Source organism: Carassius auratus, unplaced genomic scaffold (assembly GCF_003368295.1).
Source record: "Carassius auratus strain Wakin unplaced genomic scaffold, ASM336829v1 scaf_tig00020785, whole genome shotgun sequence".
In the NCBI taxonomy this organism is placed as follows: domain Eukaryota; kingdom Metazoa; phylum Chordata; class Actinopteri; order Cypriniformes; family Cyprinidae; genus Carassius; species Carassius auratus.
Window position 1 is genome coordinate 29,998 of NW_020525056.1, and position 72,089 is coordinate 102,086.

The 72,089-nt window shown below is 38.8% G+C and overlaps 5 long non-coding RNA genes across 5 annotated transcripts; all 5 read left to right on the plus strand.

The window, feature by feature from the left end:
* The first annotated feature begins 3,671 nt into the window (after positions 1–3,671).
* On the plus strand, positions 3,672–7,965 carry LOC113076578 (uncharacterized). Its single transcript, XR_003281200.1, has 2 exons — positions 3,672–3,724; positions 7,753–7,965. It is a non-coding gene; the product is annotated as an uncharacterized LOC113076578 (long non-coding RNA).
* Positions 7,966–22,080: 14,115 nt separating this feature from the next.
* LOC113076580 (uncharacterized) lies at positions 22,081–22,976 on the plus strand. The gene is made up of 3 exons (XR_003281202.1): positions 22,081–22,262; positions 22,552–22,614; positions 22,877–22,976. It is a non-coding gene; the product is annotated as an uncharacterized LOC113076580 (long non-coding RNA).
* Positions 22,977–29,522: 6,546 nt separating this feature from the next.
* LOC113076579 (uncharacterized) lies at positions 29,523–30,705 on the plus strand. Its single transcript, XR_003281201.1, has 3 exons — positions 29,523–30,038; positions 30,328–30,390; positions 30,653–30,705. It is a non-coding gene; the product is annotated as an uncharacterized LOC113076579 (long non-coding RNA).
* An 11,443-nt stretch (positions 30,706–42,148) lies between these two features.
* Positions 42,149–43,112, plus strand: LOC113076581 (uncharacterized). The gene is made up of 3 exons (XR_003281203.1): positions 42,149–42,275; positions 42,360–42,491; positions 43,051–43,112. It is a non-coding gene; the product is annotated as an uncharacterized LOC113076581 (long non-coding RNA).
* A 647-nt stretch (positions 43,113–43,759) lies between these two features.
* Positions 43,760–44,392, plus strand: LOC113076582 (uncharacterized). Its single transcript, XR_003281204.1, has 3 exons — positions 43,760–43,851; positions 44,006–44,090; positions 44,348–44,392. It is a non-coding gene; the product is annotated as an uncharacterized LOC113076582 (long non-coding RNA).
* Positions 44,393–72,089: the final 27,697 nt, after the last annotated feature.

Here is a 72,089-nt window from a genome sequence, read left to right on the forward strand (position 1 = left end):
GTGTCCTCCTGAAGAGACTTATTCTGTGATAACATCCGGCTGCATCTGCATTATCACACTTATTATATGCTTTCTTGACACACAAGTGAAGAATTAGACACAATTTAGATTCAGCTAAACACTTCTGCTCAGTTAGCAACAACTTGAACAACAAGACACACTTTGAACAATGTCTCCTCAAGTCTACTATTAACAGGAATCTCCTGCGGTTTGGTTTGAGGGTAAATCCAGTCAGTAACTGAGGCACAAGCTAATAGCAGTTGTGTTTGAATGAAACGAGTGAGAGCGCGGTGCTGTGATACGAGAGAAGTCAAAGAAACGCCCGACTCAAATACCGTATGACTGTGTGTTATTCTGCTGCTAATGACACACACCTAATGAATAACACACCTCCGAATGTCACCACTGACCAATCAGAATCCAGTATTCCAGCGAGCTGTGCAATCATTTCACTTATTTACTGAGACCAATACAAACATGTTTAAACTAGAGACAAACAGCTTTAACTAGAGACACATTTAACTGAAAGATTTGTGTTTTAAGACAAAATCACATTTGTGTTTGTTCCTTGTCATTTATTATGTTTGGTGTAAACTCGTTAGTGTGTGTTTCTTTTTATATTGACTCAATAGGAGTCACACAAACAGACTAATGTTCAAAAGTATTTAAAACACAAATATAGTTTTAGAAATATCTATGTAAATCTAACATTTTAAACTCTGAAGAAACTGTAATTAAAAATTGTAAATGATATTTCTCTCTGTCTTCTCTTCCACCTTACAGTGTTGATTAAGGTTTATTGTCAAGAGTCTCTGAAAGAGTTAAATCACCAGAAGCTGATAAATGCTGTATCTCATAAAGTGAAGTGGTCTTGAGAGGAGCAGTAAACATCAGCTGAAGATCCACAGAAGAGCTTCACTACTGTGTCTATGAGGAGAAATAAATGTGTGATAAATGTGTAAATGTGATCCATACAGGTGAAGAGACTCAGACTTTACAATCAAATAATGCAGCATGTGTGTTAGAATCATGATATTGAATGATTAATGTTGCTTTAGTATTCAAGCAGATGATCATTGTGTTTAATGTAAAGCTGGAACAGAGGAGGAAGAAGCTCAGATGAGTCTGTCTGGCTCTTCAGTTTAATAATATTTCTATTAAACTCATTCATAATGATTCAAATGTTTAAATGTGATTGTCAAGTGCAGCACTTAAATGTGTCAAAAATATATAAAGCAAATCTACAATGTGTCAAATTTACATTTTACTTTTCTTATCTCATGTTGTCTACACATTGTTGTTCTATTTTACTTTATATTTAGTTTTGTGTCTGTTGTTAATGTACATATATCCAGTATATAGTCTTTGTTCTGTGGATGGAGTCTCTCCTTCATCAAATCAACTAAACATTTTCACAAGTTAACAGCATTTGTGTCTTTCACTCTCCTCTAAATACTCAAACACATTAAGTCTTTTTAACACTTTTATATTTTCATGTAAATAAAATGCCACATACAGTTAAAAACAAGTGAAAAGTTTACTTGTCTGTTTTAAGTATTATTAAACAGTTTTAAATATAGGCTAACTTGTAGACATGAAACATAAAGCATAAATAGCTAATGCATAATAACAGAAATGTTCCCATTGTATGTACAGCAGGTATTTTTTTATTTATTATATTTCTATTTTTTCTCAGTTAATATATTTCTAAAGGTGCTGTACTTTCTTAATTGCGCCGCATGAGTAGTTGTTGGTCAGAGATGTTTTGGAGCAGAAGATCTACAGGATTCTGGAGGTTCATCTTGTGGAAAGTTGATAGTTAGGTAAAGTGCTTCTGTCGTTCTCTAACATTCAGATCTGTAAAGTAAGGTGGAAAGGACACAGCTCTGATACAGAGTCATTCTAGTGTTGGACCTCCACATATTGTTCAGTGTTATAAAGCTGTTTCTGCTCTTGCTAATGCGTCTCTTGATGTCATTGTCTGTCCTCCATCACGTTTAATGATGAAGCCCAGGTCTACAAACTCCTCATTTCTACAGAGGTCTGCTCCTGTACTTTAATTGCTGAGGGGTTTGAGGTGTTCAGTGTTATCATCTCTGTTTTCTGCTTGTTGATCTTCGAGTCTAGTTGTCTGAGTCCAGATGTTTCTCTGGTGAGGGTGTAACAACAACAGCTAATCATCAGTGAAGTCAAGATCTTCTCTGGATAATGCTCGACTTAAACAGACAAACACTTCATGAGTCAACTGTCAGCTTTCCTCACAACGGAGAGCTCAGACTCGGATGTTGATAAAATAATCTTATAATATTCATACACCAGACAGTTGAGTATCTCTAGAGTACAGTATGCACAGTGTGTAGTGTGTCATTTAGGATTTCATTTTAAATCCAAGCAATGGCTATTTAGTTTTATTAATGAATCTAAATGAAACCGTCAAATGGTCAGCAAATGAACTTAATGAACTTTGATGCTTGAGCAGCAAATCAGCATATTAGTATTTTTTTTTTTTTTCAGATAGCGAGCAGGACAAACAACTATGAATGGGACTGTCCCGACAAACCCGACAAGCTCACTTCAAATTAACTTAATATTTTTTAGTTCAATAAAATATATATTTTTAAGTGTCTGTTACCATACATTGTAAACCCTAATAAGTTCACAGAACTCTCAAGTTTAAAAATTACATTACATTAAAAATTACATTTCCAGTTGCCTTAAATTATCTCAGTTATCTTATAAATATTGATATTTCTCAACTTATAATTAGAGAGTACTTGACTCAAAATTTTCTCTATTTTTCAACTCATATAATGTGTGAAATACCCTCAAATATAGTCTATTGTTGTCCATCCTAAACCTAACCACAGGCTCTACTCTTCACCACAACGGTAACACTACAAAAACAACATAATAGAAACCTTTGTAAGTTCTGACATAACACAACATTTAAGTACTAACTTAAGTCCCTCTGTGTTAATCTTGTGTAAAAACACACAAAATAACACTTAATTTCTACATTTATTTTCCTTGTTTGCTGATGCAAAGCATGCTGGGAACTTGAAAACGCAATAATTTTAATTTCACCTTACTACAACAATTTTGAGTTTACAGAACTTATTTAAATAAAGTCCAATGAACTTTCATTATTATTTGAGTGCAATTAACTAATTTCATTTGATTAATTTCACTGTTCGGTTTTACAGTACATAACATTATAATGAGGACACTACTATAATAAAACGCTGTGAATGTTTAGAGTTTAGTTGTCGTGTGAAGATCTCTTCCACAAACAGAGTTCATTCAGAGACACACAGACACGTTCCCTTCTGCGTTCAGGGGATTCTGTGCATTCTGCGTTCAGGGGATTCTGTGCAGATAGATATCAGTCCAGTGTTCGAATTGAGGGGGGGCTGGGGGGCTGGATCCCCCATAAGCATCAAGGGACCCCCCATAAGGCCCAAAAAATTACTTTGTGGGGGTCCCCTGGTTTTTCATTAAAACTAAAATAGAAACAGTATTTGACATAGCCCTATCTATTTTTTTTTATCAAAGTATTGTGCTGCCGCTCCCATAAAAAGCTCCTTCAAATTAGATGTGCGTCTGAAAATACGCTAAAGTGCGCCACACGCTGTTTTCTGAAGGAATTTACAGACTGCGGGAGCGACGTCGGTGTGTGATTGGCTGACAGAGTGATCCTTCCTCATTATTTTACCTCACGATGACGGTAAGATAATTATTCTTTGTTTTATGATTGTTTAGTAAACCTAATTTACTGCTACTGAATAAGTGTTTATCCTAGAATCGGACAGTCACTTTTATTATAATCTTGGTCTGTCAATAGTTGTTGTTTTTTTATCTTATGATGCTAGCTCACTATCGGATTGTTAGTTGTAATTAGCCATCTAACGTAATTCTGAGAAAAAAGCTAGAGTTGCATCCATTCTAAATTAAACAAACAATTTTAAATCTATAGCCATAACTGCTCATAAACAGTGTTAATTTAATTAAGGACATTATTACTGATGAAAATGTTAATCAGGTGAAGGCTTTTTTTGTATCAAAGACGACAAAGCAGGGTTGCTAATTCTCACAAATTGTGCGTGAGACACACATGCATTGATTATTACACCGAAGACAAACATGCAGATCAACCGTTTTTGTTATGAATTGTATCATATTTTCCGTTATTATGTATAGCCTAATAAAATTAGTGTAGTATTTAAGGTTAAATGGAGAAAATGGTTTTAAATTCAATGCAAAGAGGCAAATTAAAGTCATTTTGTGGCATTTGTTTACCCACTCTAATAAATATTCATCTATGTACCGTATTTTTCGGACTATGAGTCCAAAAATACGTCATGATGAGGAAAAAAACATATACGGTAAATCGCACTGGACTATAAATCGCATTTATTTAGAACCAAGAACCAAGAGAAAACATTAACGTCTACAGCCACGAGAGGGTGCTCTATGTCTTCAGTGTAGACAACAGGAGCACTGAGCAGCGTAGAGCGCCCTCTGGCGGCTGGAGATGGTAATGTTTTCTTTTGGTTCATTTCTCTTGGTTCATGTCAAATTAATTTTGATAAATAAGTCGCACCTGACTATAAGTGGCAGGACCAGCGAAACTATGAAAAAACTTATAGTCCGGAAAATACGGTAGTCTAGTTGCTCAAAAGAGTATTGCAGGTCATAACTGCTTACTTATTTTTAGGTTTTGCATTTGAATAAATATTTAGTCTCAAATTATAAATTTTAAAAAGATACTAGTATAAGCACACAAGTGAATATTAATGCAATAAAAATACTGAATTTAACCCAAGAAAAGTACAGTAGGCCTATTCATGTGAATTGATAGTGAATCGAGATCGAAATTGATTAATGGTCATCAGCATCGTAATCGTATCAAATTCTTTCTATTTTTTCCCTCTTGTAGAAACACTATTGTGACAAAACATATATTTAATGTAGTCTCTCATTCACCACTATAGAAGTTCACCCAACTATGACAACTTCCGCTTGAAATATGAAAGGGTTGTGTAACTACATTCAAGATAAATTAGTTAAATGAAATAAAATGCCTACATGTGCACTGTTCAAAGTTTATCACCATTAATAATAACCTTAATAAGTAGCATGATTATCATATAGTGCTTTCTTAAATATATTTGCAGTAATGACAACAAATATAATATTACAACTTACATCTTACATTATTTTCAGATATGGACAAGGGAAAGAAGAGAAGAGCCATCACTGACTTTTTTGAAGGGTAAGCCTGTTTATTATTATTATTATTATTATTATTATTATTATTATTATAATTTCAAGATTCTTCTGGATTTTTATTTTAATTTCTGCTCTTTAAAAGTGACTTGGTGTGTCCCAGGCTTAAGACACTTAATCAGAAAAAAAATATGTAAGGAAAACACTTTGAAACATCAGATTGGTATGTAATATTTATTTCTTGTAGCATACAGCCTAAGAGGAGCCTCATCGCTCAGGCTACAAGAAAAACTAACAGACCTGCCCCAATCCAGGACAAACCCCAATACAGACAGACCAGCCCCAATCAGAGCAGACCAGACAGACCAGCTCCAATCCAGGACAACATTAGTCAGCACATCCACAACAAACTGTTCACATCCAGCCCAGTCCACGAGCACAGCTTTGTCCCTGCTTACTAGTACAGACTGGGTAATACACTTCAGCAAGCAACAGCTTGAGGCATGGACACAGCTGTACTCTCCTTGGCTATACTTAAATGGAAATAACGTAGGAGGCACATTCTGCAAATATGCCAAGTGCCTTTTTGGAGTCCAAAAGGGAGTACAGGTGGCAGAGGAGTGGGCTTCTGGAGAGGTCACAGCAAAAGATGTCAGGGCCATGAGAAAGAAAATCTACAAACACAGAGACAGCTTAACTCACAAGGCATCAACAGATATTCAACAGCAGAAAGAGAAAGAGGTGTTGCCCACCTTGACAGAAACTTTGAATGCTAAAGTTCTGTTGGAGACAGTGCACTCATTCAGAACAGCATATTTTGTTGCAAAGGAGAAGTTAGTTTCTCAAAAATGTATGGATTGGTTGAGTTACAAGAAATGAATGGAGTAAAAACTGTCTCTTGTCACAAATCCGATCACTCTTGCATTAATATAATAACACACATTGCCAATAAAATGAGGAAAAAAATTGTCTCAACAATTAAAAGTGCTGGTTCTTGGATCTGTCTTACAGTAGATGAAAGCACTGCATTTGGGAGAAGCTACCTCATCCTATACCTCAGAGGAGATGTGACAGGAGAAGGTGAGACAGAAAACATTTTTTTTTGGATTTGATTGAGCTGGAGGAAGGAACAACTGCTGATGCCATATACAAAGCTCTCAGAAAGAGTCTCCTGGAAGCTGACCTGGATGATGCATACCTCAAGTCTCATCTGATTTGCATAACAACAGATGGGGCATCTGTGATGACTGGAAGACAGAGTGGTCTTATCACAAGGCTGAAAAAAGACTATCCTTTGCTGGAGAGTATCCACTGTCTTGCTCACAGGCTTGAGTTATCAGTAAGTGATGCACTAAAGTCAGTCACAGGTTGCAATCACTTTGAGATATTTATTTCAAAGCTGTATACACTGTACCATCAATCCCCAAAGAATGCCAGACAACTTTCAGAGGCAGCTTCTCAAGTTAACATCTGCTTACTTAAGATTGGTCAAATTTTTACCATCCGCTGGGTAGCAAGTAGTTTTGTGACTCTGGTTGCACAAATGAAAAACGGAGCTGAAGATGGATCTCGCTCTGATATAGAAAGAAAAAAAATCAGTGGTCTTCTGAATCGCCTCACATGCACTGGCTTTGTTAATGACCTGGCAACCATTAACAATGTGCTACGTGAACTTCACTATCTATCTATCTATCAAAATACTTCAAACTTTTTCAAGCCAACTTCAAAGTTGATCTAGTTTAGATTTGTCTTTTTTTTTATTTTTCAGAACAGAAGCACTTCTCTTATGGAGGCCACACGAGAAATAAAGATGACAATTGAGGTGTTGAAGGCTTTCAAGATCACCCCAGGGAAGTCAATGGAGAAAGCAGCGGAAGCTGTTAAAGTAGGAGAATTCAAACAAGTGCCCTTACGTTCAAGCAAGGAAAATGTAAATAGATTCCTATTCCTCCAAGCCATCATCGACAGTCTCTCTTCACGAATGCCTGACACAAATCTTACAAAGATTATAACACCACTGGATCCCCTAAACTGGCCAAAATCCAGGGAGTCTCTTATTCTCTTTGGGGAGAAAGAGATCCACGACCTGGCAAATATGCTTGAAGTACCAAATAGGGAGGCAGTTGAGGACTTCAGAAATTGAGGTCCTCAAGAGCTTTGACACAATTGGAACACTGTATAAGTCCTAATATTAACGTTATGCTGTATTAATAAAAAAGGCATAAATGATGAGTTAAATCCCGTTTAATATAAACCTGCTATCAGATGCTTCATTAGTGACCAGGTTTCTCGACAACGATTAATCTGAGAGTTTAAGAGCGTTTTCTGAGAGTTATTTTACGATCGTTCGTTATTGATTCACGTGTGTTTCCCAAAACTGCACTGAACACAATCGCAGTATCTGTGCTTTAAGAGCTGCTTAGAGTCGCTGTCCGTTTGTCAAGTGCTGAAATCTCATCTTATAGAGTGACTCGTGATTGTAGCACACGCTCGTTTACTGAAATGTTCATCTAATGCTGTGTTCAGACTCTGTCAGCAGATTGTCATTTGACTGACAGCTTCTGATCAATGTGGAAGCAGCCAAATATCTCCAAATGAAAGAAAACTCGGGTTTATCTTTTAAAAACAATACTCCTTCACAAGGCGTTCAGATGAAGAAAAAAAGAGGATAAAACTCCAGAAGAAGGACACAGATTCAGTTCACATTAAGAGGAGCATCCAGCAGGACATACAGAAGATAACAGTTATACAGATACAGTTATATACTTCTAAAGGCCATGTCTCTTTTCTAATAAGAATGTTTAGGTGTCTAGTTTTAGAAATATTATTCCATTTAATACATTAAAATCATTCACATTTTATATTTACTTTCCTTCAACTGGCTATATATCCAGTCATAGTTGGCGACATATGTTTTCAGTATCATTAGGATATAAAAATATTAATTTCAATCAGGACCACTTCTGTCAAGTATATTTAATGACAATTATAATTGCATACAGTTAGTGTTGGCGGTATGGTTATGTTCTGGGCAACACTCCACATGCCTGTCCATGCAGCCATGCTTGGACAGAGCGGGGAAAGCAGCAAGACAATACCCCCCTGGGGTACAGAACAGAACCATTATAAGCATACATAATTATAATTCACAATTACATGAGTTGTAAACAATATGTCATGGAGACTGCTTCCAATGAAGACACTGTAAAGAAAGAACAAATTAGATCAGATTACAGGTTCAGTTGGTGGAGTTGGGGTTGGAGGAGGGAGTTAATTGCAAGCAGCAATGCGATGGAGAGACACTGAATAATGGGAATTTAAATAGACCGCAGGAGATAGGTGTCAAGACTGGATTGGTACACGTCAGGAGCAGCTGACTCTCAGCTGATGCAAGCGTGACTCACGTGACCTGACTGAACTAACGCGATGCTCGATGATAGTATGTATTTTTGAAATAGTGATATTATATTTTGGAGATAAATATTTATATGCATTTTCTTTACTACAAGTGAACTATTTATCATTTTCACAGTCTTTAAATTGTGATCTAAAAGAGTTTGTTGTGTGATTTCCTCTAGTGGACAACATTAGTATTACAGCCTTCATCTCTGTTAGCTCCCTGAGCAGCAGAAATTCATCAAACTTGACTTATTTACTCACATGTGTTGTCCATGTGTATGAATTTCTGAGAAATGATGGATCCAAACACTGAAACTGATCTCAATTTATAACTTAAAACTGGTCATGTTTAATTGTTAAAGCTGGAATTTACATTACTACATCATGTTTGTTTTTCTCCTTCAGTCTCTAGGTCTGTGATACCATACTCTCACACACCATGGACCAGTTCTCCTTCACAAACACCTTGTTAGTGTCACTGTGCTTCAAGCAGACAGGTTTGAACAGGACACAATGGTGTTTCCTGAAGATGCACTGAGCAGGACTTTGAAGGTCTATCCAGAGCTCAGTGAGAGTAAGCTGAAGACAGAGCTTAGTCTCATCTACTGCAAGGAAGAGTTCAGAAGCTCTCGTGCTGCTGTGGACCTTCTCCAGCTGTTTATGGAGAACAATCTTGAACAAGATCCTCATCAGCACACCCATGACCACAGCAGAAGTGGTCTGAGAGCTGCTTCTTAAGCTTGAAAAGAATGAAGACTTCTCTGAGAAACAGCAGGACCCAGGAGAGGCTGAATACATTGTTGTCAATGGAGAAGAGACTGGGACTGAAATGATGATTTCAACCAGAAAGAAAACCAGGGAGGAATCTGACAGCCAGAAAGAAAGAAGTGATTGGGCAAATTCACAGTGTGTGTGTGTGTGTGTGTGTGTGTCAAATCCACTGATTCATGGTACATTTATTGCATTCTTTAACAGTTGACTTTAACATTTAATATTTTCAATATTTTATCTAGCAGTAATGATACATAATCACTTGATAAATGGCTATTTACAGTCCTGCAATACTAACGGTTAAATTTTTCAGTTTGTTTGTGCACCCCCAAAAGTATTTTTTAGCACCAGCCTTCACTGATTCACACATTATAGAAACGAAAATGATTGTGTATAAAATTTATTTTTATAATCATTTATAATATTCAGGAGAAAGACGGTGTAATGAGGGGCAGAAACTGAAAAGAAGAGGTTTTGTTCACTCTTAGAATAGGAAACACTGGACTGAATCAGACACTGTTCAAAACAGACGAACATCAACAGGTTTGTGTGAAAACTGTGAGAAAACAGAGTCAGTGTTATGTGTGTTATTGAAGAGGAGGAAATATGAGGAGGAAAGAAGGGAAATTATTCAAATGATAAAGACAGACATTGTAAATGATAATGTTCAGAAGCTTTTAGAAGGAAGTACTTGTAATGTGTTCAAACATGTCATGATTTACCTAAAAAATGCAGGATTGATGGAACGAATATAATTAATTTCTAAATATCCTAGTTTGTCATATACTGCTCCACACTCCAGTCTCGTATGTGGCATTAATGAACCTTTAAAATCAGCCACCAATCAAATCAAAAGAAGAAGAAGAAGCTTTCCTACAAGCAAAATCCTGATCCATACTTTATTCCAGTTGGTGGCGGTAATTCAACAGTTAGGCTTCAGTCTGCCAATAAACACAGAAGAAGAGAAAGCAGAGCTGATGACGTCAGCACCTGCGCGCGCTTCAGTTTTGGCGGTTTTCTGAGGTGAGTAGTTCTCTATTTTCACGCAGTTGTAAAATCCTCTTTACACCTTTTGTTTTGAGCAAACTCTTTACATAGAAAAAATGGTAAGATGTGGGAATACTCTGATGTTATGAATGCGGTAAATAACATTATAAATGTGTTCAGATTCATAAGGACAAATCACAATGTTTGATAAAGATGTTTCTATCAGCAAACAGTCAGAATAAAGTGAGCTGATCTGCTGCTGATCCTGAATGTCTTGTTTAATGAGTGTTTATAGTCTGAGACTCATCAATATTATCAACTGATGAAAATCCTCTTTATTTCATGATCTTTATTTCATGATAATATAATAGATCCTGTTTTCACCTCATTCATTACACTGATGACTTCAGATCTGTTCATTGACACATTCAGATCATTTTATTGCTGTCAAGATCAGAAAACAACACGGTTATCAGTTATTGTGACATTACAAGATGAAACTATCACAACAGCATTTATTCATTAGTCTGTGATAAACCATGTTTCATATAAAACACAAAACTAAAAACACATTCAGTTCAACTCAATTCATTGGTGCTTTATTTGTACCTTGCAAATTTGTAAAATTATAGAGTAAAGTTTTCCCTGGAAACCACAATTGAAAATTTGACATTTTAAAGCGTTAAAACTGTCACGGGTGCGTACTGTACAGAGGACTCAGATGCAGAGTAAAGAAAAAGGAGAATCTTTATTCTCGCCACAAAACACAAAATAACATAAGCAATAATGAAATGCTCTGGCGCACACAAAGATCTCCGAGCTGGCCAGCACACTGCGGACCACTCGCGCTGCCGGATCTCCGAATTACGGATCCTTTGACAAAAGAACAGAAGGTGAGACTGATACTGAGAATCATGCAAAACATGGGCAATGACAAAACAATCTACTCACGACCACAGACAGAAAAGCAGAGACATATAACGGAGTGGGGGAACGAGCGACAGGTGGGGAAGAATCAGCTTGTGATCTGCACAACCCCGCCATGATCAGCGCTGATTGCCCAGACCACGAGCTACTGAACAGACAGGACAACACAGACCACAGGGGAAGATGAGACGGCACCCTGCACCGTGACAGTACCCCCTACCTCAGGGACACCTCCTGGCGTCCCTGGAGGACTCACCATGATGCTGATGAAATTGATCAATGAGAGCGCGATCCAGAATATCGCGAGCCGGAACCCAGCATCTCTCCTCCGGACCATAACCCTCCCAGTCTACCAGATATTGATGACCTCTACCCCTACGCCGAACATCAATGAGCCGCCGTACAGTATATGCAGGCGACCCCTCGATGAGCCTAGGAGGCGGAGGGGCAGAGGTCAGGGGCTGAAGGGGGGAGCGAAAGGCGGGTTTAATCTTAGAAACTTGGAAAACCGGGTGGATCCTTCTAAACTGAGGGGGTAATTTGAGCCGAACTGACACCAGACTAACACTTTGGCTATGATAAACGGTCCAACAAATTTGGGTCCCAGTTTACGTGAGGGCAGTCTGAAGTTAATGTCCTTAGTAGACAACCAGACTCTCTGACCACACACGTAAAGTGGGGGCTTAGTACGGTGACGGTCCGCTGATGCCTTGTTCCTCTCGCCAGTCCGAGTGAGGGCTTCTCTGGCGATCCTCCAAGTACGGAGGCATCTCTGAATGAACGCATGTGCGGAGGGAACAACGGCATCGGATTCTTGAGAGGGGAATAGAGGTGGCTGGTAACCTAAATAGCACCGGAAGGGAGACAAACCCGTAGATGAGACCGGGAGGGAGTTATCAATCAATCAATCAATCACCTTTATTTATATAGTGCTTTAAACAAAATACATTGCGCCAAAGCACTGAACAACATTCATTTGGAAAACAGTGTCTCAATGATGCAAAATGATAGTTAAAGGCAGTTCATCATTGAATTCAGTTATGTCATCTCTGTTCAGTTGAAATAGTGTCTGTTTTAATTTGCAATCAAGTCAATGATATCGCTGTAGATGAAGTGACCCCAACTAAGCAAGCCAGAGGCGACAGCGGCAAGGAACCGAAACTCCATCGGTGACAGAATGGAGAAAAAAACCTTGGGAGAAACCAGGCTCAGTTGGGGGGCCAGTTCTCCTCTGACCAGACGGAACCAGTAGTTCAATTCCAGGCTGCAGCAAAGTCAGATTGTGCAGAAGAATCATCTGTTTCCTGTGGTCTTGTCCTGGTGCTCCTCTGAGACAAGGTCTTTACAGGGGATCTGTATCTGGGGCTCTAGTTGTCCTGGTCTCCGCTGTCTTTCGGGGCAGTAGATGTCCTTTCTAGGTGCTGATCCACCATCTGGTCTGGATACGTACTGGATCCGGGTGACTGCAGTGACCCTCTGATCTGGACACAGACTGGATCTGGTGGCCACGGTGACCTCGGAAACAAGAGAGAAACAGACAAATATTAGCGTAGATGCCATTCTTCTAATGATGTAGAAAGTACGGTGTTATGTGAAGTGTTTCCGGTTCCAGTTTACCTAATTAATGCAGCCTAAAAATCCTTTAACGGATTTGGATATTAAAAGCATATTAGTATGTTATGTGTATGCCAGGTTAAAGAGATGGGTCTTTAATCTAGATTTAAACTGCAAGAGTGTGTCTGCCTCCCGAACAATGTTAGGTAGGTTATTCCAGAGTTTAGGCGCCAAATAGGAAAAGGATCTGCCGCCCGCAGTTGATTTTGATATTCTAGGTATTATCAAATTGCCTGAGTTTTGAGAACGTAGCGGACGTAGAGGAGTATAATGTAAAAGGAGCTCATTCAAATACTGAGGTGCTAAACCATTCAGGGCTTTATAAGTAATAAGCAATATTTTAAAATCTATACGATGTTTGATAGGGAGCCAGTGCAGTGTGGACAGGACCGGGCTAATATGGTCATATTTCCTGGTTCTAGTAAGAACTCTTGCTGCTGCATTTTGGACTAGCTGTAGTTTGTTTACCAAGCGTGCAGAACAACCACCCAATAAAGCATTACAATAGTCTAACCTTGAAGTCATAAATGCATGGATTAACATTTCTGCATTTGACATTGAGAGCATAGGCCGTAATTTAGATATATTTTTGAGATGGAAAAATGCAGTTATGCACATACTTTACCATGGTCAACCTGGAACTCCAAGATGACGGTTCAGCAGACGCCACACAGCGCAGGACTCTCTCCAAATCTTGTTTGCACGCTCGGCCTGACCATTAGTCTGCGGGTGATAACCGGAAGATAGGCTGGCAGTCGCCCCCAGTTGTCGACAGAACTCTGTCCAAAACCTAGACACAAACTGGGGACCTCTGTCAGAAACCACGTTCACCGGGAGGCCATGAATACGGAAAACGTGATCTAAGACCGTAGTCGCTGTCTCTCTCGCTGACGGCAATTTGGGGAGGGGAATAAAATGGACCGTCTTTGAGAACCTGTCCACCACAGTGAGAACCACCGTTTTGCTCCTAGATGGAGGCAAGCCAGTAACAAAGTCCATCGCTATGTGTGACCAGGGCCGCGAAGGGACCGACAACGGCTGAAGTAGCCCTGCAGGGGGTCGATTGGATCCCTTACCCGAAGCGCAAATCGGACAGGCCGACACAAACCGTCGAGCATCCTGCGCCACGGACGGCCACCAAAACTGCTGCTTGATTAACCTACAATTACGAGTCGCTCCAGGGTGGCAAGCTAGACTAAAAGAGTGGCCCCACTGAAGTACGCTAGTTCGGACTGACTCAGGTACAAAGAGCAGACCCTCTGGGCATCCAGTGGGAACAGACGCATGGCATTGTGCCGCGCGGACCTTGGACTCCACCCCCCAGGTGACCGCAGCCACAACCCGTTCGGGATGCAAAATGGCCACCGGGAGGGTGGGACTAGCCTCAGCATCAAAAACCCGCGACAGCGCATCAGGTTTACCATTCTTAGAGCCCGGGCGATAAGAAATGGTAAACCTGAAACGTCTGAAAAATAATGCCCAGCAAACTTGCCTGCCTAGAATTTATTCTCCTGGCGGTGCGAATGTACTCAAGATTCTTATGATCAGTCCAAACGATAAACGGAAATCGCGCTCCCTCTAACCAGTGACGCCACTCCTCCAGGGCCAGCTTGACAGCTAGTAACTCCCTATTCCCAATGTCATAGTTCCGTTTCGCTGGGGTTAAACGGTGAGAAAAGAAGGCGCAGGGATGTATTTTCTCGTCCGAAGTTGATCTTTGAGACAAAACTGCCCCCACCCCCACCTCCGATGCATCCACCTCCACAATGAACTGACGAGATGGGTCAGGGGTCGTTAGAATGGGGGCCGAAACAAATCGACACTTAAGGTTCTCAAACGCAGCTTTGGCCTGTGGCAACCAACAGAATCGTTTCTTTGTGGAGGTGAGATCAGTCAGAGGAAGGGCGAATTGGCTAAAATTCCGAATGAACCGCCTGTAAAAATTGGCAAACCCCAGAAAGCGCTGGACCACTCTATGACTATCTGGGGTGGGCCAATGAGCAACTGCCTTTACCTTGGCGAGATCCATTCGGATACCTTCAGGCGAGAGAATAAAACCCAGGAACTTCTCCAACTTAACGAATAAACGATTCTCCAGCAGCCGCTGGAGCACTCGCCTGATGTACTGGACATGATCGCGCTCAATCTGGGAAAAAATAAGGATGTCATCGATATAAACAAAAACAAACCGATCGACCATGTCTCAGAGCACGTCGTTGACGAGTGCCTGAAAGACCGCCGGGGAGTTGGAAAGCCCAAACGGCATAACTAAATACTCAAAGTACCCTGTATGGGTGTTAAAGGCGGTCTTCCATTCGTCCCCCTCCGTAATCCGAACCAAGTGATAAGCACTGCGTAGGTCCAACTTCGTAAAGATGGTTGCCCCCTGAAGGAGCTCGAAGGCCGATAACATCAACGGCAAAGGATAATGATTATTTACCGTGATGTCATTCAACACCCGATAGTCAATACAGGGGCGCAGCGAACCATCTTTCATCTCCACGAAGAAGAACCCCGCCCCGGCTTTCCATGGCCTCCCGCTCCGGACCCGACAGAGAGTAAAGGCGCCCCTTAGGTGGAGAAGTGCCAGGAAGCAGGTCAATCGCACAGTCGTACGGGCGGTGTGGAGGCAGAGATGAAGCTCAAAATAGAACTACGGGCGCAATCAATATGAGGGTTATGTTTAACCAACCAGGTGTGACCCAACACCACTGGAGCGGTGGGCGAGTGAATGAGGTGAAATATAATCTCCTCAGCATGATTACCAGACAAGGTTAATGTGACAAACTGAGTGGTGTGAGTGATATTAGTGAGATGGGTGACACAAAGTGTCCTGGCAGAAATCGGTTCGGCCAGTGCAACAGCCGAAATCCCCAGACGAGTTGCCAGTCTGGAATCCATGAAGTCGCCCTCCGCTCCAGAGTCAATCAATGCCGAAACCTGGAAAACACTCCCCCAAACTGTACTGAAGCTTGGAACTCTGAACGGCCACCAGGTGGCAGTCGAGTTGTAGTGACGCTCAACATGTGCTCTCCCTCGCGTGAAAAGCGTCGCCCGACCCAAAGCACGCCGCTACCACGTGACCCGCCTCACCGCAGTACAGACAGAGCTGATTATCCAAGCGAAGGCGTCGCTCTCCTATTGTCAGCCGTGCTCTCCCAATCTGCATGGGCTCCTCCTCCAGGGGGATTCGGCGTTGAGACATCGTGTCACATGCTGCTGCATACGGAACCCCAGTGACATGTTCATGGGGAATCCCCTCTCTACGGTGCCGAGAACGGAGAGTAATCCGGTCATCGACCCGAATGGTGAGATCGATAAGCCCATCCAAGCCAGGGGGCAGCTCTAGTGAATAGATCTCTTCCTTCACCTGCTCAGCCAGGCCGTGGAGGAAGTGATCCCAGAGAGCCTTCTCATTCCAGCCGCAGGACGCGGCGAGCATGCGGAACTGAATAGAGTAACCGGACACCGACTGCTCTCTCTGCTGAAGCAGCGACAATGCTCGTGCTGCCTCAGTACCGCGTGCCGAGCGGTCAAACACCTTGCGCAGCTCCCTCGAGAATGCCTCAAATGACGCACAACAGTCATGTTTGCTGTCCCACATAGCCGTTCCCCACTCTCTCGCTTGACCAACCAGGAAGAGTGATGACGAACGCCACCCGGGATTACTCCGTGGGGAAACAGGAAGGCTGGAGAGCGAAAGTCAGCGAACACTGGGACAGAAATGATCGACATGAGTTGGGCTCACCCGAGTATGGAGCGGGTGGTTTGAGTCGCGGTTCCGCGTGGCGAGGAGCAGGTGGGACAGATGGGGCATCCGGAACAGACGGGGCAGCTGAGGGGCTGGCCTGCAGCTGGTCAAGTCGTTCGGCTAGCCAGTTGAGTTGGAGAGCGATCTCCGAGTAGGCGCGACGAGAAGTAGCAATTTCCTCCTGCTGTCGACCCAGAAGAGAGCACTGCTGCTGAAGAGCTCGGCGCAGCTCCGTTTCCTCTGCTGAATCCATCCTTGGTTGAGTAGATTCTGTCACGGGTGCGTACTGGACAGAGGACTCAGATGCAGAGTAAAGAAAAAGGAGAATCTTTATTCTCGCCACAAAACACAAAATAACATAAACAATAATGAAATGCTCTGGCGCACACAGAGATCTCCGAGCTGGCCGGCACACTGTGGACCACTCGCGCTGCCGGATCTCCGAATTACGGATCCTTTGACAAAAGAACAGAAGGTGAGACTGATACTGAGAATCATGCAAAACATGGGCGAAGACAAAACAATCTACTCACGACCACAGACAGAAAAGCAGAGACATATAAGGGAGTGGGGGAACGAGCGACAGGTGGAGAAGAATCAGTTCGTGATCTGCACAACCCCGCCATGATCAGCGCTGATTTCCCAGACCACGTGCTACTGAACAGACAGGACAACACAGACCACAGGGGAAGCTGAGACGGCACCCTGCAACGTGACAAAAATGAGTAGTTCATATACATTTTAGTTCAATATTTGATATATTGTCAAAGTTGACTGTTTTGCAGTGTTTCGTTACTGAAGGATCCGTGTTTGTGAATTTTTAATCATTTGAGTCAATGATTCAGTGCTCCATTTATAAAGACATGCCCTGTGTCTCAATGACTACGTTTACAAGCTGTTAAAATTCAGGTTATGGTCGGGTTAAGGTCACTATTCGGGTTTCTGAAACATTCGGGATAACCCGTTTACATGCGTGAGCAGAGAGAGTTACTCCTGTATACATGGAATGTGTAATCAGTCGCCAATATCCCGATGTAAATGGCGGTTAGCGTCTGGACGTACGGACAACATTAAGACGCAATATGCGTCATTTCTGATTCTTCTTCCTGTATCCAAAGACAACAACAACAGCAGCAGCAGCAGGCGGATAATGAATAGTTTGGGGCAGATAGCGATAGTCTTTTTTGTTTGCGCTTTGGCGCTGGTACTGATTTCACCACACTAATAAAGAAATTGGTCTCCTCCTCACTCCAAAAGTGTGGTGCTGTGCTGCGTCTCGCCATGTTAACCTCGACTTGTTTACTTCCGCTATACTGCACGCAGGTTTTTTTTATGCGCCGTCTCTACTCAAAAGACCAAGATTCTGAAGATTTTGAACGGGTTATTGGCTGCATGTAAATGTAGTCAATGTTCATACTATCCATCCTAAATAGTATGTGAGATTAGAAGAAGTGTATAGAAATATAATGTAGGAACCAGTTAAATGTCCTTGTTAGTTTTTATCATATTTAGTCAACCTTTTCCTGTTTAATTTTAGTCGACTGAAAGTCTCCACATTTTAGTCTAGTTTTAGTCAATGAAAACTTGACATTTTAGCAATAAGATTATTATTAATTAACCACACAGCAGTATTAAGTTTGGCAGCCATTTTTTAATTCAGTCTTAGTTTTACTCAAATGTACATTTTAGTAATCATATTTAGTCAACCCTGTCCTGTTTTTGTTTAGTCAAGTTTAAGACAACGAAATGTATGAGCATTTTAGTCAGGTTGTATAATGGCTAACCCGATCAGAATTATTTTTGCTCTAAATTATAATGGTAATGTTTGTTGCTATTTGAAAAATGTACTTTTGTGTTTCAGGTATTGCTCTTTCACTAGTAAACACAAAGCAACAGAATGTGGACTCATACACATGGCTTATTTAATCTCATGTAATGTGCTGATTTATTAGACTTTTTATTATATAAAATAACACCAAAGACTTATGCACTCAGTCTGTCTATAATATGAAAACTGGTGAAACAAAGAAAAATATGATAACAGTGAAATTCCTAATGGTTATTCCACTATTTCCAAATTGCAGCATTGCATTGTCAGTGACAGCATTTGAAGATTGATTTATAAAAATCATTTCAGTTTTAAGAATTGTTTCAACATTGCATCAACTACTGATGAACACATTGATTTTATTTGAATCATCACTCTGTAGTTTATTTAACCATGTATTATTGTGTATTTGGAAGACATTTGTCTTTCAGATACATTAAAACACACAAATTCACAAACTTTTGTCATCTGATCCTCTTTCACCAAATATATTTACTTGAAGTACCCCTGGTATTTAAAAAAAAAAATATTTTAATAGTTATCATATTTGCATGTTCATGATTCTCTGATGTTGGTTATGTCCACATGACATGCAGGTAAACAAATGAAATGTTAAACTTTTTTAGAAAGATTTATTTTATTTTGATTGGTTTTAAAATTATTTATTTTAATGTATCATTTTTTATGATTTAATTAATTAGCTTTTTATTAAAGTCACAAACCCTAGTTTGGGAAACCTTGATGTAATGTAATGTTTAATGCACTTCATGTTAATAACAACAAATGGAATATATATATTTATTAGGCATGGGCCGGTATGAGATTTTGATGGTATGATAACCTTAAGCAAACATATCACGATTTCACAGTATTGTTGTTACAGCTCTGAAATGATTGCGAATCATTTGAGTCAGTTCGGGAGTTCGGATCGGGTTCGCGGATCATTTGAGTCAGTTCGGTACTTCGGAGCGGGTTCGCGGATCATTTGAGTCAGTTTGGGAGTTCGAAGCGGGATCGCGAATCATTTGAGTCAGTTCGGGAGTTCAAAGCGGGTTCGCAATTCATTTGAGTCAGTTTGGGGATCGCGAATCATTTGAATCAATTCGAGAGTTCGGAGCGGGTTCGCGAATCATTTGAGTAAGTTCGGGAGTTTAAAAGCGGGTGCGCGAATCATTTGAGTCAGTTTTGGGGATCTCGAATCATTTGGATCAGTTTGGGAGTTCGTAGCGGGTTCGCGAATCATTCGAGTCAGTTCGGGAGTTCAAAGCGGGTTCGGGAATCATTTGAGTCAGTTTGGGGATCGCGAATCATTTGAATCAATTCGAGAGTTCGGAGCGGGTTCGCGAATCATTTGAGTAAGTTCGGGAGTTTAAAAGCGGGTGCGCGAATCATTTGAGTCAGTTTGGGGATCTCGAATCATTTGGATCAGTTTGGGAGTTCGTAGCGGGTTCGCGAATCATTTGAGTCAGTTCGGGAGTTCAAAGCGGGTTCGCAATTAATTTGAGTCAGTTTGGGGATCGCGAATCATTTGAATCAATTCGAGAGTTCGTAGCGGGTTCGCGAATCATTTGAGTCAGTTCGGGAGTTTAAAAGCGGGTGCGCGAATCATTTGAGTCAGTTTGGGGATTTCGAATCATTTGGATCAGTTTGGGAGTTCGTAGCGGGTTCGCGAATCATTTGAGTCCGTTCGGGAGTTCAAAGCGGGTTCGCGAATCATTTGAGTCAGTTTGGGGATCGCGAATCATTTGAATCAGTTCGGGAGTTCGTAGCGGGATCGCGAATCATTTGAGTCAGTTTGGGGATCGCGAATCATTTGAATCGGTTCGGGAGTTCGTAGCGGGATCGCGAATCATTTGAGTCAGTTTTGGGATCGCGAATCATAGCTGTATATGGATAGGCATTTTTAACTAATTTAGTAGCTAGTTCTAATTACTTTTTCCACACGTGTTTAGGTGCGATATGTGAACTCGTATTTTTTGTTTTAAAAAATGTGTTATTTTTAAATGAAAAAAAAAAATATATATATAAAAAAACACAATATATATTTTGTTTTTGAGCAACATACAGAATATTAGAAACAGAATTAGTTAATTTGTTTCCTTTGATTTGTTTCCTAAAATAAAAAAATAAAGACTGACATCTTTATTTAACCTAAATCTGTTATTGCAGTTATTTAATTTTTGTTATATAATTCATATACATATAATTTATATAATTTCATATAATTTAGTTATATAATAATAATCATACACATAATTTGATTTAATAATAACCCAATGTGAAGCAAAAACAGAATGTTCTGACAAGCTTTGTGAAATTATATATATATATGTATATATTACTCTTTGTATTTTTATGTCAATATGGTAGAATATTATCCTATTTAAATCAAGTTAGGTCAAAAGTAATCTAAAGTAGTCTGATTAGATTACCTAAAATGTGTAATGTAATGGATTATGTTACTAACTATAATTTTTGTCATGTAATTTGGAATCAGTACCGGATTACAATTTACATAGCTAGACTATTTTAGTTCCCCTCACTCCACAACAGGTAATTTCAATTAACAGTATTTAGAAAAGAACAAGAATTAAAAATATAAGAGGCTATAGCAATACAGACGACAAGCCAAAACAAATTAATTTAAGCCAAAACGAAACTGAAACCAACATTGGGTCTCTCATTCATCACAAAATCAAATGTTTCCGTATTTGCGAAGTATTTGTATTTATTATGTACTTCACTCACGTTCAAATATCTACGTAAAACAAAATGTTTTGCATAACATCACGGTGGTACAGTGATAACACTTAATGGCACAGATTTTACTACATATTTATGTTTTTTCTTGTTTGACTGACTGTATTTTATTATGATAATGAAAAGACTGTATTGACAAAAGACAGAAGGTGAGACTGATACTGAGAATCTTGCAAAACATGGGCAAAGACAAAACAATCTACTCACGACCACAGACAGAAAAGCAGAGACATATAAGGGAGTGGGGGTACGAGCGACAGGTGGGGAAGAATCCGCTCGTGATCTGCACAACCCCGCCATGATCAGCGCTGATTGCCCAGACCACGAGCTACTGAACAGACAGGACAACACAGACCACAGGGGAAGCTGAGACGGCACCCTGCACCGTGACAAAAACGAGTAGTTCATATACATTTTAGTTCAATATTTGATATATTGTCAAAGTTGACTGTTTTTGCTCCATTTGGTTAATGAAAACGCTTCCAAACGCTTCTCTGAGCAACACACAGCAGTGTTTTGTTACTGAAGGATTCGTGTTTGTGAATTTTGAATCATTTGAGTCAATGATTCAGTGCTCCATTTATAAAGACATGCCCTGTGTCTCAATGACTACGTTTACAAGCTGTTAAAATTCGGGTAATGGTCGGGTTAAGGTCACTATTTGGGTTTCTGAAACATTCGGGATAACCCGTTTACATGCGTGAGCAGAGAGAGTTACTCCTGTATACATAGAATGTGTAATCAGTCGCCAATATCCCGATGTAAACGGCGACGCACGGTTAGCGTCTGGACGTACGGACAACATTAAGACGTGTAACAGGGTTAAAAAGAGTACTTAATTTAAGAGTTTTGATGTGTGAATTTCATAAAATAAGCATTTGGTTAAATTCATTGGTGTTCAAAGGCTCCCCTCCTGTGGCTATTAATGGTACTGCAGACAGTGTATTTTGTCGCTCTTCTCTTGCCGTACTCCAGCAGATTTGAGTGTCGCTGCTGTGGGTATGTATGATTTTTCACGCTCTAACTCATTAACAGATTAATTGTAATAATGATATGTTTTAAGTGGATCTTTTCGATTGCAATATCTTTCATACATGTATTTGAACGTATATTTAATCCATTTAATGCTTTAACAGGATTGTTGAAGTTGTTATAATATGTACTGAATTTCCACATGCGTCACACCAGTGTGAACGAGTTCAATTAGAGTGGTTATTGTCTATGTCTCAACATTATGACAATTATTTGTATTATGAGTTGAGTGAATGTGTAATTTCTATTTTTCTAGTCTTGAATGTCTGCAGTAGTTTATCTTCAGCCAAAGTGATTTGTGCCATTTTATTTCCAAAAGGTATGTTGCTTCCGTAATTTAGTTATAAATGTTAACAATTGGTGTTTTCCTGTTATCGAATTATTGTCCTGTATGAGTACACTGTATTATTAATTACAGGGATATTGTTTCAGTTTCATGTATACTGTTATAGTATATGTTTAATATGAATCATACAAGTCTTGCCGTACTCCAGCAGATTTGAGTGTCGCTGCTGTGGTCTTGAATGTCTGCAGTAGTTTATCTTCAGCCAAAGTGATTTGTGCCATTTTATTTCCAAAAGATAAAGGCAAGCACAAGGAAACCCACGTGTGAGTGTGTTTGTTCACGTCTGTTACACTGGTGCCGTGACTCCTTGGATCCTTTGATCAGCTCGACGCAGATCGACCGTGATTGCTGTGTGCCGGTCAAGCTCAGCGGTGGACCAGATCTTCATCGCTCTGTGCAGGTCAAGTTCGTCAGTGGGTCAAGTCTTCAATGTTTTGGATGAGGACAGTACATACACACACTCAGTTATTGGGACTGTGCATTCGTTTTTCAAATACACAACGCATAGACACATTTGACATAGTACTGCTTTGACTGTCGTCGAGTTCAGAACAATTTAAAATAGTGAGCTTTCTCATTACCGAGACAGTTACATATATTTTTTTTTTTGCTTTATTTTTTACCCTTTTTCATGTAATTTATTTTTATATATCATTATGGCTGAAAAACTCGAGTATGATGGAGACCTGGATGCATCATGTTATGGTAACATGGGTTTCTCCAGAGGAAGGGGTACATGGTTAGTTGGCAGCTCTGATGGTGGGATTTTTAGTGAAGGCATGAGCCAGGGGGTTGGACGACCACAATTACATGGTGACAACGGTAGGGGTATTGGGTTAAGTCAGACCCTGGGTGGTACCCCTGTTGGGCGGGTTCCTGGTGAGGGTCCGTACACTTCAACACCTGGCGTTGATAGAGTTGCTTTCGACCACCTCACAGACATGGTAGGCCAGCTAGGTATGCATATTGGCGAGTCAATAGTTGCAAAATTAGTGTCTTCTGGTTTAGTTAATACAAATGCTGATTGCCAAACCAATTCATTCAGTTGCGCTCAGACACCAGTGCGCACAGAACAGTGCACACATACACAATTGATGTCACCACAAGTATCAGTGCACATGAAGTCAGAGCATGACATATTCCGAGGTGATGGCACTGATAAGTATGGTGTTGAGGAGTGGATAGACAGGACAAAAGCTTGCTTAAAAAAGCAAATGTGCCCTGTTCAGGACCAAGCCGAAGAAATAATGAGTAGACTGACTGGAAAGGCAAAGGATGTTGTCAAGGTCAGCCTGCGTAGTGATAGTATGCTCAACATCAGGCGGAACCCTGAGATAATTTATGATATTCTTATGCAGTACTTTAGTGAAGCTCCCTCTTGCCTGCCACTCGCAGATTTTTATGCCACTCTCCCCAGAGCCAAAGAGAATCCTGTGGACTACTGGATTCGAATTAATAAAGCAGCTGATCTAGCCGATGAGGGACTGCGGAGACAAGGCAAACGTTTTGACAACATAAGAGAGGAGGTAACACGGATGTTTGTTAAATTCTGTCCTGACCCCAGTTTAATGAGCATATTCAGATGCAAGCCGATTCAAGAATGGAGTGCGAAAGAAATCCAGAGCAGGATTGATGATTACCAGAGGGAATTCAGGAGCCGAGGAAATACTAGCATGAGTTTACGGAGTCACACAACTACAGTGTTCGGCAGTGATTATGGTATGTACGATGGCCATAAAACAGAGTCGGCTGCTGTCCCTATCCAATCATTCTGTTCTGTGACTAATGAGCAGGTACGCCGCCAGCCAGAGCCTGTGTCAGTGCCAAGTCAGGCACAGCATCAGCCCTCCTCCTGCTCAACTTCTACCCTAGAGTTATCTCAACACACACAACAGGCTGAGAGTCAGTTGCTCACTCGTATGATGGAGATGATGGAGCAGCTTATGGGCAGGGTGCAATTTCGTGATATTTCTAGTCCTAGACGTGGCTCTAGACAGCAGCGCAGTTTTGCCAGAAGTGCCTGTAGAGTCTGTAATGACAACAAACATACCACAGTGGCACACTGCATGACAGAAAAACTGTGTTTTGCATGCTTCTCCCCTGGGCACACAAAGAAGGAATGCCCTAAACATTCCCTTGACCAGGCACAGCATGAGGGAAACTAGCAGACCCGTATTCGGAGGGAGGCAATGCGGGTCATCATAGTAACTCCCAAGCCATTGATAATTGTCAAATTGAGAATGCATACCTGTTAGTCAAAGGAAGTTGTAATCATTCAGAGGTCATTTATCAGAACACGCATGTTGTGGGTGGACGTGACAGCCTCTTTTATACGCCAGTGAAGATTGGAGGGACGGTGAAATTGAGTGCAATGTTGGACAGTGGTTCGATGGCCTGCACTATAAACGAGTCTGCTGAGATGAGACTGAGATCAGCTGGTGCAGTGGATGAATGTGGTGAGTTTAAAACTGATGTCACCCTTGTAGGATGTGGAGGGCTGCGCGTAATACCTAAATCATCTTTCAATCTTACCATGGAAGTTTATGGAATAAAGATGTTAGTGCCCACTTTAGTAGTTCCTGGACAACATGATGAGCTGATACTTGGAACTAATGTTATTAAACACATTCTCAGATACTTCAAATTGTGTGATGGATTTTGGCAGGCTGTGTCTAGACCGACTTCAGCAGACCCTGAATGTGAAAGCTTCCTGTCAATGCTTGCTGGATTGAACCGGTGGAGAGGGGAGGAGATACCTGGGAAGATAGGAACAGTAAGATGTAACTCCGCTGTCTATCTTGAGCCGGGCCGTGAGTACCTAGTATGGGGGAAGCTGCCCAAATCTGCTGTTGTGTCCCCAGGAAGTGCAGTCATGACTGAGCCTTCGTCTTCTCACTCTGCTCCCAGAGGTGTTATGGTGGCTAGACTAATCATATCTCTGTGGGGAGATGGATGGGTCCCCTTGAAGCTTATCAACACTTCAGGCAGTCCAGTGTTCTTGAGACGGAATGCTAAAATTGCAGATCTTTATCCGTGCATTGCCCTTGAAGATCTTGATGACGCCAATACGGTTGACCCTTTCTTGGTAAACTGCCCCACAAGGTTGTCTGATGATGTGTCCGAACTGTCGCCTGTGGGTGAGCGACTGAAGTCAGTTGGGCTGGACAGTCTTAACATTGACTCCTGTGATATCTCAGATGCATGCAAGCAACGGTTGCTGAACCTGATTCTACGTTATGAAGACATCTTTTCACGTGGCCATCTTGATTGTGGGGAAGCAAAGGGTTTTGTCCACAGAATACACCTCTCGGACACCAGACCATTCAGGCTTCCTTTCAGACGGGTAGCTCCCGGTCAATATCAAAAACTACGTCAGGTGCTGACTGAAATGGAGGAGAAGGAGATTATTAGGCGGTCTACAAGTGAGTACGCGTCTCCTCTCGTTTTGGTCTGGAAGAAGAATGGGGACCTGCGTGTATGTACAGACTTCCGCTGGTTGAACAGGAGGACACTGAAGGATGCGCACCCTCTTCCACATCAGGCGGATTGTTTGGCAGCACTTGGCGGTAACGCCCTGTTTAGTACAATGGATTTGACGTCCGGATTCTATAATATGCAGCTGCATGAGGAGGACCGCAAGTTTACCGCCTTTACAACGCCTATGGGCCTTTTTGAGTACAATCGGTTGCCTCAAGGCCTCTGCAACAGTCCTGGCAGCTTCATGCGTATGATGATGAACATATTCGGGGATGAAAACTATCTTAGTCTCCTTTGTTATCTGGATGATTTGATTGTCTTCGGCCCAGATGAGAAAACTGCTCTCGATCGCTTGGAAATGGTGTTTGGCAGGCTCCGCACAAACAATCTTAAGCTGGCTCCAAAAAAATGTCATCTGATGAGGAAATCAGTGAAGTTCCTTGGGCATATGATTGATCAGAAAGGTGTTTCCACGGACCCAAGCAAAGTTGAAAGCATCTCTAAGATAAGCAGTTTGGATTTGATGGAGCTTGATGGTAGATGTCCTTCTCAGAAGAAAATAAGATCATTCTTGGGAATGGTGAATTACTACCAACACTTTATTCCAAACTATTCTGCTGTAGCCAAGCCACTCTTTAATCTTCTAAAGGGTCAAAAGGTGAGAGCGAAGAATCCGAGACAGCTGGATCATGCTCGTCAAAATAGAAAGCTGAGACCTGGTGACTGGACACAAGCTCAGGACCAGGCTGTTGAGAGGCTTAAAAAATCATTGGTTGAGAGTGTTGTCCTTGCCCATCCAGATTTTAATCGCACTTTCATACTGGCAACGGATGCTTCCTTGGACGGTATTGGAGCTGTTCTCTCACAGGTCCCAGAGGGGGAGACTAAAGCCAGGCCGGTAGCCTTCACCAGTAAGTCTCTTTCTCGGTCACAGCAAAATTATCCAGCACATAGGTTGGAGTTTCTGGCCTTAAAATGGTCAGTATGCGATAAATTCAGTCATTGGCTCAAAGGACATGAATTCACCGTCTTGACTGACAATAATCCTTTGGCCCATATACTGACTAAACCCAAACTTGATTGCTGTGAACAACGTTGGGTGGCTAAATTGGCTAGCTACAACTTTGACATAAAGTACATACCTGGTCCCCAAAACACAGTCGCTGATGCCCTGAGCCGGGTTCCATTTATCAAAACTGATGTCACGCAGAGACTGCTCAAAGAGCCATATGGAGCACTTCTGGCTGATTCCAGATGGATGTCTACGGTTTCAGTGCAGGATGCTTTCAGACATTCTTGTGATTCAGATAAGGGGCGGAGCATTCTTAATCAAGGTCAGTCATGCCAGTCTGACATCCAACAAAACGAAGACCTTCTGACAGTCCCTAAGGCAGATGTCTCTGCTATATTGAATTCCTATGTTGAGTGGAACATTGGTGCCAGAGCACGAGCAATGTCCGTCATTGATAACTTGCCCCAGATGATGTCTGTGGGGCAGGAAACTTTGCCAGCCTATTCAGAACAGGAGCTGCGTGAAAAACAGCTCAACGACAAGATTTTGTCTAGAGTTTTGTATTATGTTGGGCGTCAACGTAGACCTTCGAGAAGAGAAAGGGCAAAGGAAACGATGGTTGTTGTTCGATATCTCAAGCACTGGGAGAAACTAGTTGTCAGAAATGGCATCCTGTACAGAGTGTCTCGAGATCAACTATCAAGAATTAAACGCCATCAGTTTGTTGTCCCAGAGTCTCTGGTGAGTGTTGTGTTAGGAGGAATCCATGATGATTGTGGTCACCAGGGTCAGTCGCGGAGTCTTAGCCTGGCAAGGCAGCGTTTCTTTTGGCTAAATATGGATCAAAATGTGAAGGACTATGTGCGGCTATGCCACCGCTGCACTGTGAGTAAAACAACTGATCCCTCTGGTAGAGCTCCCCTGGAGAATATTTCAACAAGTAGACCATTAGAGCTTGTCTGTATAGACTTCTGGTCAGCAGAAGACTCCACTAACAGAATCCATAGTGACCAGGGCCCGAGCTTTGAAAGTAAATTGATCCAAGAGCTTCTAAGGGTCTCTGGGGTGAACAAGTCACGCACAACGCCGTATCACCCAATGGGTAATGGAAGCGTGGAACGCTTCAATAGAACCCTAGGAAATATGATACGAGCTCTAACACCAGATGTGAAGAGGGATTGGCCAAGACGGTTACAGACACTGACATTTCTGTATAATTGCACAACCCATGAAACAACGGGTTTTGCCCCTTTTTATTTGATGTTTGGCCGTGTGCCCCGTTTGCCAATCGATATTCTTTTTCGTTCAGTCTTGAATGATTCAGCTGTGACCTGTTGTGATAAGTTCGTAACCACTCTGGTCAAAGATCTGAGGGAGGCATTTCTGATCGCACGAGAACATGCAACGAAAGAGCAGAAAAGGCATGCTGAGTTGTACAACCGAAGGGTAAAAGGACTGGACATTGAAATTGGTGATCAGGTGCTCCTGGCAAACAAAACTGAAAGGGGTAAGAGGAAAGTTGCAGACAAGTGGGAGTCGACAGTTTACACCGTTGTAGACCATAAATCAGACACTCATACTTACAGGATCCGTAATCCGACCACTGATCAGGAAAAAGTGGTTCATCGAAACCTGTTGATGTTGGTGAATTTCCTACCAGTGAATGTAGAGAACCCCCTGTCTGATCGCCTTTCTGATGTATCTAACTCTTGTCAGAGTCTGTCTCCAGTTCTGTCATTGGGTATGGTGGAAAATGAGTCTTTAAGAAGAGATGCAGACGCGTCAGAGCACAAGGAGGATAGCTATAGCAGAGTTGTGATGGATGGATCAGAGGTGATGAGAGATGAGGCATTATCCACATGTGATGATGCTGTCTTTGACTGTGAGAATGATTCTATGTCAGTTCAGGAATCTGATGATAAGAGCAGAACTATACGTTGGGTTTCGGAGCTGCCTGAAAGAGACATTCCAGATGAGTCTGATCAATCTCTAAGTGGATTTCTGACAGATCCATTGACTATGATCATTCCTGCTGCATCAGAAGGTCACATACCTGCATTGTCTCAGATTCTGAGATAATCCTGTCTGATCAGCCGCAATCACAGGCCCCTGCCAACACACATGTAGCTGACTCTGTGAATGTACCACAAAGTTCTAGCTCAGTCACTCAGGTCAGGTCACGTTTTGGTCGCATCATTAGACCCGTTGACAGATTAATACATGTAATGTCAGCACAGGCCATGGTTCAGGACACAAAGTGCAATGTTCAGGCTGTTTATAAGTCGGTGCTGAGGACTTTCTCTGCTTAGAAGTCGTTTGGTTTCATGTCTCTTGACATATTTAAGATGCGTTTTGTTAGTCTGTTCCATATATAGAAAACAATAGTTCAAAAAGCACATACCTGATGACTTGGGGTACCTTCGAATCCTGATATGGTTCTATATCTTATTCTTTCTGTTTGAGTGTTATAGAAGAAAGTTGAGTATGGAAGGATATTGTGGAATGTATGTAGATGTTCTACTGTCAGTCGCTGGTGGGAGAGTTTAGCGCTACTCTCTCATCACTTCATCCTTAAGGGATAATTGTATTTTTGACTATCCTTTGATAGGAGATCCTTTCTAATTGTGAAGTTTATTATAGTGGACTTGAAAATGGAAAGAAATTCCTTTGGTGTTACTCCTCTGGTCATGCAATTATTTTATGTAATTCAGTGGGGGTGGATGTAACAGGGTTAAAAAGAGTACTTAATTTAAGAGTTTTGATGTGTGAATTTCATAAAATAAGCATTTGGTTAAATTCATTGGTGTTCAAAGGCTCCCCTCCTGTGGCTATTAATGGTACTGCAGACAGTGTATTTTGTCGCTCTTCTCTTGCCGTACTCCAGCAGATTTGAGTGTCGCTGCTGTGGGTATGTATGATTTTTCACGCTCTAACTCATTAACAGATTAATTGTAATAATGATATGTTTTAAGTGGATCTTTTCGATTGCAATATCTTTCATACATGTATTTGAACGTATATTTAATCCATTTAATGCTTTAACAGGATTGTTGAAGTTGTTATAATATGTACTGAATTTCCACATGCGTCACACCAGTGTGAACGAGTTCAATTAGAGTGGTTATTGTCTATGTCTCAACATTATGACAATTATTTGTATTATGAGTTGAGTGAATGTGTAATTTCTATTTTTCTAGTCTTGAATGTCTGCAGTAGTTTATCTTCAGCCAAAGTGATTTGTGCCATTTTATTTCCAAAAGGTATGTTGCTTCCGTAATTTAGTTATAAATGTTAACAATTGGTGTTTTCCTGTTATCGAATTATTGTCCTGTATGAGTACACTGTATTATTAATTACAGGGATATTGTTTCAGTTTCATGTATACTGTTATAGTATATGTTTAATATGAATCATACAAGTCTTGCCGTACTCCAGCAGATTTGAGTGTCGCTGCTGTGGTCTTGAATGTCTGCAGTAGTTTATCTTCAGCCAAAGTGATTTGTGCCATTTTATTTCCAAAAGATAAAGGCAAGCACAAGGAAACCCACGTGTGAGTGTGTTTGTTCACGTCTGTTACAGACGCAATATGCGTCATTTCCGATTCTTCTTCCTGTATCCAAAGACAACAACAACAGCAGCAGCAGCAGGCGGATAATGAATAGTTTGGGGCAGATAGCAATAGTCTTTTTTGTTTGCGCTTTGGTGCTGGTACTGATTTCACCACACTAATAAAGAAATTGGTCTCCTCCTTGCTCCAAAAGTGTGGTGCTGTGCTGCGTCTCGCCATGTTAACCTCGACTTGTTTACTTCCGCTATACTGCACGAGGGTTTTTTTTATGCGCCGTCTCTTCTCAAAAGACCAAGATTCCTTGCGAATAGAACATGCGCAGAACACACATTTTGATGGGGATATGCCGAAACGCGTTTACAAGACCAAATATTCGGGTTAGAAAAGGGCTACCCCAGGTATAATATCCCGGTTTTTAAAAACCTGGATATGAGCATATCCGGGTTTTTGCCAGTGTTTACATGGCCGTGCGTGACCGGGTTATTGCTAATATTCCGGTTTTGAACGGGTTATTGCCTGCATGTAAATGTAGTCAATGTTCATACTATCCATCCTAAATAGTATGTGAGATTAGAAGAAGTGTAGAGAAATATAATGTAGGAACCAGTTAAATGTCCTTGTTAGTTTTTATCATATTTAGTCAACCTTTTCCTGTTTAATTTTAGTCGACTGAAAGTCTCAACATTTTAGTCTAGTTTTAGTCAATGAAAATTTGACATTTTAGCAATAAGATTATTATTAATTAACCACACAGCAGTATTAAGTTTGGCAGCCATTTTTTAATTCAGTCTTAGTTTTACTCAAATGTACATTTTAGTAATCATATTTAGTCAACCCTGTCCTGTTTTTGTTTAGTCAAGTTTAAGACAACGAAATTTATGAGCATTTTAGTCAGGTTGTATAATGGCTAAACCGTTTAGAATTATTTTTTTGCTCTAAATTATAATCGTAACGTTTGTTGCTATTTGAAAAATGTACTTTTGTGTTTCAGGTATTGCTCTTTCACCAGTAAACACAAAGCAACAGAATGTGGACTCATACACATGGTTTATTTAATCTCATGTAATGTGCTGATTTATTAGGCTTTTTATTATATAAAATAACACCAAAGACTTATGCACTCAGTCTGTCTATAATATGAAAACTGGTGAAACAAAGAAAAATATTATAACAGTGAAATCCCTAATAGTTATTCCACTATTTACAAATTGCAGCATTGCATTGTCAGTGACAGCATTTGAAGATTGATTTATAAAAATCATTTCAGCTTTAAGAAGTGTTTCAATATTGCATCAACTACTGATGAACACATTGATTTTATTTGAATCATCACTCTGTAGTTTATTTAACCATGTATTATTGTGTATTTGGAAGACATTTGTCTTTCAGATACATTAAAACACACAAATTCACAAACTTTTGTCATCTGATCCTCTTTCACCAAATATATTTACTTGAAGTACCCCTGATATTTAAAAAATATATATTTTAATAGTTATCACATTTGCATGTTCATGATTCTCTGATGTTGGTTATGTCCACATGACATGCAGGTAAACAAATGAAATGGTAAACTTTTTTAGTAAGATTTTATTTTATTTTGATTGGTTTTAAAATTATTTATTTTAATGTATCATTTTTTATGATTTAATTAATTAGCTTTTTATTAAAGTCACAAACCATAGTTTGGGAAACCTTGATGTAATGTAATGTTTAATGCACTTCATGTTAATAACAACAAATGGAATATATATATTTATTAAGCATGGGCCGGTATGAGATTTTGATGGTATGATAACCTTAAGCAAAAATATCAGGGTTTCACAGTATTGTTGTTACAGCTCTGAAATGATTGCGAATCATTTGAGTCAGTTCGGGAGTTCGGAGCGGGTTCGCGGATCATTTGAGTCAGTTCGGTAGTTCGGAGCGGGTTCGCGATTCATTTGAGTCAGTTCGGGAGTTCAAAGCGGGTTCGCGATTCATTTGAGTCAGTTTGGGGATCGCGAATCATTTGAATCAATTCGAGAGTTCGGAGCGGGTTCGCGAATCATTTGAGTCAGTTCGGGAGTTCGGAGCGGGATCGCGAATCATTTGAATCAGCTCGGGAGTTCGTAGCGGGTTCGCGAATCATTTGAGTCAGTTCGGGAGTTTAAAAGCGGGTGCGTGAATCATTTGAGTCAGTTTGGGGATCACGAATCATTTGGATCAGTTTGGGAGTTCGTAGTGGGTTCGCGAATCATTTGAGTCAGTTCGGGAGTTCAAAGCGGGATCGCGAATCATTTGAGTCAGTTTAGGGATCGCGAATCATAGCTGTATATGGAAAGGCATTTGTAACTAGTTTAGTAGCTAGTTCTAATTACTTTTTCCACTCGTGTTTATGTGCGATATGTGAACTCGTATTTATTGATTAAAAAAAATTGTTTTTTAAATGACTGGGTAAAAAAAAAAAAAAAAAAAAAAACTTGACACAATATATATTTTGTTTTTGAGCAACATACAGAATATTAGAAACAGAATTAGTTTATTTTTTTTTCATTTTATTTGTTTCCTAAAATTTAAAAAATAAAGACTGATCTTTAAAGATCTTTATTTAACCTAAATCTATTATTGCAGTTATTTTTTATATATATAATTCATATACATATAATTTATATAATTTAATATAATTTAGTTATATAATAATAATCATACACATAATTTGATTGAATAATAACCCAATGTGAAGCAAAAACAGAATGTTCTGACAAGCTTACTCTTTGTATTTTTATGTCAATATGGTAGAATATTATCCTATTTAAATCAAGTTAGGTCAAAAGTAATCTAAAAGTAGTCTGATTAGATTACCTAAAATGTGTAACGTAATGGATTATGTTACTAACTATAATTTTTGTCATGTAATTTGAATCAGTACCGGATTACAGTTTACATAGCTAGACTATTTTAGTTCCCCTCACTCCACAACAATCCTTTCAATTAACAGTATTTAGAAAAGAACAAGAATTAAAAATATAAGAAGCTATAGCAATACAGACGACAAGCCAAAACAAATTCATTTAAAACAAAACGAAACTGAAAGCAACATTTGCTCTCTCATTCGACACAAAATCAAATGTTTCCATATTTGCGATGTATTTGTATTTATTATGTACTTCACTCACATTCAAATATTTACGTAAAACAAAATGTTTTGCATAACATCACGGTGGTACAGTGAAAACACTTAATGGCACAGATTTTACTACATATTTAAACTGCGCAGTGTTTTTGTATTTTATTATGATAATGAAGAGACTGTATTGTCAAAGTAACTGTGTGTGCATGCTGCCCCAGCACAATCACTTGATTTATTTATTTATTAAAAAAAAAAAAAAAAAAAAATCAGTGGAACTGTGGAAACAACTTCTCATTTTAGTCAAAAAGATAATCGTAATTGTAAACAGTTTGCCTTTATTTGTGCACATTCACAATAAAAACAAATCTTTATGCTTAAAATAAGCCTAAAGAAAAATAGGGTGCCGCTTTCTGTCGTCTGGTTTCCTTTTGCGCAGCACATACTAGGCTACTTGTTGCACAGTTTGTTGTTCGTTTTCTTAATTTATTAAGTAAAAATGTATTTCTCGTATAGGCCTATTTATTCATATATATATATATATATATATATAATATCAAATATGTCAATCTTTTGTTCGTTATCTGGCTCGGCTCGGTGTTCATCTTCAGTTCTCTCTTCACAGTACATTTCTGTATATGTATATAAATGCACATACATACACGTGTATATCACCCTCTTCACATGAACCCTGAGGTGATCTATCTGCCGTGTTTCCTCCACATCTTCTGCATCCAGCTGCGTCCTCTGGTGAATGCAGGTATTTTCACTTCTGCACACACGAGTCCAACACTGTCTCTGTCACATCCACCATCTGCCAACACCAAGTCTCCAGGTAATAGTTTATTAAGAAGGCCATTATTCTCAGCCACATGTTTGTCACTGACATGACCTCCCCACATGAAAGAGAGAGATCCTTGTGATTTAATGCCAATGAGATACTTTAGGATGTGCTGGTGTTTGTAGAGGGGAAATGTCAGTGCTCTTGCTTTGAGATTTGATGCTCTTTCAATGCGAATTTCAAAGCTGTCCACAATAACTGCTACTCGATTGCCCAAAGCCTCTACAAACTGATGTAAGCGAGGAAGCCCAGTGTAGTTTCAACACACAGACGAGAGCACACACACGTTCACACAATAACAATATACACCAGTTTCAGGAATACTGACATAACCAGGAATAAACCAGACCAAAATGACAGTCCTGACATTAATAAAGTGTGCGGTGTAACAATGACTCCATTGCTAGTGGTAAAAACAACAACAAAAGTTAAACGTGTTTTGTTCATAACTTACCACGTATAACTTAATATTTCACTGGGAATCTGATTTGAGGGGTTTGTCAGTCTCTCAACAGTAGCAAAAAGAGTAAGAGTGTTATTTAAGTTACTGTTTATAAGGTTTGAGAAGAAATTCTGTCTATCTGTGGCTAGTTTCACATTAAAAGCATGAAGGCTGTCTTTATAGATGCTATCGTGAATTTCAAGTTTCGTCTTTTCTGCATTGTCTTTTCATCGTCTGAACTGCTGTTGATCTTCTCCAAACTGATTTCTGTCTGTTTGTTTTCTTACTGACTATTATTGGAGCAATATCATCAATAACATTCTTAACCTTTGAGTTGAAGGAATCAAGGAGAATATCAACAGAGTCTGCAGAAATGCTTGGTGTTAAAGATATAGCCTCCATAAATAGTTCACTTGTGTTCTCGTTTATCTCCTTCTGACAGAGACAGATCTAGATTCAGTGGTAGCAGAGATCAATATATCAAAGAAAATACAGAAGTGATCAGATAGTGCTATGTCTTTAATAACAATGGATGAAATGTTTAGACCCGTACTCAGTGGCGGCTCCAGACAATTTTGATTGGGGGGGCAATGGGGGGTCCTGGTCTTTTCAAGGGGGGTCTCATGAAAACCAACAAAAAATACAGTGGACATGGCTAATAACTGCATATTTCTGCTACTAAACAACAAAAACACCTTTGCAATGTAAACAAATGACAGGCTACATTTGTTATTCATATCCTTCACACTGCACTTCCATGTCAGGTATATCATGCATTTTTATTGACATTGATATTTTTACATTTATTTCCAGATAGATATTATTGAGTTTACAGGCTGAAGTGGTCTTGCTGTTGTAAACACTGTTGCTATTGTAGAAAAAATATTTGCATCACATTTAAAATCTGAATTGTTTTAATTTTTATAATGATAATTCAGAGAATGAGAAAATCTGAATAAGCCTTACCAGTGTTGTGATAATTATTTTTACGTGTTAAAAATAAATAAGTACTGTAATATAATAATAGTTTAGTCAAATAACATAAAGACCAGACCCTTCGATGCCTGTGAAACATTTCTTCCTCAAACAGCACGCTAGTGTTACTTCTACACTACAGGCTACACACAGCAATATAAACAACGTATCTGCATGTTCTCACATCACATCGTTCTTGTAAAATAATAATAAGTAAATAAACACCAAAATCACTTCGCTGAGAATGAAACACCACTTACCAGCTGCCACGATGTTGAAAATATCCTCTAGAAATTAAAAAATGCGCGTGCAGCATGAGGAATCTTCCCGGTTGGATGAGGTCGTAGTCAGGTGAACTGTCATCATGTTGGTCATTTTATTTACGGCTAAATTATTATTAATAAATTGTACTAATATTATGTTTGGGCGTGGGCAGGCATTCACAAAAGTTTATGTTATTACAAAAAAAAAATTGAGGAAATTTTGCTTTGACAAAAGGGCACTTAAGGGGCAAAGGAGCAGGTGCTCAAGTGAACCGGTTCTTTCGGACAATTCGATCAAATAAACCAGCTGAAAAAAAAAACGGTTCACCGGTTCTTTTGCGCTCGATGTTATGCCGTCATTGGCGATGATTGCCCTTCATTCAAGCCTTTGGTTTACCCGCGCTTATAACATTAGCACAGAATCAGTTCAGAATCAATCACCAAAAGAATCAGTTCGGTTCAGATGCGCTCTGTGTCAGTCTGCTTCGCGCTGAATCACGCATGCGCAGTTATCATCAGCTCATCGGTTCTCGAATCCCGACAGAAACGGTTCTCGGTTCAGTGTATGAATAAATGTCGAAATAATTATTATTTATTATTGTTCTGCGTAGTTTGAAGAGAAACATTTTTGGATCTTTATCCCGAATATATATATTTTTTAATCAGGAAGAGGCTGGGGGGTCAAATGGGGGGTCAAGGCATTTTTTGGCAGGGTCTTGAGACCCCCCAAGACCCCCCCTGGCGCCGCCGGTGCCCGTACTGATGATTAAGTCTAGAGTGTGTCCTCCTTTGTGTGTGGGTCCATCACACGCTGAATCAGGTCGTATAACACTGATAAATGCATGTAATTCACTAAATCTATCATGATCAAAGAACCTTTTGTGTTCTGATATATTTATATCTAATGTGGTTTGATCTGTTGTCTTGACAAACAGCTTCGACATCAGCATGTATATTATTAGATGAATGTGGTCCGTGTATCTTTTAGTAGTTTAAAGTCTTACTTTTTTTCTTCTGCTTATATGAACTAAACATTTTTACTTCCACTCCACACAAAATGCCATATGAAAATATGAGAGAGCACACAGTTACAACAAGTGATCTGTTCTGGATCCATAAAGCAGTTGGAGAATCTGTGAAATCAGTCTGAGAGGAGAAACTATTTGATCAGACACGAAGAACAAACCGACTGAAGACAGTTACAGGAGAAACCAGAGTCAAAGACTCTCAGGATCTCAGGATCAAACACTGCTTTAAGACATTTTTAACATCTATATTTGGCTCAGCTTATTTCTGTTGAAAATGACAGCATTGATCTCCAGGAAGCTCAGAAGAGCTGATGATCTTGTGCATCAATGCTGAATAAATCGAGGGTTATTTAGCTGACAGGAGAGTTTGACTTCACTTTACTACAGAGCAGCCTCACATCAGCTCATCTGTCTCATCTCTCATTACTGATCCAGTTTGTCTCTTCATATCTGTGGACTCAAACCGCTCAAGATGTTTGACACAGTTTGCTTCTGGTTGTGTTTCTGATTCAGATGAAGTGAAGTCAGTGTCTGTGATGGAGGGAGATTCAGTCTCTCTACAGACTAACACTGAACTACAGACAAATGATGAGGTATTCTGGACATGTGGACACTCAGAGACTCGTATAGCTGAAATTGATAAAGACACTGGAAGATTCTCCACATGTGATGTTCTTGATGTGAGATTCAGAGACAGACTGAAGCTGGATCATCAGACTGGATCTGATCATCACAAACACCAGAAACACAGACTCTGGACTTTATCAAGTGACCATCAGAGGGAGAAGATTGACCACATACAGATTCAATCTTACTGTCTCTGGTGAGGCACAATTACATTTGTGTCATTTGTGCTGACAGTTTTCATACAAATATTTTCATGAACCAAATCAAAAAGCAATAAAAAAAAACATTTAAAAACATTTATTCAGAGACCATAAAAATGTCAATAGTGCTCAGTGCAGTATAACTTCAGAATGATCTTTATTGTCAGTTGAAGTATTTTTACACACCTAACACATTTAAAAGACGGTCCATGGTTTAATGTGAGATACAGATGAATATTTAAGTTGATGTAAACTCTTCTCTCCACTGCGTCTATCTGTCATCCTCCATTCAGCTTCAAACTGCATGTAACATATACGACAGTCAAGACAATCACATTCTCTCCCAGATGATTCACTCTTGCTATTATACCTGAACTGTAAATAAAGTGCCATGTTTTTATTTTATTTTATATAAAATAACTTTATCTTGCCAGAGTTTGGTGCTGTTTCTAAATCGTGTAACTTTCTGCTGGGTGTCTGTTATGTTAATGAGGAAACTTGCAAAGATGGGAATTCTGACGCGTATGTGTGTGTTTATGAAATCATTCAAAGCCAATAAATTATCAAACAAACAATGCACACTCCTCTCACACAGAAAAAGAGACGGCACATACAGCTCTGGTGTTTGTGTTTCAATGACTTAAAATCAGTTTTAAAACAAAAACACATCTTAAAAATGTGTGTCCATGCTACTAACCTGCATTTGGGCCCAGACCCTGTTCTTTCTTCGGTGGTCTCATAAGCAGAAAGTTATCACTTCCAGTTATGTGCACACACTCTCAAGTCTGCAAGTGTAGGTATTTGGACAGACCCTGACCTCCTTCTAATGTTACTGAATTCTGACTCTTCTCAATAAACGTCCACAAAGCTATTTGCATAAAACACACCCAAACCATCTCCATTTAAGGGCTTTATGAACAAACTTGTGTTTCACGCTTACAGTCTTTGCAGCTTTAGGGATCTTATCTATTCACGAACACCTTGTAACACTCCAGAGAAAAAGAAAAGTTGAAATTGCATCATATCACCCCTTTAAGACCAAGTAGATTTCTCTTCCGTCTAGTCGCAATCACTTCAGCTCACACCGAGTGGGACTTTAATTTCTGCAAATCAGTTTGGGGGAATGCAGAGATGTGATTATTGATGGGAAGCACAACATCCACATCTTTCACTATTGTAAGTTATCAATTAGTTAGTTAATCAATTTGAACTTTTAGCGTATTATTGAACTTGGACCTCATTATTAGTCCAGGGCTCTGCACACACACACACACACACCTGTTTACTGTACAAACACAAAACACAAATTGTGCACACAATTTAGAAATTGAGATAATGAATTAGCAAATTGAGGGAACAAAATAGTAACTGTCTTCACATTTTAGTACATTGAGGGAATGAATAAGTAAATCATGCACACAATTTTTTTATATTTTTTGCATGTCATTTTTAAATCGTTCAGAGCTGAGCATCATGAGAGGCAGATCTGCGCCAGAGTGATCCTGACGGTCAGCTTCGATGTGGTCAGCATAGTTTCTGCTTGTCTCTAGTAAATGCATGTTCCTGTACTGTAACCTACACAGCAGCGAGAGACAAACACAGAGTTGCTCAGCATTATGAGACCGGCGGAGAGCAATCGCAGAGACTTTGGTCCTTCATGAGATCGATTCTTACTGTAGTTTAATCACTGTACTGTGGACCCTCTGTTATGCCGTTAATAATGTTAAAAGAATAACAGTGCAGTAGATTTTGGATATTTGACTGTTTTATTTTTAATTTTATTTATTATTGACATGTATTACAACAAAAGCAGCCAAGATGGCTTCCAAATTGTTCCAAACTCTATTCAGATGTGAAAAAACTGTACATCAATACACAGTAAGCTTCAAAGCAAAATAAATTAATTGTGCTGTTCAGTCTTTATGCTTTGTGTTTGTGCTTTGCTTTCTTTAACCTAAATTGATTTAGTTTTTTAGTTTTTTGTTTTCAATTATAAAATACATGTTATGCATATGTTAAAATACCTTATTGATCTGTGATTTGTGTCGATGTGCACAAGAGAAAGAGTCGCTCGAACGGAGTACGTCCTCCAAAAGATGCCTTTTCATAATTTGCTGCAGAATAGAGGGACACTTTTCACATTTCTGTAGTTGTCAGAGCTGATATAATTGTGTCTGGGTAAACAGAGATACTATTTAGTGGAAGTATAACGTTAGTGGTAATGTAGCGGGATATAACTATGTGATATATAAAATAAAATAAAAACAACTTCTTTATCAAAGTGATTTTGCCATCATATGGACAACATTTAAAGCATAAGCAACTCTTTATTACCACATTCAGTGTTATAGAAAAGTACCAACATGACAACAATTTGAAACCAGAAATGCATCATGTAACTGTAAGAGTAAATAATATTTATAATAAAAATAATAATCAGTACTATGCACCCATTTGTAAGGAAGGTTGTGAATGAACTAATTACTCTAGCCAATGCTGTCACGTCACGGGACAATCATGTTTGGGTCAAACTGTAATACTCTGCTTCACAATGGTGAGGTACTGCCTAAATTTCTGCCATACTCATTGAATATCTGTCCGTGTGAGAACAGATAAAGGTCGATCTCTCTCATCTCTCACACTTTTTACAGTCTAATGATTGAGATTCGAGTCTCAAACAAGATCTTTCTTCTGTGTTCCTGGGGTTTCTCTTCATCAGATCCAGAAACGTCTCTGTCCATCAGATAAACATCACATACTCTTTTACATTCTGAACCATTTATTACTGTACCTTCAATGAAAAGAATGTAAACATCTCAGTATTTCAACAAACACTTTTAATTATTTAATAATTTCTACTTCTCATTTTTTAGTTTTCTGTTTCTTCATTTCAATTGTACTGTCATTGCTTAAAACAATATTTATATACATTTCCTTTAATTAATTAAAATCCCACATCTTCATTTTTTTTATTATTTAACCCAATCTCTCTATTTTCTGAAAGGTGCTGAGGTCAGATCTGCTGATGTTGGTCGTGTTATCATTGTTTCGTTGCTTGTCATTGTTTCTTCTTCAGTCTCACTACTATGATCTTCATTTATAGCATTGTCTGGAAAATAATAATACAAATTATTATTATTATTTGTTGTGGATTCTTATGAAAATGATTATTTATAGCACTTATCTTATCCACTTCTCTTGTGTTTTTCTGATTCTGATGCAGGATTTTGAGGACAGTGATAAAGACAGGAATATAAAGATGAGCTCAAAATATTAGAGAATAAATTACATAAAAACAGTGTTATAAATGTTGAATATGAGTACAGAAGACTATAATGAAGAAGACTAAATTCATTAGTCTGTCTAATATTCCCTTAAATGTAGGGTTTTAAATACATAAATTATAACTAAATGTTTGATTGTAAAATTATATAAATGTTAATATCAGCTGTAAATAAGAGGTAAACTGCTGTTTTGTCTTTTTCAAATTTATAAGTTCATGAGTTACAGTCTCAGTTTTTCTCTTTTAATAGACATTAGATTTAAAACTATTTAAATCTTAAATGACAGATTGTGAAAAGCACATAAATATACATCACAGCGAGCTGTAAAACTGAACAGAGATGATAAATTCAGAAAATAAGATGAAAATAACTGGGCATTTTCTATTTGTATGTAGAAACTGAAAGTTCATTATAATTAATTGAGTTCTGAACTAATTCATTGAATCATACATTTCATATATCCTAATTATTCATCATAACCTACAGAATAACTGAATAAATCCTTCAATCTGAATTCATAGACTTTTGTTGTAATGAAAGAAATGTAATGAAATGTATTCAAATAAAAACAGGACTGTATATGATTCTGTTATATAGCATATAATCATTATCTTTCAGACTGATATGTTTGTCTTGGATTATTTGATATGATTTGTCATTATTCATTAACCCTTCAGAGTAGTCAAATGTATCAGAAGGAGGTGAATGGAGCAGATTGAGAGGGAGAATGTGAAGAAACAGCAGGTGGCGCTAGTGCACTGTTTTAGTTTGGGATCTGCTGTTAGAAGGAAGAAGAAGGAGAAAGCAGGTGTGTTTGTGCTTCACATTCCTGTCCAGTTGGTGGCGCTGATGCACGAGATCTGTTGTTAACTGGACTTTGATTTTCTCCAAGATGAAGTCGTGTCAGGTGACAAACATCAATCGTGAAGATCGCACAGGTGTTTAACAGCGATCACAAACCGGAAGTGTTTGAAAGACTTCTGGATTCTGTTCCTGCAGCACAAGATCGTCTGAACTACTGCAAGTAAGTCTGAATACTTTCACCATTACACTTATTTAGGAGAATGATGAACGCGTTTCAGAGCTGGATGAAGCGGGATTTGTTCAGTTATAACTTATACCTGTCTGTCGACGAAGAAACTAACCACAGAGAAACAGAGAGATATTAATAAAACAAACCGATTAAAGACGTGTTAAAACGTGTTAAATTTTTTACAAGTCTTTAAAAAAGGAAAAAAGTCAGAATAATTCTAAACGTGTTATTTTATTTCTCCTTCTTCCAGTTTAAGTCGCGAAACCGAAAGTATTCAAATCAAACCTGTTCTTCCGGGTAGAGAGACGATAAACACGAGCAAAATTAATCTTTTTTTTTTTTTTTTTTTTCTTAATGCTCCGATAGTAATGTGTATGTAAATAAAGAAGTGTGTTGTGAGTGATCTGAAAGATTATTACATGGCAGTATATGTGTAGCATATTTTATTTGTATATTGATTGCTTGATAACTCAGAGATTCAGCACTAGTTATTTTCTTCATCATTTGTTCCTCTGAACTCTCATGATCTTGATCTGATTGTCATGTCCAGGTCATGATGAGCATCTGATCGTCTTCAGAGACACAAAGATCTCAGTGTTGAGCTGTTCATCTGCAGTATGTCAGAGAAGAGAGGAAAGATGAGTCTCTCACACAAACAGAGGTAAGACTGAGTCTGTTTTCAGAGAAGCATTTTAAACACTGCTGCACTTTCAGAGGTTTGCTATGTACGACCCAAAGGTTATCTTGTGTACAGCACGCTTTATGAAGCTGCAGTGCATTCTCTGCCAGCTTCCTGTGTACAACATCAGATACACACAGCTAAATACACTGTACATTAAATACAATAAACCACACCTAAATTACTGTATTTTATGTTGACACTTCAGGACTTAAAGTTGTTACAGTAAAGAAGAAAAATTATAACTTTGAGTTTGTATCTGAAAGGTTAGAGAGTTGCAAAATAAAAGCTTATCTCTGTAAAACGTTCATCTCAGACTTGGACTCGGGGTCAAAAGGATACAGTAATAAACCTGTATAAACTAAGTGATAAACTTTTAAAATAGAGTCAGAACTGTGTAGCACTCACATTTCTGCTTTCTATTTTAGTCAAAAAAGAAAATGAAAAATAAAATCTCTAGAATGACTGCTGTCTTTAAAACTCTGCAGATGTTTCTGTGAAGGACGAGAGAGAATGTGTGTCAATATAAAACACAGATGAACCTCCTGTAGAAAAGTTTCTCTTCTCTCTTTGTGTCATTAGTGTAAGATCAGGATCACATGTGTCTGTGAAGAGTGACCAGTCAAAGGATGGCATGCCATACTTCAGTGAAGAAACAACACGAACCAAACGGTATTTGATCGGTTTCTTATTTTTCTTTAAACATAGACTGTCAGAACATGTGTCAGTGAATAATTATCAGAAAACTACTTGTAGTTCATAAATTTATCGTTTATTTTTATTTTTTCTAAAAATGCAGTATTTCATTTATTCTATTTACGATCAGGTTTCAGTATGAAACATTAGATCCAGATTTACAGTCTCACAGAAAACACAAAAATTTTACAGACAGTCTCCTGCAGATCTTCCAGGTAATAACAGACATTTTCAAGAATATTTAATTGTTATAATAAACATATGTAATAGAATAAGAGTGACAACTTTTATTTCTCATTTTTTTTCTTAAGAACCCATAAAATAAGAATTAGAACCAATTTTTATTTGTATTTACAGCAAATTAATGTTTGTCTTACCTGGATTTTTGATGAATATTTTTAATTGAATAAATAAGTTTCACCAATTATAGATGATTTTTTTTTCTGTCATTCATTTTTGTCTGTCTTTGTAGGATCTTGAGAGCAAAATAATCAAATTTCTAAAGAAAGAACTGGAAAAGTTTAAGAAAATATTACAAAAAGATGACTTGCAATACTTTGTGAAGGACTTTATTGAGAACAGATGCAGTATGAAAGAAGCAGCTCTTGATCTAACGCTCTACTTCCTGAGAGAGATGAAGCAAGATGAAGCTGCTGATACTCTAGAAGGTAAGAGACTCATAATCATCTGTTAGATTGTCGCCTATATATATTTAGCAGTGATGCACGGGTCAATGTATTAATAACCCGCACCCGACCGACATTTTCAACTAACCCGACCGCAACTCGGACCGCAAAAAAAGGAAAAGAAAATATTGTGCCCGACCTGCTTCCTGACCCGCATTTTTTAAATTTAGTAAATGCTCATCATATCGTCATTGGGCCATAGACACAGGAACTAGAAAAAAAAAAAAAAACACACAAAAAATCCTTAATATATTCACATTTCGTCAAGAATTATTAAAAAAAAAATCGTCAATAAGCTCATAATTTGTTCTAAAATAGTCTAGTCTGGCTATGTCTATTTTGATGTTTCTGTTCCGCAGATAGTGAGGCTCTGGTTTGTTCCGATCAGAGCTTGTGAGCGGAGAGTGCATTTCTCCATATATTACGCTCTGCTCGCTCATTCCGTGGGGTCTCGCTCAACCCAGAATGGCCTGCTGGTTCCAAAATATGCAAGGAGACATTTAATTGTTTAGTAATAAACTGGTGTTTTCTGTGTTGCTGCAAAGATGAAGTTGACGATGCAGACTCGCCATGAACGCCAGAGAGAAATGCACATTTCAAATGGATTACATAATCAGAGAGTAGCCTATTTATTTTAGTTTAATATTTTAGTTTAAAAGTAGACATTTCAAGCTTTCTGTAATATATGGCCTATATTTCTCAAATCTGTGAGGCACACGCTGAGTTTTGGCGTCCTCCAGGTCACATGCAAGTGATCGTGCCGGCGCGGCCTCATTACATTGTCTGCTATATTTGCTTCTAATTTATAAAAAATGGGCAATTAATTGATAAAACATTGATCAAAATTAAGATACAATTTATAGAAAACGAAAATCTTTATCTTAACAATCTGATTTTCTACAAAAAAAATAACAATTATTGTTATTATTATCATCATTATTATTATTAATAATGTTGAAAAGAGCGGAGAACATTTTTTTTCAGGTTTATTAGGGGGGATAAATTGAAAGGACAGCATTATTACATTTGTTACGGTTACATTGATTTGTTACATTTATATTATTTACATCAAGCTTTTGAATGGTATAGTATTGTAGCTATATTGTTACTGAATCTTCATAATGTTTCACTTGATTATACATTTAGTCAGGAATTATAGTTTGGAAAAAGTCTTTGGAAAAAGTCTAACTAGTAAAATGTTTACACGTTATGTGAAAACTAGTACAAGTATATAAATAAATAAAAAGAGACTTACTCATGTTTATGATCTCTGCTGAATAAAGAGCTTCATTCTTTTTTTCTGAGGAAATCCATTTCTCAAATCCTCAACCACATCACATCTTTTTGGGGTGAATTATGTCTTATTCCTCTCATCGCGAAGCAAACAGTAAAATAAAAGAACTTGAAGAACAGTCTGGCTGCTTTTTCTTCTGTGTGGGCGTATACAAGCCGCACGCTTCAGTTTGAATCTGAATAGCGCGTTCAGCGAGGGGGCGTGGTCACATTAGATATAATGAAGGGAGACGTGAAAAACAGACATCGCATTGTTTTCATATGGATTACTTTATCACAGAATATTTGTCTTCGGCAGCACTTGTTTAGTTTTAAAGTAGACATGTCAGGCTTTCTATAGATATCTCTCTCATGTCTCTTCATTGAGTATTCACGGAGAATCAGAAAATGACTCATAACGTGTATATGCGTTAATCGACTCCAGAGGGTTAAAAAGAGTTTTCTATAAAACAAAACTTAATGAAGTCGTCAAAATCATGTTTTACCAAAAACAGCATCTTCACCTTTTCTTGTGCCGCTTCCACCTCTACCTGCAGACTGAGCTCGTGCTTCATCTTCACCAGTTATTCAGCCAATAAAGTGTAGGCCTATGTATTTCAAAATTGTGTCTAGTACTATATTAATTACAAAGGTTTAATTGGCACTTTTATTCCAAACGACCCGACCGACCGCGACCCGAATATCATTACAAATATTTTTGGATGACTCATAACCGCGGACAACTGCGGGTGACCGCAGGCACATGCTCATTTTGGATCAACCCACTGATATGTAGAGAGAAAATAAGACTAAACAATATCTGTATTTTTGTTTCTGTTTAGATGAGCTGATCTTCATTCATCAGCTAAAGTGTAGCCTAAAGAAGAAGTATCAATGTGTGTTTGAAGGAATTGCAAAGCAAGGTGACTCTACACTTCTGAAGAACATCTACACAGATCTCTATATCACTCAGGGTTGTAGTGAACAGGTCAATACTGAACATGAGGTGAGACAGATTGAAGTTGCTTCCAGACGTCATGAATCACAGGAGATACAGGTTGAGTGCAAACATTTGTTTGAAGCACCTGAACAAGACAAGCAGATCAGAACTGTACTGACAAAAGGAGTTGCTGGCATCGGAAAATCAGTCTCTGTGCAGAAGTTTGTTCTGGATTGGGCCGAAGGAAAAGAAAATCAAGATATCAGCTTCATATTTCCTCTTCCATTTAGAGAGATGAACTTAAAGGAGCAAGAAAAACTAAGTTTGATGGACCTTATAACTCAGTTTTTCCCAGAGACAAAAGGACTGAACCTTACAAGAAGAAATCAATTCAAAGTCTTGTTCATTCTTGATGGATTGGATGAATGTCGTCTTCCTGTAAACTTTAAGGATAATGAGACATGGTCTGATGTTTCCTCACCAGCCTCTCTGGATGTTCTCCTGACGAACCTCATCAAGGGAAATCTGCTTCCTTCTGCTCTCATCTGGATCACCAGCAGACCAGCAGCTGCCAGTAAGATTCCTCCTGACTGTATCGACCGGCTGACAGAGATACGAGGATTCAATGATGCACAAAAGGAGGAGTACTTCAGAAAAAGATTCACGGATGAAAATGAGGCCAAAGAAATCATTGATCATGTTAAACAATCAAAGAGTCTCTTTATCATGTGCCACATCCCAGTCTTCTGCTGGATTTCAGCCACTGTTCTCCAGAACATTTCAGAGGAGAAAAGAAATAATGTTGTGAAAAACAATCAGACTGATGATGTCTCCAAAACACTGCGGGAGTCAAATACTGAAGACACTCCTAAGACTCTGACACAAATGTACACACACTTCCTCAGATTTCAGATCCAGCAGAGCAGACGAAAGTATGATGGAGAATATACACCAGATGTTTCCTGGGATAAAGATGCCATCTTTTCACTGGGGAAACTGGCATTTGATCAGCTGGAAAGAAACAATGTGATCTTCTATGACACAGATCTGGAAGCCTGTGGTATTGACGTCTATAAGGCATCAGTGTACTCAGGCATGTGTACCCAGATCTTTAAGGAGGAAACAGGGATCACTCTTGGTACCATGTACTGCTTCGTTCACTTGAGCATTCAAGAGTTTATTGCAGCCCTTTATGCACATCTGTTTCTAGACATCAACAAGAAATATGTGTTTGGTCAAGACTCTGCAGAACAGGAAAACAAAAGTGAAACCATGATTGATTTGCTCAAGACTGCAGTGGACAAGGCTCTAGAGAGTGATAATGGACACCTGGATCTTTTTCTTCGTTTCCTCCTTGGTTTGTCACTCCAGTCCAATCAGAAACTCTTACAGGGTCTGTTGACACTGGAAAATAGAAATGAGCAGAGCAAAAAGGAAATAGTTCAGTACATCAAGCAGAAATTAGAGTCTAATCTGTCTCCAGAGAGATCCATCAATCTGTTCTACTGTCTGAATGAACTGAACGACCAAACTCTGGTGGAAGACATTCAGACCCACCTTAGCAAAGGAAGTCTCTCATCTGCTGATCTTTCACCTGCCCAGTGGTCTGCTTTGGTCTTTGTGTTGTTGACATCAGACGAGGAGTTGGAGGAGTTTGAGCTTCAGAAATTCAAGAAATCAGACGAGTGTCTCATCAGATTATCAGCGGTCATCAAAACCTGCAAAAGAGCTCTGTAAGTTATTTAATATATCTTGTCATGTTTTGTTCTCATCTTAAAATTGCATTAATCTACATTGATACTAGGGGTGAAACGGTTCAACTTTTTCATGGTTCGGTTTGTATCACAGTTTTATGGTCACGGTTATGGTACAGTTGGGTATGTGCTATGCTTATGGAAAAATTATACTTTCAAACAAAAGTAACGAAAATAAGAATATTCTAACTACAAACAACAAAGAAACTCATCAAGATAGAGCAGCACTTTTAAATATATAACTCATTGCCATAAATGATATAAGCCTGTTATTAATTTACTACCTGTTATTAAAAAAGTTTTATTCAAGCATGCTAGTTTGTTTTATGTAGGAAATTTAAATCAATACAATTCTAATATATATGCAGTATATTTACTGTTAATCAAAAAATTAGTATAAATAGATTTTTTTGTATTTAACAAATGTATTTCATGTATCAAAACCTTGTGATTTGATTTATTTCTCTTTTAGGCTAAATGATTGTGGCTTAACTGACAAAAGCTGTCTAGCTCTGGCTTCAGTTCTTGGATCAGATACCAATCTGAAAGAGCTGAACATGAACAATAATAATCTGCAGGACTCAGGAGTGAAGCTACTCTGCACTGGACTGAAGAATATAAACTGCAAATTAGAGATACTGAGGTAAGTTTTGTGACAATCAATAGTGTTTTTTTCATTTAAATTTTGGAAATTTGCAGGCTTTAATTCCAGCATAAACTCTACATTACAGGGCCCTCATTTATCAACAGTATATACGCACAGATGTGTGTGTAATGAGTGCGTAAGAACAGTCTCATGCAAAGTGTGGGATCTTCCATATTGTACTTTAACATAGGAATGTGTGTAAATATAAGCACAACTCTGAGCATGCTTAAGCAGAGAATCTAGTGCTAGAATGGCAATACTACAAAAAGAAAGTGCTGCTGCGTCTTTCCCGTGTCCTTTAATTGCAAATACTAAATGTATAAATTAATAGTTCAAGTTAGATAAGATATTTAGTCTTTTTTTATCCCCCCAGGAAACAAGACTAAATATATATTTTGCTTATATAGTAAATTCATCTTGATTGTTTTATCAAAAAACAAGACAAAAATAATAAGAAGCCATTTTTTGCATGCAGCCAGGAAGTCATTTGAAATGTGGCTATAGTGTCATGACTGATCTGGCTATGCTGGAAGATTAGGCAAACCATGCGCTGTACCGAGAGCGTTTAAAAAAAAAAAAAAGAGCGCTGATCTGTTTGGTGAGAGCACAGAATGGCTTCTCAGTCAGTACTGCTTTCTTTTTCCATGATTTCGGTGAGGACATAATACATTCACATGATTTATAAAGGGAGGTGTTGTCACCATATATGGTTTATTGTTTTTTCTTCAACACCCTAAAAAGGTTTTCTGGTACGACATACTTTAAGATAAGGAATAAGGCTTAAAGAGTTTTTAATGTCTTGGAAATCTTCTTACAGCCTTTAAAGACTTTCTAAAGTAATACAGTTGTATATTCTCTACAGCTTCTCCATAACGTTGTGAGATCTCTGTTGACTTCAGCACATGCATGGGTTGACTCTGTGTATGTGTAACAGCTCAAGCTAATTCTGTTTTAATAGAGTTTCTTAAGACATAATTGTGTTTTTTATTCCACACCATGCAAATAAGAGATACTCCACTCCAAAATGAATGTCGTTCCAAACCCGTAGAAGCTTTGTTCGTCTTTGGAACACAATTGAAGATATTTTGGATGAAAACCTGGAGGCTTTAGACTGCCAAGTAAAACAGCAATGTTAAATAAGGGTTGAATAATTTTGACAGCTCTGTTATTCAAATCTTAAAACTCAAAAATAATACATTATATAAGGTTATATATTGACATTATGACTTTTAATATATGGCTTTTAAAACTGAACTGTTATAGATGCAATTTAGATTTTATGCTGGATCTTCAGAAAAGCTTGTATTTCTAAAGTACTGCAGTATTTTGATTGCAACTGTAGTTTATAATTGTGGAAAAATAAAACTGCAAAAAATAAAAATAGCATTTGATGTAGTTTGAGTTCACCAGTATATAGCTTTACCCAGCTTTACTGTGAAAAGAGTCCATTCAGTCCAAAATCCCTGTAGTACATCATTTTATTTTCTTCATTCTAGAACATGTACTTGTGTGACAATCTGTGATTTTCTCATAGACTTTCAGACTGCAGTATCACTGAAGAAGGTTATAAAGCTCTGTCTTCAGCTCTGAGATCAAACCCTTCACACCTGATAGAGCTGGATCTCACAGGAAATGATCCTGGAGAATCAGGAGTGAAGCAGCTCAGTGATTTACTACAGGATCCAAACTGTCAACTCAACACACTGAGGTGAGACATGATGAAATAATACACAATCAATAATACATATTTAAAATTTCTCTGTGTGTGTGTGTGTACCGTATTTTTTGGACTATAAGTCGCACCTGAGTATAAGTCGCATCAGTCCAAAAATACGTCATGATGAGGAAAAAACAATTAATTTTGATAAATAAGTCACACCTGACTATAAGTCGCAGGACCAGCCAAACTATGAAAAAAAGTGTGACTTATAGTCCGGAAAATATGGTATGTGTATTATAGTGTATTATAGAATAACATATTATTTCACTAATTCAGCAAGGTACACAATTTGTTGTTTAAAATGATCAAACATGAAAGATGAAATGCTGCAGCTGCTGTTGTTTTGATGATAAATGTCAGCACAGTTTAGTTGTGTTAAAAGTTACAGGTTAATAAGACATTTTGAGTCACTGGATGTACTGGTGTTCAGTAGTTTGGTGCCTCAATAGTTAACATTTACTTAATTTCTAGGGAATTAAATGGTGAAATTAATTTAAATGTTTTTTTTTTAACTACGTGACATTATAATGCAGAAACTAACAATTAAATGTTCAGAAAAAAATCCCCATTATTAGTTCTGTTTTTTTTTTAATTACCATTTTGTGTGTTTTCTAATAACTTTACAACTTTTAAAGTATGCAATAATATAAATCCATTAAATGACAACAGCATTTGATAAAGGTATTTCAGACAGCAACCACTTTGGCATGCTTACTTGAGTTTATTGAACACAATTTATCTTTGGCGGTATGGGGGTTCTTGCTCCGAGAATAATTGAACTACAAGAGCTTTAACATTAACCCCCCCCAGAACCATGAGTTTAGAAAAACATGATAATTAAGACTTTTAGAAATGTCTTTAAAGCAAACAGTGATAATCACGTGGATGTGGCAGTAGGACGTCTATCCTGTAGTCTGGTTATGAGGATGAGTGTCTCTCAGCAGTGAGGTGCATGCCAGCTAAGATTTTGAAAGCCTTAGTGATCTGAAACAAAGAAGACGACAACCAGAAGGTGCACAGTAATATGCTCATGCTTATAATGGGGAGGGAGGTAGGGTTTATGAGCCGTTGAGCATAATAAGCAAGCAGTGGTGCCACATATATATGTCCCGAGTCTAATAGGAGAGTGGTAGTGATTTGACAGCTGACCGCATCAACTGGTCACAGCCTATGCCTCCGTGGCCTGACTGAACTAATGCTGCACTCGATTAAACCAACTGTAAAATATACAGAATATTATTCAGTATAATGCACAAGGCTTAGTTTTTCAGATTATGCCTTTATTGTTTTATATACAGTACTGAATCCATATTTTTCAAATATTTTATATACTGTACCCACTTAAATTAATTCAACTCTGACACCATTTGAGATAAAGGTATTAAACCAACTGTAATATATTCAGGATCTTATTCTTTATAATATCAAGGCCCAAGGCCCAAGGCAGATTATGGGCCCTATTTTGACGATCTAAACGCAAAGTGTAAAGTGCACAGCACAGGTGCACTCAGGGAGTGTCCAAATCCACTTTTGCTTTTTTAACGACGGAAAAACGGTTTGCGCACCCGGGCGCATGGTCTAAACTGGTTGTCTCTATTCTCTTAATGAGTAATGGGAGTTTTTTGGGCGTAACATGCAATAAACCAATCAGAGTGTGATCTTCCATTCCCTTTAAGAGCCAGTTGTGTTCGTGCCATGACGGATTTGCTATTTACTTGGCGGAATTTGCCAAGCGCAAAGACATGATGCGTCTCTGAGATGAAACGGACCTGTTCGTGTGCGAGCAAATAGATAGCCTTATTCTGATACATGCGATGACTATCCATTATGGCATGTAGGCATTTAGATACATCTGTAAATATATCACGACCTGTATCGTGATATGTATCATAACTAGATTCTTGGCAATACACAGCCCTACTGAATGCACTGTACATATATTTCCATCAAGCTCAGATTCACAACACTGTAGATCTACTACAGCAGATCGATCACAGACCACAAACATGTGATGTGTGTCAGGAGAGGATCACTGATAACACACACACACACACACACACACGTCTGAACCTGCATAATGAGCAGAATTACTGTTGCATCATTACAGACATCAGTTAAATAAAACTATCCAGAGATGGTCTGAACCCAGATCATGTTCTCTGTTAGTGGATCAGTAATCCAGTGTTTGGTGAATTCTGCTACATAATAATAGGAAGAGCCGGCATCAAAAGATCAACTAAATATATCTCTATGAATGCTTAGCTGTCACAAGCTAGTTATCTATTTGCTAACTTTCCTCATCTCCTGCTTAAAAGCCAGAAAGATCTTCAGATTTTTGAGAATCATGATCTAGTGAGCTTTTGTCCCAAGAGTTTCTTTTTAAATAATTTACTTTTGACTTTCTTAAAAATGATTTGTATATTTAAATGTTCAACTGTTTAAACTTGAACTAGAGCTTTTCGTTACAAACAATGTTTGATAATCTTTAAATGTTTTGTGATGTAATGCACATTGAATTGATTCCAGCTTCATCTTCTCTTCTGCAGGTTTTTGGGTCCTGCTGCAGATGAAGGCTGTCAGTATGTGACTGGAATTGTGGGTAAAAACCCGTTACTCCTGAGAGAGCTGGATCTGAGGGAACATGAACTAGGAGACACAGGAGTGAATCAGATCTCTGCTCTACTGCAGGATAAACACTGTACACTCAACACACTGAAGTGAGTATCTTACATCATTTCACATGTTACATGACTAGTAATGTTACAGTCATCTATTTTAATTCTCATTTGAGTCAGACCTCATGTTATAAAGCTTGGAAGAGCCAGGACATTTTTAATATAACTCTGATTATATTTGTCTGAAAGAAGAAATTCATATGCATCTAGGATGTCTTGAGGGTGAGTAAATCATGGACTAATTTTCATTTTTGGGTGAACTGTCCCTTTAAGTGCATAGGGGTTGGAGAAAATAATGTGAACACATTAGAAATAGAGAGTATTTTATTAATGTGTTTACCATTGTTTGCATTTAATACAGCTTCCAACCTTCTTAGAAAAGATTAATACAACTTTTGAATAGACTTCAGTTAAAAGTGTCTCTTACTTCTGCTGTGACTGCTGAATGTGTTCATGTTTACTGACTACAAACTGAGTATTGAAGTCTAATTTAAAAAAAAAAAAGTATATGTGTGTATGTGTATGCATGTTTCTATATTTCAATGTAATTTCATAAAGGCAGGGTCAGTCTGGTTTCCACTGTTACTGCTGGGGCAAGAGGAGTTTAGGTTAGAGGAGGTTATGAATGAAGGAGGAGTTTCTCTGTGTCTGGAGAGCATCAGTGCAAAGGATCATTTCATAAAGTTAAAGACATTAATAATAATAGCTCAGAAGTCACTTTCAGACCGCAGCGAGTGTTTGAAGTAACTTCTGTTTGAGATCTGATGTGGATTATGATCACCTTACAAGGCAGAGATATTTATAAGAGATAAAGACTATGCACACTAGCCATTAACATCAAAGCTGTGTCTAGTACTATATAACTTACAAAGGTTTAATTGGCATATTTATATCAAACGACCCGATCGGCCGCGACCCGGATATCATTAAAAATATTTTTGGATGACTATATATATATATAAATACATATTCATATATTATTTTTTTGTATAGTTAATCTGTCTATATTCTGTACTGTATATTTTACTTGTAAAGTTAGTTGTTGTGTGATCTAAACATTTGAAAGTTGTAATGAGTGTTTCTTGTTGCTCATACAGCAGGTCAAATACACAACCCAATATCCAATCATTTCACTTAATAATAGCAAAAATACACAAACATTTCTCTTTTATCCAGTGGGACAGAACTGTTTTCATTGTGTTTATTAATGGGACACAACAGAATAGTTGTGTGCTGCTGTATCAGAACATATTCATAGTGTTTATTGATGCTTCATATCATCTCTCTGTCATCAAACACCAGATTAATGAATGTGTAACACAACTGAACAGAACCGGTCCAGACTTGGCTTTATTCTGAGCAGGCATTGCTTCTTCAGTCTGACCTGTTTCAGAGAAATATTACTGTACTTCACATCTACACACACAGACAAACCTACAGTTTTATTTAGATGTACAAAGCTGAATCTGTGTAGCAAAGCTGATCAAGTCACTGGACAGAGCAGAGCGAATGCATTTACGTTGTAGTGATGTTCAGACCAGAATCAATTTAAACACAAATACACAGCAGTCAGGACTTTTATTTTAGACAATATGATCAGTTTTAGACAAAAGATGAAATAAGAATTATATGACAAGAAATAAAAAAATATGAAAGATTATAACACCTTTCACACAAGGTTGTTAGGAATTAAAACTTCATTGTATTTCTATCAAGAATCAGGAGAAATTGTACATAAATCATGAGAAGTGTAAATTATTTGGTTAAATGAACAACTTATTTGTTTTTCTGTTTTGAAGACCAAATTGTGGAAAATTATCCAAAGATGTTCAGACTCTCTTCCTCTGTTTTTTGTTTTATCAAGACATTGTGACTTTATTAAATAGTTTTCTTCTATCTTCTCTCTTTCTCTCAATGTAGATTAAGATGCTGTGTTTGACAGATGAAGGTTGTTCTGCTGTGACTTCATGAACATAACGTGTCTGATTCATTGTGTTTTCTCTTTCTGTCTTCAGTCTGTGGGGATGCAGTATTACAGAGAAACAGTGTGTCATCCTGACTTCAGCTCTGAAATCAAACCCATCACACCTGAGAGAACTGATCCTGAGCGGGAATGAACTACTAGGAGACTCTGGAGTGAAACACCTCAGTGATCTACTGATGAACACACAATTCAAGCTGGAGAAACTACAGTTAGTATCATTATACTCTACAGCAGTTACAGTCAGATTAAAGATTACTGTTTACTTTCAGGAAAAGGAAATGATGTGACGTGTGGCAAAGTATAGTGTCCCATACTCTGAACATATGCTCTGCATTTAACACACACACACCGTGAACACACACACACACACACACACACCCACACACAGTGTACACACACACCGTGAACACACACACACACACACACACACCCACACACAGTGTACACACACACCGTGAACACACACACACCATGAAAACACACACACACCCACACACAGTGTACACACACACACCGTGAACACACACACACCCACACACCGTGTACACACACACACCATGAAAACACACACACACCCACACACAGTGTACACACACACCGTGAACACACACACACACACACCGTGTACACACACACCGTGAACACACACACACAGTGTACACACACACACACACACACACACACACACACACACCATGAACACACTCAGATTTAATATTATTTTTAAATAGTTCTGTAGTTCATCCTCTATCTTAATCTACTTTAATCTTTTTTCTTCTGTTTTTGTTTATGGTCATATAATAAGGTTTTTGGTAATGTTTTAATTATTACACTGTATGGTGTTAACACATGATGAATTACTCACACATGAACATAACGTGTCTGATTCATTGTGTTTTCTCTTTCTGTCTTCAGTCTGTGTTATTGCAGTATTACAGAGAAACAGTGTCTCATCCTGACTTCAGCTCTGAAATCAAACCCATCACACCTGAGAGAACTGAACCTGAGCGGGAATGAACTACTAGGAGACTCTGGAGTGAAACACCTCAGTGATCTACTGATGAACACACAATTCAAACTGGAGAAACTAGAGTTAGTATCATTATACTCTACAGCACTTACAGTCAGATTAAAGATTACTGTTTACTTTCAGGAAAAGGAAAGGAAAAGGATGTGACGTTTGGCCAAGTCTAGTGCATTTAACACATATACACACACACACACACACACACACAAACACACACCTGCAGCGCTGAGGAACAGTATATAGTGTCCCATACTCTGCATTTAACACACACACACACCGTGAACAGATACACGCACACTCTCTCGCGCGCACACACACACACACACTCTTTCTCTCTCTCTCTCTCACAGACACACACACACACACACACACAAACACACCTGCAGCGCTGAGGAACAGCATTTAACACACACACACACCGTGAACAGATACATGCACACTCTCTCGCACACACACACACTCTTTCTCTCTCTCTCACACACACACACACACACACACACACACTTTCTCTCTCTCACACACACACACACCTGCAGCGCTGAGGAACAGTTGGGGTTCAGTTCTTGCTCGAGGGTCTCTGTTTTGAGGTATTTATTTGGGGCTGGTTAGTAAAGGTTTGCAATCACTATGGCACATCCGGTTAGAATGCAATGACTCTGATGTTTCTTCTTTGATTTTTATTCTCCACTGTAGATATGTGGGTATGTGTCTGAAAGTATACACACAATAATGGTAAATAAAAGGTACACAATAATAAGTATTACAACAATAAAAATTGACAACAATATTATATAGTTACAAAAGGCATTAAATAGGATTAACTATATTCAATGTATAATTACAATAAATCAACATTATGTACAGACTGCTCTGAGCGGGACTCGAACCCGCGGCCGTAACATTATTAGCGCCATTCCGGCGGTCTTATGTAAACAAATGACGGTGCAATGATAGAACGTTAATCTTGAGGCATTCATAGGTGCGCATGCAAATAAGCATATAATCCATATAACGGGTCTGATAAGCATATAAACAGCTGTCATAAACTATCATAATCACATTAATTCACACAAAGGAATGGCAATTGCTGAATCTTTGTACACACGCATACAGTATTACCATTAATATCTGAAGTCTGTGATTATCTTAAACCGCAACAATACACAAATGTATTAATAACAAAGATAAGAACATTTGAACTTACTTCTAGCTGCACGCACACACTTGAAATAAACTTTGGAGAACACTCATTAGCTCCGCACTAAACTTTCTGATGCAACACACTTCTAGGCTATATCCTTTGGCGGAACTACTTTCAGATGACGCTAAAGCTGTACTGATTCGTAGTTTCAACTGTCAATTAAAAAGCCCACCAATAGCATTCACTGTCCATTGTTTGTTATCGCAGTCTTTACAACAGTCTCATTTCAGTCAGTCACCGGAGATCACAGTAATCCAGTTCATTAATGGACCAAATTATTATTATTATTATTTTGTTCACTCAGACCTGTACAGTAAAGAATGACAATTGCAAAAAAAGTTACAAATGTCTTTAAGTAAATTGTAATTAGGGATGCACGATCATGATTTTTCATGGCCGATACCGATTTGCGTTTTTTTTTTTTTTTTTTTAATCTTTAAACAACAAATAAGAAAGAAGGAAAGTGTGCATAAACAAGATGTTTATTTGGTATTTAATAGCCCAAATTGGTTTTTGACTATTGAAAACAATAACCGTAACCATCTGAAATTAACGGCAGTAACTGCACAGTAAGTAGACTACATTCAATACAAACATAGATGATACAGACCTCAGCATTTAGCTTTTGTTTCTGAATTGTGTTGAAACTACAGAGAACTGGCCTTAAATAAAAGATTAACTGTGACCATGTGAAATTAAAGACAACTGCATAGTTCTACAATCCAAACAACACAATCAACACACATTCAATAAGAGGTTTCTTAATCAGCATTCAGTATTTTAGTTTTTAAGTTTGGTTTTTAAAAAAAAGGTCTTTACCAGTGAGACTAAATAAAAGTATGCTATATAAACGCATTATTCCAAACTGTTAAAATCAAATAATGTTGGTGCGAATAAAACAAAGATGCAAAGTGTTATGGTAATGATTCACATATATATATATATATTTTTTTTTACTTTGAAAAATAAATAACTATTGTCTCAAGTTAAAAAATATAGATGTCCATCATTACCCTGTTTTTTTTTTTTTTAATTGGATGAATTAAACACTTTTTTGCAAGCTCTACTTTACAAAAAAACAACAACAAACATTTCAGTTTTGTCAGTTAGTCCGTTTCGTTTCTCATCCAACACGTGAGAAGTTGATCTGAACATCCTTCACTGTCTCCTCTTGTGGAGGGCGCGGACAGGTACAGATACACTCGCGATAAAGAGACTCTTATTTTGTGCAGTCGGCTGTTCGCTTCCTGTTATCTGTGCCTCAGACGTGTAGCTCTGCACTTCCGGCGCTGATCGGCTGTCCGTGTCCTGCGAACAGATTTCGAAATACTTCCACACAAATGACATGATAGCGAATGATCACAATGTAGTCTGTGCATGCGGGCGTACTTCCGGAAAAATCGGTCGAAAAAAGACCAAAAACCAGCCAAAAGCCGATTGCGTTTTTTAAGCGCAAACCGTCCGATTTATGGCCTTTCAACCGGTGAATCCCTAATTGTAATTCAGAAACAGAATTCTTGATTTCTCACATTTAAACTACATTTACACATTTAATGTTATTTTAAGTAGATCTGTAGTTCATCCTGTGTCTACTTTGTTCATCTTTTTTCTTCTGTTTTTGTTTATGGTCATGTTTTAAGGTTTTGGTAATGTTTTATTAATTATTGCACTGTATGGTGTTAACAGATGATGAATTACTCACACATGAACATAACGTGTCTGATTCATTGTGTTTTCTCTTTCTGTCTTCAGTCTGTGTTATTGCAGTATTACAGAGAAACAGTGTGTCATCCTGACTTCAGCTCTGAAATCAAACCCATCACACCTGAGAGAACTGAACCTGAGCGGGAATAAACTACTAGGAGACTCTGGAGTGAAACACCTCAGTGATCTACTGATGAACACACAATTCAAGCTGGAGAAACTAGAGTTAGTATCATTATACTCTACAGCACTTACAGTCAGATTAAAGATTACTGTTTACTTTCAGGAAAAGGAAAGGAAAAGGATGTGACGTTTGGCCAAGTCTAGTGCATTTAACACATACACACACACACACACACAAACACACACCTGCAGCGCTGAGGAACAGTATATAGTGTCCCATACTCTGCATTTAACACACACACACACCGTGAACAGATACACGCGCACACACACTCTTTCTCTCTCTCTCTCTCTCACAGACACACACACACACACACACACACACACACACACACCTGCAGCGCTGAGGAACAGTTGGGGTTCAGTTCTTGCTCGAGGGTCTCTGTTTTGAGGTATTTATTTGGGGTTGGTTAGTAAAGGTTTGCAATCACTGTGGCACATCCGGTTAGAATGCAATGACTCTGATGTTTCTTCTTTAATTTTTATTCTCCACTGTAGATATGTGGGTATGTGTCTGAAAGTATACACACAATAATGGTAAATAAAAGGTACACAATAATAAGTATTACAACAATAAAAATTGACAACAATATTATATAGTTACAAAAGGCATTAAATAGGATTAACTATATTCAATGTATAATTACAATAAATCAACATTGTGTACAGACTGCTCTGAGCGGGACTCGAACCCGCGGCCGTAACATTATTAGCGCCATTCCGGCGGTCTTATGTAAACAAATGACGGTGCAATTTTAGAACGTTAATCTTGAGGCATTCATAGGTGCGCATGCAAATAAGCATATAATCCACATAACGGGTCTGATAAGCATATAAACAGCTGTCATAAACTATCATAATCACATTAATTCACACAAAGGAATGGCAATTGCTGAATCTTTGTACACACGCATACAGTATTGCCATTAATATCTGAAGTCTGTGATTATCTTAAACCGCAACAATACACAAATGTATTAATAACAAAGATAAGAACATTTGAACTTACTTCTAGCTGCACGCACACACTTGAAATAAACTTTGGAGAACACTCATTAGCTCCGCACTAAACTTTCTGATGCAACACACTTCTAGGCTATATCCTTTGGCGGAACTACTTTCAGATGACGCTAAAGCTGTACTGATTCGTAGTTTCAACTGTCAATTAAAAAGCCCACCAATAGCATTCACTGTCCATTGTTTGTTATCGCAGTCTTTACAACAGTCTCATTTCAGTCAGTCACCGGAGATCACAGTAATCCAGTTCATTAATGGACCAAATTATTATTATTATTATTATTTTGTTCACTCAGACCTGTACAGTAAAGAATGACAATTGCAAAAAAAGTTACAAATGTCTTTAAGTAAATTGTAATTAGGGATGCACGATCATGATTTTTCATGGCCGATACCGATTTGCGTTTTTTTTTTTTTTTTTTTTTTTATCTTTAAACAACAAATAAGAAAGAAGGAAAGTGTGCATAAACAAGATGTTTATTTGGTATTTAATAGCCCAAATTGGCTTTTGACAATTGAAAACAATAACCGTAACCATCTGAAATTAACGGCAGTAACTGCACAGTAAGTAGACTACATTCAATACAAACATAGATGATACAGACCTCAGCATTTAGCTTTTGTTTCTGAATTGTGTTGAAACTACAGAGAACTGGCCTTAAATAAAAGATTAACTGTAACCATGTGAAATTAAAGACAACTGCATAGTTCTACAATCCAAACAACACAATCAACACACATTCAATAAGAGGTTTCTTAAGCAGCATTCAGTATTTTAGTTTTTAAGTTTGGTTTTAAAAAAAAGGTCTTTACCAGTGAGACTAAATAAAAGTATGCTATATAAACGCATTATTCCAAACTGTTAAAATCAAATAATGTTGGTGCGAATAAAACAAAGATGCAAAGTGTTATGGTAATGATTCACATATATATATATATTTTTTTTTTTACTTTGAAAAATAAATAACTATTGTCTCAAGTTAAAAAATATAGATGTCCATCATTACCCTGTTTTTTTTTTTAATTGGATGAATTAAACACTTTTTTGCAAGCTCTACTTTACAAAAAAACAACAACAAACATTTCAGTTTTGTCACAGTTAGTCTGTTTGGTTTCTCATCCAACACGTGAGAAGTTGATCTGAACATCCTTCACTGTCTCCTCTTGTGGAGGGCGCGGACAGGTACAGATACACTCGCGATAAAGGGACTCTTATTTTGTGCAGTCGGCTGTTCGCTTCCTGTTATCTGTGCCTCAGACGTGTAGCTCTGCACTTCCGGCGCTGATCGGCTGTCCGTGTCCTGCGAACAGATTTCGAAATACTTCCACACAAATGACATGATAGCGAATGATTACAATGTAGTCTGTGCATGCGGGCGTACTTCCGGAAAAATCGGTCGAAAAAAGACCAAAAACCAGCCAAAAGCCGATTGCGTTTTTTAAGCGCAAACCGTCCGATTTATGGCCTTTCAACCGGTGAATCCCTAATTGTAATTCAGAAACAGAATTCTTGATTTCTCACATTTAAACTACATTTTCACATTTAATGTTATTTTAAGTAGTTCTGTAGTTCATCCTGTGTCTACTTTGTTCATCTTTTTTCTTCTGTTTTTGTTTATGGTCATGTTTTAAGGTTTTTGGTAATGTTTTATTAATTATTGCACTGTATGTTGTTAACACATGATGAATTACTCACACATGAACATAACGTGTCTGATTCATTGTGTTTTCTCTTTCTGTCTTCAGTCTGTGTTATTGCCAGTATTACAGAGAAACAGTGTCTCATCCTGACTTCAGCTCTGAAATCAAACCCATCACACCTGAGAGAACTGAACCTGAGCGGGAATGAACTACTAGGAGACTCTGGAGTGAAACACCTCAGTGATCTACTGATGAACACACAATTCAAGCTGAAGAAACTACAGTTAGTATCATTATACTCTACAGCACTTACAGTCAGATTAAAGATTACTGTTTACTTTCAGGAAAAGAAAAGAAAAGAAAAGAATGTGACGTGTGGCCAAATATAGTGTCCCATAATTTGAACATGTGATCTGCATTTAACACACACACACACACAAACACACACACACAGTGAACACACACACACTCTCTCTCTCTCTCACACACACCTTGAACACACACAGTGAACACACACACCTTGAAAACACACACTCACTCTCATACACACACGCACACACACACACACACACACACACAGTGAAAAGACACTCTCTCACATACACACACACAGTGAACACACACACACACACACACACACACACACACAGTGAAAACACACTCTCTCACATACACACACACAGTGAACACACACACACACACACACACACACACCTGCAGTTGTGGTTCAGTTCTTGCTCGAGGGTCTCATCTCAGTCAATCACCGGAGATCACAGTAATCCAGTTCATTAATGGACCAAATTATTATTTTTATTCACTCAGACATGTACAGTAAAGAATGACAGTAGCAAAAAAAGTAAAAAAATATATTTAAATAAATTGTAATTCAGAAACAGAATTTTCTTGATTTCTCACATTTAATGTTATTTTATTAATGTTCTGTAGTTCATCCTGTGTCTACTTTGTTCATCTTTTTTCTTCTGTTTTGTTTATGCTCATATAATAAGGTTTTGGTAATGTTTTATTTATTGCAGTGTATGATGTTAACACATGATGAATTACTCCCACATGAACATAACGTGTCTGATTCATTGTGTTTTCTCTTTCTGTCTTCAGTCTGTGGGGATGCAGTATTACAGAGAAACAGTGTCTCATCCTGACTTCAGCTCTGAAATCAAACCCATCACACCTGAGAGAACTGAACCTGAGCTGGAATAAACTACTAGGAGACTCTGGAGTGAAACACCTCAGTGATCTACTGATGAACACACAATTCAAGCTGGAGAAACTACAGTTAGTATCATTATACTCTACAGCACTTACAGTCAGATTAAAGATTACTGTTTACTTTCAGGAAAAGGAAAGGAAAAGGATGTGACGTTTGGCCAAGTCTAGTGCATTTAACACATATACACACACACACACACAAACACACACCTGCAGCGCTGAGGAACAGTATATAGTGTCCCATACTCTGCATTTAACACACACACACAACGTGAACAGATACACGCACACTCTCTCGCGCGCACACACACACACACACTCTTTCTCTCTCTCTCTCTCACAGACACACACACACACACTTTCTCTCTCTCTCACACACACACACCTGCAGCGCTGAGGAACAGTTGGGGTTCAGTTCTTGCTCGAGGGTCTCTGTTTTGAGGTATTTATTTGGGGTTGGTTAGTAAAGGTTTGCAATCACTGTGGCACATCCGGTTAGAATGCAATGACTCTGATGTTTCTTCTTTGATTTTTATTCTCCACTGTAGATATGTGGGTATGTGTGGTTCTGAAAGTATACACACAATAATGGTAAATAAAAGGTACACAATAATAAGTATAACAACAATAAAAATTGACAACAATATTATATAGTTACAAAAGGCATTAAATAGGTGTAAGGGAAACAGGTCAGTTTAGCTCAAAGGGAATCATTTAAGATTTTAAAGGGAATTTGAACAGAATCACTGTTTCACGGCTGGTCAGTGAACGAGCCGTTTAACATCAAATCTGCGCTGGATACTAATATCCAAACTATAGTGAAACACTATCAATTAGCACAGTAACAAGATCGGCAGTTTAAGGCATTAACTTGTAAGCACAAAACACAAGATACTTCTCTTTTCAATATGAATAAGGCTTTATTAGATAAATCTAAGACATATAACTAATCTAACACATAAACGCACGCACACACATTCACACAAGTTGCAGGAAGATCGAAAGTTAGGGAAAGATGAGTTTAAGAGAATGGAAATATGGAATCCCAAGTTCACAGCAATACGTTAAATTGCATAGACATGAACAACCATCAATCACGTAATTAGCGCTCGCATTGAGTTCCTCAGTGAGGTTAAAATTATATTAGATACACCAGCAAAGGTCACAGTCTGGAGGTAATGTTACTTGCGTCTCCTGTGAAAGAGGGAGCCTCGGTGAAAGGGCTTTCCCGAGGTCGTTGATTGGCTGGAAGTTCAGTCGCTGAAGTGACGTCTTGGGAAGCCCGTGGTTGTTGGGCGTTGGCTGAAAGTGCAGAGTCCTGTGGGGTGGGTGAAGTTGAACGGGCACCCGAGGTCAGGCGTCGGAGACTCGACGTTACAAAACTTAACTCAAAACACGAAACTCTCAAACGGAAAAGAAAAGAAATAAAGTTTGACGAGACTAGGTTGTGCTCCTTCTCATCGTGATTAAGTAGGCAGGCACGCTGGAACAGCGCTCAAAGAACGGTGATGACTACACAGCATGGCTAGGAGCTACAAGCTAGCAGAAGCATAGCTAGAGACTAGAAACAGACATGGCTAATAGCAGACTCTGAAAGCAGACTAAAAAGCCGACTAAAAGCAAGGCATCATGGTGTCCAAAGTATTTAAAGAGGCCTGTTGGCCACGCCTCAAATATTGTCTTGACCAATCAGATATTGTCTTGGCTCGGGGTATCGTAAATCATTTGTTTATCTTACCAAGCATGTGGTCCGAATGTTCCTGCTCTGGCAGGGTGTAATTTTCGACATGATTCCTATAACACGATTATGATATATTTTACAAATAAATTATTGTCAGGACATTATCAAGCAAGAAAATACAATCACACACATATCAAACACTACTATGTACCCTTCAGCTATACCATAGTTACTTAAAAAAAACATACACAATAAGTGATTATAACATGATAGTCAAATGTGTGGGTTACACATAAATGAATATGGAGTGATGCGATGGACTGATTCATTTATGAGTCTTTTTGAGTTCATTCTGGTCCATGGATATGTACAAAAGCAGTTTCTTTGGCATTCTCTGGCAAAGGACTTTTCTGTGAAGATAGAGGTTTAAAGCCCTTCCCCACCTTAGGAATTTCAGTCTGGTTCTGCTAGGTGGGGGGGGTTGGGAGTCAATGGAAGTGTGCAGTACTCTCATGGGTTTTCATGTGATGTCCAGCGTTGCATTTCAATTATGCACAACAAATTTGACAATCTCTTCTTCGAATTGAAATTGTAAATAATTGCTCTAGTGGTGTTCATGTTGAAAGCTGTTGTGTGAACAAGTTGGTTGGTCATCTTGTTTGGTTCTTGTGGCACTCGAACTGATTTACGACTTCCTGAGGAATTCAGCTCTCGTGTTTCAATGCACACAGATTTTAGACTCTTTAATTTGTCTGGTTCGACTCATTTCTGTTACATATATCCCCCTTTCGATCGGCGAGGTGTTTAGGTGAAGACATCGTCGATCGCTGGAGAAACAAAGGCAGAAGAAGCAGACAAACACAGCAAACAGCAAGACAACACCTCCATGACAGTTACTGTACTGGTGCAGGCATCAGGTTATTTAGGTACACGTGGTTAAGTTCAATTAGTCAATGCAGTTTAGCACATTGAGGATAGTTTAGATCGTCTTGGAAATTGTTTTTATTTTGATTCATCAATCAAATTTGTGGTTAACTTTGTTTGGTTCTTCTAGGTTGTCTTACTTTACACATTTACCATTAGTTTTCTAGTAATTTCATTTTCAATTCAATGAATTGACCTATCACGCATGGAGCTCTCTGGCTTCCATTCAGTTTAGAGTGGCTGGCGGATATTAGGTGTTGCGAGTCAATCCTAATATCAGACCTTCGACCCTTGCAGGGTGTCTAGGCATTTCACCTACTCAGGAAAGAGGGGAAGGAGAAGGATAGGTAAAAGAAGAACAAAACAAAACAAAGCTGCTGTGGGTTTTCCTAGCATGGGTTACAACTACGAGCTAGGATGTCAGGTGCAGCTAGTGTGTCATGAACCTTAACTTAGTGTCAGGTGTTCTACCTATTGTGAGGATGGCTGCACGTTTCTTCATGGTGGGTATGTGTAACTTTGTTACACTAAAAGTTGGGTATTCTACCTGTGGGAAGAATATGTTTGTTGAATGTGTTATCAGTAGATGTGTTTACCTCTGGGTGTAGGTAATGTTGTATGTGTTACTGGTGTAGTGCATGTGTGGTCAGATCTGTTCAAGTCTGTGTTGTCTCCCCCTTTTTCTAGCATGTCACTGAAGACTGGCTCTCTGCGTCCTTGGCTTGGATGAGGGCGTGTCCATGGTCTAATGAGGGTCAGTCCAGCAAGGCAGGAAGTTCTTTAGCAGACAGTCGGAGGCAGTTTGGCATGGCTGTGTGAAGCTGGGTTGCAAAACTTTGTCTCCTATGTTGCATTCTTCTTGTGATGCCTTCTGGCTGTAGCAGACTTTCTGACCTTCTGTGCTCTGGTGGTTGCTGTTGCACAGACAGGGAATGTGGTACTTGGAGTTGGAGTTCATTTGACAGTTTGTTAGTGACTGTGTTAGGTGACTGAGGTGATGTCCTTTAGTACCTCAGATTTTTCATCAACGGTTGGCCGTGAAAGACTTGTTCGTTCTGGGTCGTTGTTGAACAGGTGCTTGTCATCTCTGATGTGGTGCACCAGGTGATCATCGGCCTTCCGTTCTGTCGCTGGTCACAGCGAGCATGACTCAACTTTGTGGTCATATGCATGTGAATTGTCTTGAAAGAACTCTCTCAGTTGTTTCATGACTTGTTCCGTGTCTTCTAATGGTAAGCGGTCATGTTCTTGTGCATACTCAGCACTGTGCATGTCTGAGTGGTGCTGAGGTGGGTTTTGTTGTCGCTTACCCACAGGAGTTGCTCTTGGATGAGCCAGGTGATTACCTTTGGATATCTGGTTAGGTTTCCAGATGTTCTTATCCTTTTGGTTTCTTGAGAAGCGTGGCTGGTCCCATGGATTTTTCCAGCAGTTGGGCTGAAAGCGGTCGTGGATATGGGTGTCACGCTCTCTGTGTTCTTGATGGAAGACTCTGGTGTTGTGATGCCACTGGGTGTCGTCCAGTGCAAGGCTTGAGTCTTTGTTGACAGAGTTCAAGAGTGTGGAGGTTCTGTTACCTTTCTTTGAGGCCAACTTCTGCTTGTTATAGGCCTTCTGTGTTAGGTCACGCAACTGTTGGATGGTCATGGAGTTCGGACAGGCCATGACACCTAGATGGTGACTGACTCCAGGGTGCAAATTTCTTAGAAAGAGGCTTTTGAAGTTCACATCCTCTTCAAGATCAGGCTTGTTATGTGCACCAAAGTAGGCTTGTCGGAGTCGGTTGTAATAAGCTTGTGGAGTCTCTTGACGACCTTGTTTGGTTTCTAAGGCAGTTAACAGTCCATGTTCAGACTCTGGGTCTGTAAACTCTTTAATCAGGACCTCACGAAGTCGTTGGTAGTTTGACTTGGTTTGACTGGGCTGTCGATCTAGGAAGTTACGTACCTCGGGACTGGACGTGGCTCTAAGGAGGTATAACCAGTCTCTGTCAGTCACATGAGGTCTCACTTCCAGGTGAAATTCGATATCTCGCAGGTAAGCTTGGATGTCGGGGCTCTCTGTGGAGTCTGGGTTGAACCTGCTGATGTTTACAGACAGCTTGTTGAGGTCTTTGATGGTCATCCCGTGTGCAGCTCCAAGGTCTTGGACGGGAGGTTTTCTTTCGTTGGCAGGAAAGGGTTGTGTGGCGAAGGCAGGTGAGGTTTTGGGTTGTGGCCCTTCGCTCCTTTCATCATATGCCAGTTCTTGGACGTGGGACTCTGCTCTGCTCAGCAGTGATGAGGCTAAGAGATGTTTCTCTTTCCTTGGCTCTTGTTTGTGCTTGTAAGCATATTGGAGTTCTTTTCTGACCATGTAGAGCTCATCGTTGGTATCATCTAGTTGTTGGGTCAGATTGTCCGTTTCAGTTCTGTACCTTTCAAGGTGGTCTTTCAAAGCACTATTTTCAGAATTCTTGTTTCTGATGTCTATCTTGGCTTTCTCTAGTAGCTGTTCGGCATACTGGAGTCTGTTTACCAGGTCTTTCTGAGCAGCCAGTGCATGTTGCTGGTCGAGCTGAGCTGCTGCCAGGGCTGCTTGGAGCTTCATAACTTGTTCCGTTGTTTCCCGCTCCCTCTCGCTGGGTGCTTTGAGTTGATCTTGAACTTTCACTTCCAGCTTGTCTATGCGATGTTGAGCACGTGTCAGCTCCTCTTGAAGGTGGGTGATGTGCTTGTCGCTCAGTTTCAGCTGGGTTGTGAAGGCATAGCTTAGTGAGCTTGTGATCTTGACTAGCTCCTCGTAGTTGTTGTTCTGGCTTGAATCTTGTGTCAGGAATCTTCTCAGGATTAGGATTATTATTAAAAATAATAACAGTTCAAATGTCTTTGGAGTGAGGCTGTCTGTCATGCCTCTGAGCCAAATGTTCACATCTTCCCCATGGGGCATGGGGTCTGCAGTCTGCGGCATGTTGGCACGCTAGGGAGAAGAGAGACTGACACAGATCTGTGTGGAGTAAAAGCCTATGTGTGGTGGGACAACTAAGTGTTGTATCAGTGATTGTGAACCACTAGTGAATTGTGGTGATGACTGTGTTGGTCTCAGGGTGTCTAAGTAGACTAGAGATGCGAAGACTTTGTCACTCTAATGAGGAAGGGGAAAAGAGAGACAGAGGTGAAAAACAAATTCAAATGACAAGCAAAATTTCTGTTTTTCAAATGAGGAAAATTATTTTTTTCCAATTAAATGTTATCAAAACGTAAACACTATTATTATATTTCTTGCTTTGGACAAAATAATACAATAATAATTCTGATATCTCTTTGCTTAGTCTGACAGGATTGACACCATACACCTTACAGTTGGACCGCTCACCAGGGAGGCTGCGAAGGCGACAGTTGTTCAACACGTATCTCTATTAAATTGATCTCAACGTTGGATGAGATGCTAAAACTTGGATTGCGTTTCCAAATGTAGGGAGGTTAGGAAGAACAAATGAGAGGATGGTTACAATCAAATTCATAAGGATGATTCGTCGTCTTTGGCACGATTGTGTATTTAATTCACTTAGAATTGATTGATGGTTCTTACATGTCCTACAAATGTAAAAAGAGAACAGGAAAGTAAAGGAGCGAGAGGACGGAGATGGTAAGTCTCAGTAGCGGTTATCTCAACTACAAGGAGAGCGTTGTGTTAGTTGCTGCACAACTAATCAAACAAAATAAACTTTAAGTGAAAGAGAGTTGTCTTTCTAATTTATTTGAACTTGTAGTGAGGGATAACGATGTCTCCTTTTAGGGCTCAGGTGTGTCGTTCCCAGGCTAGGATTATAACATGATAGTCAAATGTGTGGGTTACACATAAATGAATATGGAGTGATGCGATGGACTGATTCATTTATGAGTCTTTTTGAGTTCATTCTGGTCCATGGATATGTACAAAAGCAGTTTCTTTGGCATTCTCTGGCAAAGGACTTTTCTGTGAAGATAGAGGTTTAAAGCCCTTCCCCACCTTAGGAATTTCAGTCTGGTTCTGCTAGGTGGGGGGGGTTGGGAGTCAATGGAAGTGTGCAGTACTCTCATGGGTTTTCATGTGATGTCCAGCGTTGCATTTCAATTATGCACAACAAATTTGACAATCTCTTCTTCGAATTGAAATTGTAAATAATTGCTCTAGTGGTGTTCATGTTGAAAGCTGTTGTGTGAACAAGTTGGTTGGTCATCTTGTTTGGTTCTTGTGGCACTCGAACTGATTTACGACTTCCTGAGGAATTCAGCTCTCGTGTTTCAATGCACACAGATTTTAGACTCTTTAATTTGTCTGGTTCGACTCATTTCTGTTACATAGGATTAACTATATTCAATGTATAATTACAATAAATCAACATTATGTACAGACTGCTCTGAGCGGGACTCGAACCCGCGGCCGTAACATTATTAGCGCCATTCCGGCGGTCTTATGTAAACAAATGACGGTGCAATGATAGAACGTTAATCTTGAGGCATTCATAGGTGCGCATGCAAATAAGCATATAATCCATATAACGGGTCTGATAAGCATATAAACAGCTGTCATAAACTATCATAATCACATTAATTCACACAAAGGAATGGCAATTGCTGAATCTTTGTACACACGCATACAGTATTACCATTAATATCTGAAGTCTGTGATTATCTTAAACTGCAACAATACACAAATGTATTAATAACAAAGATAAGAACATTTGAACTTACTTCTAGTTGCACGCACACACTTGAAATAAACTTTGGAGAACACTCATTAGCTCCGCACTAAACTTTCTGATGCAACACACTTCTATATCCTTTGGCGGAACTACTTTCAGATGACGCTAAAGCTGTTTGTTTATCTTCATAATTATAAAGTTATTTTTATTACATGTGATTCTGACATGATTTCACTACATGCACTGTGCTCCTTCCTCTCCGCTCGTCTCAGGTAAATAATGCGTCTTCCAGCTCAGTGGTCGGAGTCGCGCGTTCATGTGTTTTGGGGGCGTGGCTTTGGAAGGCGCCCAGAAGGGAGGGGGTGGTGTGAATGGAAATAATGAGCTGTCTTTAAAACAGTCGTGAGAGGTCTACAGACACTCGATTTTTATACTTTCTTTTTCAGAGTACTTACATTTTAATTATGTATTGATATATAAATAAAGTTTAAACACATTTGGAAAAAAAGTTTTTTATACATGTTTTACCTACCCTGCCTTTAATGTTAGTTTAAAACATTAAGGTTATGATAACTTCAGCTTCAACAGTTTTAACCCAGCTCAGAGTGAGGAGTTTCAGATCCTGGTGCGCTGCCAGTGCAGGGGCCATGTTTTGGGAAGACTTTGACGAGAGGTTAAGTTTGAGGCCTTCTGCTACCTCTTCTAAGACCTCAGATGCTATGATGGAGATGCGGGCCAACCTTGCAGAGCCACTCTTACCCCGCACATCAGAGCCTCTGGCCTGGTGGAGGAGATGTTCACCAGTATACAAAAGCCTTTCTGAAGTCACAAAGACAAGACTATGCATTGTGGCCACATCCGTGCCATCTGAATTTTTTTTTTTTTCTAAAACTGGGCAGATTATCTCAGATAGAAGAACTCACAGACTCAGCCCATCCAAGGTCAGGGAGCTTGTTTTTTTTTAATATATAATGCAAACATGCCTTAAAGCAAGTCCTAAAAATATAGCCACAGTGTGTTATTTATTTTAAAGCTTATTTATTTTTATTTATTTAGAAAAAGACTAGCTTGTTGTGCAATATTTTTGTTGTTGTGATTTTAAAGGTAATTTGTTATTGTTATAAGGCTCCGTAGCTTTAGTATCTCTTAACTTTCATTTATTTTTTTATTCAAATGGTTTAAAATTATTTTGGGAATAGTTATCCTCTTTGATATAATTAACATAATTTTATTTTGGCACAAAAGTGTTATTTATTTTAAAACGCA